Source organism: Zonotrichia leucophrys, chromosome 3, assembly GCF_028769735.1.
Source record: "Zonotrichia leucophrys gambelii isolate GWCS_2022_RI chromosome 3, RI_Zleu_2.0, whole genome shotgun sequence".
Taxonomy (NCBI): domain Eukaryota; kingdom Metazoa; phylum Chordata; class Aves; order Passeriformes; family Passerellidae; genus Zonotrichia; species Zonotrichia leucophrys.
Window position 1 is genome coordinate 31,937,451 of NC_088172.1, and position 71,239 is coordinate 32,008,689.

A 71,239-nucleotide genomic window follows, 5' to 3' on the forward strand; every position below is an offset into this window, starting at 1 on the left:
CCTAACATGAAACATCTCTATAAGCCCCACCTTTTGTAACTCTTCCCCTTGACACACATTTCACTGATCCAGAGAAAACTATCTGAATTACTGTATTCACAGTACAAGAGGGTACAAGGCCTGCTGCTATTAAATGTTGGATTTTGTTATTCTCAATAAAATTGAATACAGTTTCAGGTTCCTTTTCATTTTCCTTTAGGCCCAGGAGTTTAGGATATCCAAGTGATGTGAAAGGGATCAAGAGATTCCCCACCTATGGTTATGAGATGTAACTTTCAGTAGAGTAAGGTCCATAAGCTGTATTTAATTCTAACAGCAATAATCTTAAGAAAAGAGGCAAGAATTTGAATCTCAGTCTGAAAAAGTTGCACAAGTCACAGAAGTAGAGAACATCTCTCACACAGAAGCACCTTCTCTCAACATCATGTGTTAAAAACATACATGGAAATAAAGCTAAAATAGCTGAAAGACCATGGCTAAAAAATTAATTTATACTCTGTCTGATAGAGTTCAGCATGCTGAAAAGACACAGGGGAGGCAACTGGGGTTAGTCCTACACAAAATTAACTCTTTTGTCCCCAAGAGCTCACTCTTTTGCAGGTTAGCATGTCATTGAAATTCCTTAGTGACTTGGAGAGTAGAATGTGGATCCTAAAGAAGAAACCATCAGCACTAAAATACAGTTTTTTACTGTATCAAATCTTCTCAGGTACATGAAATCATACTTCTTAAGTGATACTAGCCATAAAAATGAAAGGACACGACAGTCCTCAAGTGCTAAAGAGAAAATGGAGCAAGTCCATTATAAGATCTTCCCCAGAAATTAATTAATTGAAGTGGATTTTAGAACCTCAGGAAAAGCCTTGAGATACAGAAGGTCTTGCAATTTGGTTGAACTACCAGTCTTTTACTCTCATTTTACTGATAAGGTGATTACTATCAGTTGCTGAACATAAGTACCTTTTTCTGCCTTTTAAACAAGTATTTCCACACTTTAAAATACACACTTCTCACAGAGCCAGAGATCAGCCCAGAAGCAGGCTGAGGGCAAGAGAAATGAGAAAGTTGCACCAAATTAGGTGAGAAGACTGGACCCCAGCAGCTGTGTCCTGAGCTGTTCTTCATGCTGAGAGTTGTGCCCTTGCCTCCTCTCTGGCTGAATTGCTGAGGGGGGGGACCAGGTGTAACCACAGAGTGCTAAAGTTTCAAAAGCCATGGAAAAGAGGGATTGAAGCCCCGCATCCATCCTAAACCTTTCATTAGGGAAGAAAAAGGCAGGGCAGAACAGGCAGTTACATATAATGGATTTTATACCAGTTAACTCCTTTGGTGCCGTGAGCCAGCTGTTGCTGCTGGAAGGAGCAGTTGCTGGTACCAAGGATGTGACAATAGACTCTGGGTTCATTTCCTACCTCAGGGACCAGGGGCTGTTCTGGGCCAGCTGGAAGGATAAGATACTGCTCTATTTAGCAGGAGGCACAACAGTGCAAAGGAGGAGGCCTTGGAGGTCTTGCAGGCAGGGGATTAGTCCAGAATTCAGGAGGCTTGCAGGCTTGCACAGCCCCACTCAGCAGGACAGGCTTTCCACCTGAACCCACAGCTTCTCTGCCCACTCTGTACAAAGGACTGTACAGCAGTGTTGGCTGCCAGCAGCAGCAACACCTAGACATAGACCCTGAGGGGGGCAAGGAGGTCAAATCACCTCTTGAGGACAAGAATAAATGCCTTGGAGAGAATATTCCCCAGTGGTTAAGGGCTCACAGTGGAAGAAGCTCCCCAGGCAAGCCCCAGCTCTGTGATCCATAGAACTCGCCCCCCACCCCCCAAAGCAGAGGCGAGCCCAGGGCCGCCCGCACACACACAGGGCTTTGAAATTCTATGCTGAGGAGCACCATGTAGGTGCCAAGAGGTTTTATGGTGACACATTTGGGCTGCACATAGGTGTGCTTGGGACAAAGAAAACCTCCTGCAAATGGGCTTCAGCCAGTTCCTTGGGAGAGCTGCTTCTCTGGGAGCTGCCATATCCTCTCCGACTAAGGAAGCCAGGAGCTATGCTTCCAGCTCTGCCTAGCAGTAGCTAAAAAATGCTCCACAAAAATATAAATACACCTCCAGCTTCTGAGGGCCCAGTGACTGAGTTCTGCTCCCCAACTTATCTGCCATGCAACCACAAATCCTCTTATTGCCTTTAACAGGCAGGAAACTGGAAAGACAATTCACAGATCCCAATAAACTCTTTCGATTTCTAACAAGCTGGATCCTTCTGAGCCCCCAACCCTGATCAAGCCCCTGAATTTTGTTTCTTTATACACCAACATCAGCCTAGGCTTGCAGTCTTACAGTGCTTGATGTGCATGATAAGGAGGAAAACTCAGCTTATTGATGCTTTAAAGCATTTCTCTCCAAGCACATGCCCTTCCAGCATTCTCACCAATACTGTAGGTGTTTCTAGGCTCACAGGCACAAATAAAAGAAGAAATTATGTGGAAGTGGCTAAAAACTCAAATAGATTTGTGGCAGAAGCCAGGAGCTAAACTTTCTTAAGCTTTTCAAATCATTAGAACATTGTCAGAACATGTTTTCCTCTGGATTGAAGTGCATAGCATTTACTGAAGAGTTTGGCATGTAAAAGAAAAAATAAAGGAATATGCCAGGGAGAGAAAATTAATTGGGACAAAAAAGTAGATGGCACTTTTCTTAGTTTTTCAGTATTAAGTGGTTGCTACTTTAAGTCACCAAAAGAGTAAAGTACTGGCTGTCATTGAATACAGACTATATAAAAGATGAGATTTCTGCCCATCAGTGACCAATATGAGGTTACTTATCAGCAGTGATTTATCAGTATTTACTTGAAATGGAAATAACTATCTGCAGTATATTTCTGTTATTGTTCCTATTTTCTTATAAAAACAAATCACACCAGACTTCTCTTTTCCCTTACCACTTTTGTCATTCACCTGTTGAATTGCAGAGGACTTTAAGCATAAACAAAGAAGATTGATCTGCTTTCAACTTGTGTTAACAGGGATATAAAAATAACATCCCAAATACCAGGGGAAAAGCATGTGGTCATAAAATATCCACTTAAAAGGCAAAGAGGTGTTGATAAAACACTTGAAGATTTTTTTTTTCTTTTTTATATATATAACCAGGAAGGCAGCTCCTGAATTTTAGTATAAACAGACACCTCTGAGGTAGAGAGAGTACTACTGTCATGTCTTTAAAAGATTTTACTGATATTCAAATAGATTTTGTGTGTCTCACAGGCTGTTGGAACCTCTGACAAGAAGCTTTATATAAATCCTTGTCCAGCCACAGAGGGAAATGTCCTTGAGTTTTCCCACATATCAGCAAGGTTAATAGAAAAGATGATTCTTCACATAACTCATCCTTCAAAATGGCACTAAACAGTGCTTTTAGAAGAGCTGAAGAGTAGAGCCACAATGTACCTGGGCATCACCTTGCTTTTCTACAACTCCTGAAAGCCCATCAACAGATAAAGCATGTCAAGGTGTTGACTAAGCTAGGAAAATAAATGAACATGTCTTAGACAAGATTGTAATTACCAGATTTCTATGCCTGATTATGTCCTTGAGTCTTGGTTTGAAGAAAAAACCTGAAAACCCAGGAAGCCATAACAAAGAGTTAACAGAACTGAACTGGGCTGCCCAACTGTAGGCTTGGTTCTCACAGCAGTCTCTAAGTGTTACACTCTTACCCCACAAAAATATAAGAATGAAGGTGGTTTAGGCTCCTTAAGGCAGCCTGTGCTGTGCTGGTGAAGGCAGATGAAGATTGTCATTCACTCAGCTGGAGAAAACACTGCTTAACAGCCTAATTTCTTGGGGAGACACAAGGTTTCTCATTTCTTGTCAGCACAAGGTAAGACACAGGGAAGGCACCACACCATCTAAAGCTCCCATGGCTGTGCTCTCTTAGGTGCAAAACCCTGGCAGCACAGTAGAGGTGTCTCCCTTGATTTCTTAGTGGGTTTTCCCTGCAGACTGAGCATTACCCAGTCCTCAGACCAGTGGGCTAACCCAGGGGAAAGCACTGGGCACCAAGTCATTGACTTATAAAATCTGCTGTCAGGCTTATGTGTTCTGCATTTTCCCACTATTCCCATGTTGATATTCCTCAATATCACAACTCTGTGGCTTTAGTCTGCATCTACAACAGGGGTAGCAAAATGAATCCTTCATCACAATAGCCTTCTCTGCTGGAAAACAGTCATGACACGTTTCTAATCACAAAGCCCACAGAGATTTCTCCAGAAATGACAGTAAGACATCTACTATAGATATGCTTAGCAGGCATCTAAAAGACAAGACTTACATGAGCTGCAATTACAGCACAAACTGTTTAGGGGGGTCTCTGTACAGGTAGCAACAGAGATACATTTTTTTTCTACTCCATGCTGTCTCACAAAGTGCTAATAGAGTCAGAAAATATGTTCTTGCTCAAGTTAACTTTCACAGAAATTTCCTGTTGTATAATTCTTCTTAATCTAAAGTTAAAAAGCAGACACCTATTATTGTGTACTTACTTCTACGGGATCAAGATTCATGCTAAGCAGTAGCTTTCATTAGAACAGGAAAAATGTAATATTGAATCCAAACTCTTTTCAAATCACTGTTCAGATGCAAAGAGGAAACCAAGAAATTTTTTATCTATTAAAAAAAACTAAAACAAAACGCACAAAGGAAAATCTGACAGAAGCCCCTAAGCATCACATTCTCTAGGAAGGAAAAATCCTTAACACTTTGCAGATAGAGTCCATGTACTATCATTATTACTATCACAAGTCTTTGCTAAAATTTTCTTCCTCAGCTAATCCTCAGTGAAGATACTGAGCTAAGCAGTCACTGATGTTACCTGTGAGTTGTTTGACCCACGTAGGGAAGGCAACTTGACATTGCAGAGCCACAACACTCCTGAAGGAATCCGTTTAGAGCCTTCCTATAAACAGCCACTACAGGATCAAGGATGTTCATCCCATCTTACTCCAAAAAACCTCACATTCTATTACTGACATTAAGCTCTCCCAGTCCTTTGTTCATACAGAAGCTCAAAAAAAAGCTTGAAGTGATTTACAATTAAGGAATTAAATTCACACTTGTTGCCATCTTCCTCCCCCACTCCAAAACAGATGCTTCCAACTGGAAAGCAACACAAGTTTCAGACATATTAGCTGAGCAGACTAGGTCAGATAAACACACAAAAGACCAAGAGTTTAATGTTGTAGAGGAACAGAGAAGAACAATACAATAATTTAACTTAGAAGTTAACACCCAATATGGGTTAACTGACCCTTTTCTCCATAGACTCTGATAATCTATTTTCCCAGTAGATACCACAGAAACAATTTTACTTGTGAATCTGGGCAGCACACTGTGGTTGCTTAGGCCACCTAACTGTGACTTCATAAAATGAAGTAGTTCTTGTTCCGTGTGTCAGAAGGTGGTGCATTCACCTGCAGGGAGAAGAGATGTACACATAAATGTGTCACCTTGCAGCAGCAGTACACTCGGTGTTCCAATAGTGAAATTTAAGACTGACACCAACCTGTCCTTATTGTTTTACTTCCTAAGAAGCACTGGTCCAGATGACACTTGCCCATGTGGATGTGCACTGTGGGCTGTAAGACATTTCAGCTTTTAATTCCCTGGACAGCATAACCTAGGACTAGAAGTCTGCAACCTGGCATGATTAGTGAGAACACATGCCAAATTGTTGAGCAAAAACACAGGAGAGAGTAGAGACATGTCTGTTTTCTTACCAAATCTGTGTTTCCCAGGATTGCATCTCCTTGGACAAAAGAGGTCTAAAGGCTGTTGCTTAGTATTGCAGATCACCACACTGCAGTGGAAGTACAACTACAAGACAAGAATATTTAGATTATTTAGGGAAGTCTTATTTGGAATCCAGTGTGTACTGATCCCAAAGGATATGAAGGTTGTGTCAAGGTGGGGGGTGGCCTCTTCTCCCAGGCAACTAGCGACAGGACAAGGGGAAAATGGCCTCATATTGCACTAGGAGCAGTTCAGCTTGAGTATTAGGTAAAAGTTTTTCACTGAAAAAGTGACAAAGCAATGGAACAGCCTCCCAAGAAAAGTGGTGGAGTCACTATACCTGGAAGTGTTCAAAAATGAATTGATGTGGCACTTCATAATATTTATTTAGTAGTCATGATGGTCCAAGATTGGACTTGAGAATCTTGGAGGTCTGTTCCAACCTGAATGAGTCTATAATTTTGTTTTGTGAACCGAACAAAAGTGGATGGCCTTTATTCACCCCTGGGAGGGTGTTATGCCTTCAAGGAGGTGTCCAGCAGCCCCAGGCAGCACTAGCCAGCTGAGCCATTACACAGCACTGGCTGCATGCATCACCCTGGGCTCACCCGTCAGGACTGCCAACAGCTCATGACAGAACAGAGACATCTGACCTGCTCTTGTAACAGAGATGTGCCCTGGACAAAGGTGAACATCCTCACTTCAAATCTCTTGAGGTGCTGGGGAAATTTTACTCTGAGGCTGTAATTCACTTCATGGAAGACAGTTCTGTAGGAGTCTTTGTTGTTTTCACACCTGTTTGGGAAATACATGAGAGGAAATATATTTGATCTAAACCTTCAACTAGATCTTCAAACACAGCAAAGAGATGAAATACAGCAGAGCTTCCCTCTCCATTTTCCTTGGGCCGTAGGGGAATGAATAGGATCTCCCCAGTTCATGATCCCTGCCTTTGCCCACACTCAGGGTTGCTTATTGCTCTTTATTTCCAGCCAGAACTGTTAGCTAGAAGCACTTCTGGCCACTCACATACCTGCTGGTCCCAGAAGGCACAGTCACTGTGCTGACACCAATACATGCCCCACAGATTAGCAGTAATTGCCTCCAAGGTGACCTCTGCCACTTGCACCTCTGCCTCTTGCCCTTTCCTGCCACCTGAGGTACAGCACCCTGTGCTGAGCAGTCAGCAAACAGAGGAGGGAAGCCTTCCTCACCCATTTTTAAGGATGTGCCACTGGGGGAGGCTGTCCTGGCTATGGGAATTGGTAACCCAACAGTCATCCAGGTTTAGGTCCAGTCTTGCATCTTTAGGCTGGAGCAGTTCAACTTCAAAATACAGAGCCTCCCTCAGGTATTTTACCACAGGATATTCTGATTCCTGGTAGGGCTCTGAATAGGATTTCTCTGCAAGAGAGTATTGATATTAGGAGCTTCCTTTTTGTGGAGGAAATATTCACAAACTTTCTGCTTCACTCTCTTTTCCACTACCATTTACTCTGGTACAGTAATAATAAAACCTGGGACAGCATACAAATGTCAAGAATTGGGGATAGAATGGCAAGAGAGCAAGATCAGCCATGAAAGGAAAAATCTCAAACATATTCCCCACCTCTGAGGATTCAGAAATGAAACACTCCTTCTGCAAAAAGCCATTAATATTGTTATTCAAAATTGTCTCAAAGGTAGTGAGAAGGGAAAATGAATTTTAAAAAAATCATAATGGCCATTCCAGTAATTGTGAGTGTTTGGTTCAGGCTTCAGTTAACTTTTTATGCTGGGGTCGGTACCACTTCAAAGCAGTATCTTTGACACAGATTACAACCATTGCAGGGAGTTGCTGAACCTGCTCAGCAACACTTCAGGAGCTCATAGGAGAGAGAAGCTGGCATCACATTCACTTCACAAAACTTACATCATGCCCAGACAAAGCAGGAAAACCATACATGTGTCAGTGATGCTAAGTCTGCTCCACTACTGATATTTGACCATTTTCGTCAAATTTTGGAAGAGGAAAGTCCCGTCGGAGGCCTTAAAAATTTTCCTCTTCATCCTTTGATACATTTAAAAGTCATCTGAACGTGGTGCTGGGGAACATTTTCTACACTGCCCTGCTTGAGCAGAGTGGATGAGCAAGATTAATCTTAGGTCCTTTCGTCCTCAGCCATTCAGTGATTTTATGGAGTCTAATCATAGATGTTACCTTTGAAAAGCTTCAATGAAAGGGCAAGACAGCCAGACCCTGGCTGTATACTGGGTGGTGGGTTCTTCTTAGATTCATATGGAACATCAGCAGTCTGCTCAACTGCATACAAGCAGAGAAATTTCAGTCTGAAAGAAAGGGTTTAGCATTAGATTTTTTACAGCCAAAATAACATGTACAACCTTTTGTTAGGGAATGACACTTACTGGTATATGGGAATATCATCGCCAGGTCTGAAATAGACTACCTCGTTTTCGTATGCCACAGTTGTGCTGTTGAACTGAAGGATGTACATCATTACAAACAGGACAGTCACATTAGAGTCTGATTTGTGTTTGGCACATTGTCTACATCCCTCTGCTTGACTGCCAGAATGCACTGAGCAGAGTATGCTTACAAATAGGCAGAAATTACCAGCCAAAAGCCCAATGCCCACTGAACTAAAGCTGACCATAGGTGACAGCTGTGCCATCAAGAAGAAAGTTTATTAGCTTGAATATGACAGAGCACCGTAGAAAAGAAGTGCACGGGTCCTGAGATAAAGAAAAACTGAGCTTATTTACAGAATCAGTGAGTAGAATGAAGTGCAACAATGCAGAAACAAACTGCATTTGAGATGATCTGAATTTAGGCATGCTCTGGTTATTTGTTGTTTCGTTTGTTTTCTATTTATACAGTATTTGATGGTACAAATAATACCCACTCTAGTCTTTGGCCATGTAGTCATTAGCAGTACCCAAAGAGCTTCTGCAAGGCATACAAATACATCTGACCAGCATAAACTCCCATTCAAGCCCACCATGAAACAATTCAGAGGTGTTACACTGAAGGCAAGCTTCAGAAAGCACCTCTGACCTTGAGAAAATATTTTTACTCAGTAAGAAATTCTGCTCAACTGAATTTAGTAAGCTCAGAAAGGTATAGATTTACCACTGTGCTCATTTCAGCTGTGACTTCCATGCAGCTAGTGCTCACCTCTGAAATTCTGCCAGGTCTAGCAGTAACTCTACCCCAATGCAGAGTAAACTTCATGTGACCAAGTCCTTACCTTTCTACTTGTTCCACAAGTGTTGACATTGAACTTGAAGGTTGCAGTTCTCTCTGTCACTAGACTGGGCTTGCACTGTCTGTCCCTCAAGACAAGCAGAGCAGTATCCAGATCTTCACCACCTACCAGTTTGATTGCAGTAATAATCACAGTGCCATTGGGCAGGCACTCTGAAAGAGAAATATACATTTTTACACAAATCAGGATTCAACCTCCTCTTGTAGCCTAACAACAAAGTTCTGAATGGATTTGCTGGCAAGTTCTTTTGGCAGCCCACAAGGAGCTCTCACTCTCTTCAAAAGGATTTTTCTAGCCAAGATATTCCATACATTTTAATACTGATGAGTTGTTAAAACTCTTAGTATCTGGGGTTCTAACATCTTTAGAATGACTGTTTTATATGCTGGTTCTCCCCACATTCCACCAAACCCCTCCCCACCTCATTCAACTCTCAAAACAACCACAAAATCCCTTTACATAGCTTCTTGATTCTGGAGGTGCGTGGGGAAGTAGACTTTCCCACTTCCTTCCCCCATTCCTGTACTAGGCAGGATAGCCACTCCAACATTTAATTATACCTGCCTTGTGGCATATTAACTGGTAGGAAATCTGACAAGCAAACAGAGTGCCACACAACTCTAAAACCTAGGAACATTTCAGACTGCATGGCTTAGTTTTGCAACTCAAATAGCATTAACAGCTAATCCCCAACATGCTATTACGTATTAGCTCTGAAGGTGAAAATAAGCAGGAAACTGAGAAATCTCTCCTCTGAGCCAAGGTGATGTCATCCTTCAAGGTTAAGTAGAATGAAGCCTTTATTGCAGAGGTATGAAAGCCCTAGAGATGACAATCACAGGTAAACAAGAGAATACACACTGTTCAACTAAAGCATTCAAAAACTAAAGAGGGCAGGTTATCACAAGTCAAAGATATGGTGCTTGAGCAAAGTCAGATCCACAGGATGTATTTAAACAGGATGTTTTTAATCCGAAGCTCACAGGGTGAGCTTTTTCAGTTGTTTTGCAGAAGAATGCAATACAAACTCCACTGCATGTATAGTTGTCCTTAAAAATGCTCAGCCATACAGTAAATGCAGAACATGTTTCTTTTTTTCTTGCCCATTTCTGCCAACATTAACTAAGGGAAATTAAAGTTTTCTTACAAGGGCAGAAAATAAGCCTCCATTATACCTTAGGAGACTATTTCAAAGAGAAGTTTTATTTTGCTTTCAACAATATACTGTGTCTTGTTGATATCTCACAGCTAGAACATGCCTTTCAATTGCTACATGTTGGCAGCCTTACCTCATAGCTCACATGGGGAGAAAGGAAAGGGACAGAGATTGCCAGGTGAGTGCCATTGTCCCTCAGAATGTAATTGTACTTCTGTGCAGCCTCTTGGGTCAGGTGCCAGTCTGAGATGAAGGGTAGCCAGTTTTGGTCCACATTCCCACGAGTGATAATGAGTTGGAGGTTCCTCCCATCACAAAACCCCGTGGCACTGGGCAGTACTGCAAAACAACCAAGAGTCAGCCAGCTGCCATCAGTTCAGTGCAGCTCCCTGGGCCTGGCAGCATCCCTGGCTGAAATCAGCCCAGCTCACAGCCAGAGCTCACAGCCAGGTTGGTGCAGTTTTGTCTAAGTTCCACAAAGTTTACCTGCATCTTTCACAGCTGACAGTGCAACTACTGGGACAACAAAGGTCTCACGTGATGGATAGGTGATGAATGTGAGTGTGATATTCAGGGTGTAGGCTCTCATGTCCTCTCCCGTGTACTAGGAAAATCATATTTAGACATGAAAAATCACCAAGTGATATCATCATTTCCATACCATGGGATGCTGCAGTGCCTTCGTACACACCTCTTTTTTAACACTTGATGCATCAAGTGAGACTTGTAGTACATATGCTTTGCTTCCATTAGCATAGCTGGTCCTGTGTATTAGGTAGCCATGCTGAACAGCTTCAGGTGCAGCCACAATAACTCCTTCAATGGTTAAGTTCACAAGCTCTGCATCTGGGAGGAATGTTCCCACTGTAACATTCATTAGTCCTGCACTCAGATTTAAATCTGAAAAGGAAAAAACAGCATTTAAGCTCTTAACCTTAAGTACTAAAACCTTTGGTAAATTCAATGTTCAGCTACTTACTATTGGTTATAACAACTTCTTCTTGTTCAAATGGTGTTTCTATTTCCTTGATGATAGTATATTTTGTTAGTCCCCATTTGTTATCTTCCCACTGGTGTTCCAAGAGCAGGTTGATGGTGTATTTTACTCCAAGCTGTCCATTGCTCACAGAAGTCTAGAATTCAAATCACTACCCTTTAGTACGGCTTGATTTTGCATTAAAGTTATGTGGGAGCATCTCAAGGTCAGCTAAATCTACAGCCCCAACAAATTGCCCTTTTTGCTCAGGAATCCTGAACTCTTGTATCCCTGTTGAGATTATCTCAGAATACTCAGAAGACTTCCTTTAGAAAATTATCTCCCACTCCCCAAGATTCAAAACAGCAGCAGACTATTTCACACTGAATAGGGTTGCTTATGCAACCTCACCAGAAGTTCAGTTGCTACATTTGCCCAGGACTCAGCTCACCCCAAGCAGCTAGATTTAGATGTGTAGTCCTAACCCATCCCAAGAGCACATGGTCTGCTGGACTAATGGGTTATTCTCATTCTCTTAAGTGGTTTGTATGATACAACAGAACCCATCAATGCTTTACAATCCAGTTAGAACCGTCTCAGAGGAGTATGACATCAGGAATAGGTGAAAGCTCCATGCTAACCTGAGTAATTAATGAATCAATAGTTCTGTGTAGGGTTCTGTCTACCTGCGCTTGCAAGAAAAGAAATTCTTCATAAAGTGGTGATTACAAATACTATCTTTGGTCAGGGCTTCTGGAGTTTTTAACAAATCCGTCACTCCCATCTTGTATTTGAAAGGCACAAGATGAAGAATTATTCCTCATCAGAAAACAAACATACATCCCAGAATATTGCTTGCATATTGCTGGCACCTAATATAAGTAACCAACCTTGTAATAACCACCTTTTGCACCTATTGGAATCTTCATTGTAATTGTTGTTAATTCATTCAATAACACATATTTCCTGGAAGCCATTTCCTTGGCAGAGAGTCTGTGTAGATCCACGCCAGCTTCCACAAGCACATCCTTAAGGCTAGTCATTCCAGCAGACAGTGGTGGAATATACTTCGGAACAGTCCAGGTGATAGTTTTGTTTGTGTAGTCCACACCATCTTAGGGACAAGAGATGAAAGCTGTCAGCTCACTGGTTGTGATTCTGTCCCTGTACATTTTGGCGTTGGAGCATGGTACCACACTCCTTACCTACAGGACATGCCACAGCAGTATCCACCATCAGGATCACCCACCGGTATTTGTAAAATGTACTTGATCTCAGCACAGAAAAGGTAATTCCCTGATCCTGTAAGGAAGGAATCTGGTTAGACCTGCACAGCCTGGCAGGTTGTTGGGTCAGAAGGAGCACACCAACCTCGATCAGCTGAACTTGGGCAGCAGTGTATGGCACGCGCAGCAGAACCCTGGAGTCTGAGGCGTTGAGTCCATAGCCTGCACTCCAAGCATTGCTCACGAGCAGAGCCCTTTTTTCTTCTGGCTGATGAAATACTATTTGCCATAGTGAAGCTTCTTCTGCTTTTGCCTACCCAGAGAAATGTATCAATAGTTTAAACATGATGTTCAAAGTAACAGGTTTATTGCATTGAATGATTTACTGCGTTGAATTGCCCAGCAGTTTTGTTGCCTTACTTTGAACTTTACTAGTGGGATATCCCTCCAGCTTTCTCCACCTCATCCGTACAGAAAACTTTCCATATTAAGGGTAACAGAGAATAACCAATGGCACTACTAACTGCACTGCTGAAGACTCTGCACATACAAAAATCCAAGAAGAAAAAAGCCTCTTCACAGTTTTATGGGCCATGGGATTTTAGGTTTTTTTTTGGTTTTTTTTTTTTTGTGCAAAATACAAGCTAAAACCAAAAACAATCTCTTAGTTATCTCTTGCCTGGGGAAGACTTGATTTTTTCCTTGGAGACATAGCCTACAACTGTACTTCTAATCTATAAAAATATGCTAAAACCACTTGATACAGAAGTTCTGTTATTGCTACTTAAGTACTTTTAGAAAGTATTGCATGTTAATGAAAAGAAAGATGGATGTGCCAGAGGTAGCACTAGCTTTTGCTAGAAAGAAAACCTGTAGTTTTACTTCTGGAAATACAAGAGTCCAGTCTTCGGGTTCATCTTGAACAAAGTCTTTTATGGTCTGTGGAATCTCCCTCCTGACAGAAACCTGAGGGGAAAAAACATCTGTAAGGGGTTTGCTGATAGCACTTATTTCCTTGTCTTCAACACCCTACAAGCCTTTTTCAAGGCAAACCAGAATTTCCTAGACAGAGATGCCACCATGCCTGGTGATTTGCCTATAGTCTGCTTGGTTTTATTTTCTTTTTATTTTCCACCTATCTTCTACTTTCTATTTCCACTTAAGACCAGTGTTTGTTCTTGACTCCCATGTCCTCTTCCAAGAGGAGTCCATTTCTCCTTCTGCATTCCTCCCCAGCAGGGAAACTTCCTTCAGGAGGTATACATTCTCTGTTGTCTCAAATAAGATTTATTGGGGCAACATTCAGGGAGCTCAATCTACAAGCTTAACCTTTTTGATGTGATTTTACAGCTTTATTAGCTATTACTGCTAATATAACTTACACAATCAAAATATAAATGTATCACTTAAAATGCATATTGTGCACTCACTAACAAGCCACTCATGATGAGGCAGTCTGAAGCTGACAAAATTCTAGGAATACGCATTGGAAACACAATCTAAGCATCTTGCAGTACCTACCTCTTTACTTCCATCACTTTTCGTAAGTACTTACCTCCATGTAGTTATTTTCACATTTTATCTCTCTGGGACTCCACAGACCATAATGACAACTTGCACTTTTCAGATGAGTTGTAGCATTGCTCATATCAGGAGTGTGAGATGCTTTGATTTGTACAGTTACTGTGAACACATCTTTCTGTGTGGGCAAATGGAACATTTGCCTGTTAAACTGCTTTTCCCTAGCTGGGCACCACCTATCCTAGTGACTATAAATTAAATTACAAAATACACCCACCAGTCTCTGCACAAAAGAGCAATGCCATACTGAAGCATTATCACTTTCAATTTCATTAACTGCACAAGATATATGCACATAGCTACACAGCAACATAAATATTTTGGGCAGCAGGTTCGTTCCTTTCGCACAGCCCCAGAATTGAACAATAAGAAAACAAACAAACCTAAGAGATAGCGATTTTGTGTTTTACAACATAGTTGAAGTGAGCCAGCAACCAAAGTTTTAGTTTTTACTGTGAAGTGCCTCAAGACATTAAATATTGTTAGGGCAGAGTGCAACACAGCTGCCAGATGCAATTCCATATTGTAATCCACAGGAAAATAGTTGCCCTTTAAGGGCACATGTGATATACTTCATGTGTTCTTCTGTACATGGTACTCCAAATGGCAGTACCATGGAATATTCTCAGACCTCTGGATAAATTTGAAGAAAATTATATTATTCTCTGCTAACAGATACTCAACACATTATGACGCCTCAGTTAATGTCCATTAATAATTCAGTAATTTCTCACATAAAGTTAGTGTACAAGAGCACTGTAGTCAAAGTGTCTGTAACAGACTCACCTCTAAGTGAGAGTGGCAGCTCAGTGCAGAGGCACGGAGCTGAAGGCTCCTGCAGGTGGTGTGAGTTACTGTATAGCCACACTGGGCTGCCATGGCCTCATCCAGCTCCCAGGCTGTGCCAGACTGATCTACAGGCAAATAGAGAGCAAAGAACTGTGTTAACTGTATTAACAGGTACAACTCCTGCTCTGCTGACTCCTTGAGAAACCTGCTCTGGTGTAAGGATTCAGCTCAACTTGCTGTGATACAGCCCAGCCGTATTCCCTGGGCTCAGAGGATTGCAAAGTGGGGAAAGAGCTGTGACTAAGTGTAAAGAAAAAGGGTGGTAAAATTACAGGCACACTGGGACAGGAAACACTTGCAGCTGAAGCACTGGAGATGGGAAAAAACCCAAACCACCAATTTGGTGACAGATGACAACAGCAACATCAGGACCCTGACCTGTGGCTGGTGCAGCTCATATTTCTCTGATGCCTGCCCAGCAGTCTCTTCAGGAGACAATCCACCAGGATGATGAACACTAAAGATTCGCTTGGATGTTTTTAATAGACAAACCGTTTTTATGATTTTGAGCTTTTTAGTGTTTTGTGTTGTAGTTGTTTTGTGTTTTTCTTTAAAAAATATCTCTTTATGGTTTAAGATATATGTATCCCAGCTACAGAGCGTTTTTGTGCGTGATGCTTGAACAAAGAGGACATTTTAAGTGGATTTTGACACAAAGCCCACTTCTAGAAAAATGGATGGCATAGAGAGCTTTTTCAAGGCCAAATTTACATTTATACATATAATCTTAAAGCAGGTGTTTATATCCCAAAAGTATCATCACTGTGCCCTTCCAGGGCATTCTGTGATGCTTTTTACAGAAATGTACCACTTGCTGACTACTAAGTCCATAGCTAGAGGCCCCAGCTAATTTTTCTTAAAACTTCATTAAGTATACGACTCCACCAAGCTGAAGCCACTAGTACAAAAATAAATAATGTTGTGCCAGCTTCAGCTAGTGAATTTTCAGAGCAGTGTGTGCTGTTACTAAAAAACATTCTTATAACAAAGAAAACCCATGAGATCCAGCTTTAACATGCCTAGAAACTACAATGTGCATTTCAATTTTAGCCCAAAATCAAGTCTGATCATGGCAAAGGTATCAAAAAACAAGTCAACAACATAGATTACTCAGAAATCAAGGTAGCAGTTTGGTTCACTTACAATGAGATCCAGCCTACTAAGCTCTATAACAGTAGAATAATCTAGCATTGTATCTAGGGAATTCTAGTATAGAAGCACCTCAGAGGATTTGAAACATTTTACCATATGTAATTCTCTCACCAAGTTCTTCTACATCAACTTACCAACAACAAAAAGAGATAAGTATTTGTCTTCAAAGTATTCTGCACTCAGTGTTATCCTCAGGAAGTCCCCCAAGCACTCTGAACTCATGGGTCCTGTGTTGGATGCATTGAAAAGCTGGTAAGTTGGGAATTCAAAATAAAATACAAACAAATCTGCTATTTCCCAGATTGCTTTGTAAAGTCAGTGCTGTGACAGTCATACATCTCTGGTCAGGAGAGGTGAGAGGTTGTGTTTATACTGGCAGTAATTCCAGGAGAAAAGCCAGCTCCAAAGTTAGTATCCTATTAGTAATGGCATTCGATGATTTGGCAATGCCACCTGCAACAGCTGGTCATGGAAATAATAGAATTTTGGAACACAGTCAAAAAGGTTCTACATTGGCTGCCCCAATCTGAACACCTTAGATGAAATAAAACAAAATGTCAAAGTCCCACACACTCATGAAAAGTGAAAAAACACTCCCAATCTCTAAACCAAAAAATCCCAACAAAACCCTACAAACCAACCACAAAATAACCAGAAACTTTCACCTGTGCCCCTCTGTTCACAAGAGCCAAAAGTCAGTTTGGGTGGAGAGCAGCCACATAAGCTGTGCCCTTCCATCAGCCTAGCCTGGTCACTTGCCCAAGTACCAGGACCAGAAGCCAGCTGGCTCAAACTGGGAAAGGACCACCCAGGAACAGAGAAAATGGCTTGAGAAGCTCCAGTCTCAAGCTATCACCACAGCATAAACCAGGCCATGGCTCCCAAACCTCTTCCAGGCAGGAGGCAGGTACACACTGTCCTAAGTGTAGGACTAGAGAAGGCCTCTTGTTTGACATGCACATCCAATAAACGGGGATTTGTAGCTTCAAACAGGAGTTTCTATGGCATCATGAGCTAACACCAGCTAGACCTTTTACAATACTGGTGCATTTTAAGAGCTGAGAGGATTCTTTTTCCTAGAGGGTTCAGCACTGTATGCTGAAGTGATGTCATTCCCACATCAGAGATGGTCACACTAAGGAGCAGCAGACAGATGCTGGTGAACATGACCCTATTCCACCCACACTCCAAGTGACCAACTGGATTCAGTGCAGAAGCTAGATAATTGCTCCAAGCTGGATAAAACCTTCTCCAGTATCTATTTACTTTGATCTTTGGGGATGGCCAATGCATTTTATACAGGACCCACAGTGAGTAGGGCAGACAGTCCTAGAAACAGTTCTCTGCATCTGCTGCTCCAGGACCAGCTCTGTTTTGTAAGGAAAAACTTTTGGCTAGGAAAACCGTTTCCTCTGAGATGAATCACTGCTATCTTTATAATATTTTGTCCTGATTTTGGCTGAGATAGAGTTCATTTTCTTCCGAGTAGCTGGTACAGAGCTGTATTTTGGATTCAGTGCAAGAATTATGCTGATAAAACACTGAAGTTTTGGTTGCTGTTGAGCATTGCTTAGCACCAAGCCAAAGACCTTTCAAATGGCTCATGCTCTGTCAGGGAGGAGCTGCACAAGAAGCCAGGAGGTAGCACTGCCAGGGCAACTGACCCGAACTAGCCAAATGTAAATTCTATACAATAGACTGTCATGACCTGTATATAAACTGGGGGGAATTGGCTGGAGGCACCAATCACTGTTTGGGGACAGACTGGGCATCAGTTGTAATGAGTGACTATTGTGCATCACAAATTTTTCTTAGGTTTTATAACATTAAAAAATAAAATTATTATTATAATTAGTATTGTTATATTTTACTTGGTTGCAATTATTAAAATATTGTTCTCAATCACTGAGGCTTTTCCTGAGTCTCCTCCCCATTCTGCTGGGGCGGGAAGAGACAAGGAATGAGCAAACAGCTGCCTGGTACTTAGCTAGATTAAATTATGATAGAAGACCTTAGATACTGTATGGAGACTAATAACAACTACACTCAAGAGAATAAAAATAAATTCCTTATTAATTCATCAGTACTTGCTACCAGAGTGAGGAAAGGTAGAAACATTTGCTTAATATAGTGATACATGAAACTAAAGAATGCAGTTTCCAGCAGATCCCTGTATGTTTAAAGTTTCACAGAAAAACATGAGAGTAAGGCTACCACAAGAGCTTCAGACTCTTCTGAAACACCCACATAAGTCTGGATAATACCTATGGAGAAGCCTGCAAACTGATATGAAATCAGTTTGTTGCAGCATTACCTGGTGTCTCTTGAGTCCATAGCCCAGAGAAAAATATCACTATTAGTGACAACCTGTAAGAGAATACAGGGATAAGCAGTAGTTTCAGCTGTGACAAGCTGATAACAAATTTCTTGCTCAGAAAATTCTCCTCAGAATATTAAATCAGCCTTAAGTTTAGGCCAACGGTTCTAGACTAGGCAATTGGAAAATTAATTTTCCTTAGTCATCACTAGAAAATTAGGGAAAACCAGAAAAGTGGCATTTAATGCCTTAAGTAGGATCATTTATGTTTAGCAGCCATAGAGCTCTCACCTCTGCACCAAGCTCAGCTTCATTGTTCATGGGCTCAGCCTCTATGTGTGGAGCTTTTTCCTTTATAGCACCACACAAACAACAACAAAAAAAAAAAGTTCCTTTCTCAGCTTTGCCTAGAAATCAAAGCTTTTTGGGGTCTTTAGTCTTGGGTTAAATAGAAAGGCTGCCACACTTATCTTGATGAGACCCTTTTATCAGCTGTTCATCCTCCTAATTATGAACCTGTAATTCACATCACCTGATTATTTGCTTTGCTGATTAAATCTGCTCCTACTTGGTTCCCAGGTCTCTCTATTTTTATGTCTGTCAGCTCCTAACTGTCAAGTTCTCAAGACTCATTTGGTTAGAGCAGGTTGCTAATAATGCCAAAGTTGTGGATTTGATACCCCCTATGGGCCATTTGCCTAAAGGTTGGACTTGATGATCCTTGTGGTGCTCTTCCTACTCAGAGTTATCCTGCCATTCTGTGAAATTGGTGCTGTTCTGATAAAGCATCAGCTGACCCATCATTTTTCAGCTGCTGTGCTCTTGTGTGGTGGCTTGACTCAGGCTGGATGCCAAGTGCCCTCATCAGCTATACAGGGGAGAGAAAATACAAGCAAAGGCTCATGAGCTGAGATAAGGACTGGGAGAGATCAGTTACCAGTGACTGTCTTGGGAAAAAAAATTAGACTTGGTGTAATTAGTCTAATTTACTGCCGATCAAATCAATGTATGATAACGAAAAATTAAAACTAGATCTTAAAAGTACTTTCCCCTTACCTATGCCTTCTTTCTGCACTCCATTTCCAATTTTTCTCCCTCTTCCCCACCAGCAGCACAGGACAACATAGAATGGTGGCTGTGGCCACTCCCTTCTCCTCAGGGGAGGATTCAGAATCCCAGAATCACCAGGGTGGAAGAGACCTTTAAGATCATTGAGTCCAACCCAGCCCTAACACCTCAACTAAACCATGGCACTGAGTGCCACATCCGATCTTATTTAAACACATCCAGGGATGGTGACTCCACCACCTCCCTGGGCAAACCATTCCAGTACTTTATCACCCTTTCTGTAAAAACTTTTTCCTAATATCCAACTTATATTTCCCTTGGCACAGCTTAAAATGGTGTTCTCTTGTTCTGTCAGTTACTGCTGAGAGAAAGAGACCAACCCTCACCTGGCTACAGCCACCTTTCAGGAAGCTGTAGAGAGTGATTAGGTCACCCCTGAGTCTCCTTTTCTCCAGGCTGAACACCCCCAGCTCCCTCAGTTGTTCCTCACAGGGCTTGTGTTCCCCTCATCAGCCCCCTCGTTGCCCTCCTCTGGATGTGCTCAAGTGTCTCAATGTCCTTCCTAAACTGAACTTCTCACAATCTTCCCCTGTGCCACTCCCATAGAAATCTGTCCTGTGTGAACTTTTCCAACATGAGTCCTTCCCATAGGCTGCAGTTCTTTGCAGACAGCTCCAATGTGGTCCCTCCCATGGGATGCAGTCCTTCAGGAAGAGACTGTCCCCCACAGTGCCAGTCAGAAAATCTGCTCCAGTGTGGGCTCCTCTCTCCATAGGCCCACAGGTCCTGCCAGGAGCCTGCTCCAGCAGGGGCTTCCCACAGGGTCACAGCCTCCTCTTCAGGCACCCACAGCTCAGGTGGGATCCTCCTGCAGGTGGATCTCTCTGATCCCAAGGACTTCTGGGGGCACAGCTCCCTCACCATAGGCTGCACCAGGGGCTGCAGGGAAATCTCTGCTCCAGCACCTGGAGCACCTCCTGCCCCTCCAGGGTCTACAGGGCTGCTGCTCTCACATGTTCTCACTCCTCTTTCCTGGCTGCAGTGGCATAGGGCTTTCTTTCCCCTTCCTAACTCTGTTATTCTTGAGATGCTCTCATCATCCCTGATGGGCTCAGCCTTGGCCAGCTCATGTGTCCTGGAGCTGGCTGGGATTGGATGTTGGACATGAGGGAAGCTTCTGGCAGCTTCTCACAGAAGGCACCCCTGTAGTCCCTCTGCTATGAAAATGTTGTTACCCAAAGCCAATTAATCCTGTCTCCTCTGTGGAGGATTTTGCATAGCTGAAGCCTGCCAGAAGCAAATGAATAAAATGCAGTTTTAAGGCAATTGGGTTAACAAAATAGGAAGAAACTGTTGACCTTTAAAATAAGAGATCAAAACTAACAGTAAAAGGGAACATAGCTAGAGACTGATGGGTATCACAAACTAAATGAAGAAACTATCTTATTGGGGGATGTGTAGAACACCTAGAGTGAAAATTATTCTCAAATTTGGAGAAAATTAACCCAATGGAGAAGTGAATCTGAACACAAACAGATATGAAAAAAGGACCCTGCCTTTGCTGCATGCTGAAGGCAGAGAAGTTACACCTTAGGCCCTGAGTCCAGGAGAGTGACAGTATCCCATCGTGTGAGCAGGATTGCACTCTGGTGACCTGGTGGGACCAGGTGAGTGACGTGTGTGAGCAGGATGCTCCTGGGGCTGCTGATGCTCAGAGCATGGCCAGGTCACACAGTGAGCCAAGGGGTTATTGTGGTGTCTGTTCCCATTGTCTGTGAGTGCTGAGCACTGCCGGTGCTCGGCAGTGTTTCCTAAGGAATGCTCGGAATTGCCTGCATCCCTCTCTCACTGCGTTTAGGATGGAAATGAACCTTATATTGGGGATACTCCTGTCATGGGCTTATGCCTGTGACATTCGGGGTTTGCTCCTCCCTTTGCCCATGAGAAGGCTGCAGGAGCCGCAGAGCTGGAGGGTTTATTTGTAATTAAGCCCGATGTCCTGCAGAGGGAGCCACATGATCGCCCGGCCGCTCCCTCCGCTCCCGGCGCCTTCCCGGGAGCGCAGCCCGGGCGGGGGGAGCTGCTCAGGGCTCGCTCTTGGTCCCGACAAACATTGCACAGTATCGTTTCAAACTGGCGTGTATTTGTGCTGCTATCAAGGTAACCTCACTGAACCTCTCGCACATCTTCAAGAGTATAAAAAATTAATTGAATGTGAAACCAAAGTTTGATGTGCTACAGAAACGAGTGTTATTCCCAACTGGTTTGTGTCGCAGTTGTTTCCTTCTGTAATTCCCTATGTGATAGATTTTTAACTTTAGAAGGTGTTTTCCTCAGAAGCACTATCCACCAAGGGTAGTGTATAAATAAGGAGTTCTAATAAGCCCATGATCAGGCAGTCAGGTCTTAAATATTAGCATGACCATGTTTATTATTGTTAGAGCTGAGACCATTTGAGCTGTGGATTTATTTCACAGTGCAGTGTGCTTTTACAATATTAAAAAAGAGTTATTCTCTTTTTTCCAAACTTGATTTTAGGTACCCCCAAGGAACTGCCCGAGATTTTGTCTAGTTTGCATGAACTCCACTGGACATTTGAAGATCTGCACTGTTGACAAGCACATCACAAGTCATGGTAACCTTGGTTCAGGGCAGCGTCAGGGTTGCTCCTGCTTTTCCATCCCAAACAGATTCCAGCCAGGTTTCCCTCAATTCTTCAACCTGCTTCAGTTCTTCAATTCTTCACATGTAGGCTGAGGTTATAGGGCAAAATGGCATTTTAGAGGTGTCCTATTCACTCCTTGCAGTTTAAACAGTATCACAATAATTAACAACAATTTACCAGAATGGAAGAAGAATTGCAGTAGTCTGCTACAGCACAGCCTTATTACAGAGTTACAGAAAACATCACACAGCTAGTTTACCCACACAGTCACTCTCAGACACTCTTTGTTTCCTTATTTTTCTTTTTTTTTTTTTTTTACCTATCAACTGTAGATTAATTTCTGTACACTGTTATGTTTGTGAGTTGTGGAAGAAAGCAAGAAGTCTTGTCTGTCCCAGTTTTAGCTGCTAAAGATCAAGTGAAATCTAAAAGGCTTTACTCAAACTGTATGGTCAAAATGTCCAGTATAACAGAAGAGGAAATCCTTTTGCCCTTTCAATCTTTATGAGGACAAGAAGAGGGAGAAAGGATGTGGTGTTATGCACAGTCTCAGTGCTAACAACTATGTACAGGGTATCTTAAAATTACCAGCCTTTGAGCCGACACCTGGCAGCTCTCCCACAGCAAGCAGGTGAGCAAGAAGGAAAAAAGGCAGTCCATACAATCTAATATGGCTGTTAAATAGACCTTGAAAGTTATTCTGACTGCATGCAAAAATGCATGCTAAATTCACAACAAAGATAATTATGTGTTAATAGGAATAGTAAAAGTGAGAGAGATTTTGCAATCTCATCCTTATAAAGTGATCCTTGTAAAATGCCTACCAGGAAATGCATTACTCAGTTTCTTCACAGGGTTGCAATGCAAAATAATACATTCAAACTACTATTCCATCTGTCTCTCTCTGTTAACTCCTCCTCCCACAATTCTGTTCCTAGACAGTGTGTTTATGTGCTAGCCTAATTCAAATGTTTTCCATGTAAAAAAAATGGGGCAACAGAAAACACACAGTTCATCTGTAAGTGAAATCTCTAAGAGCAGACACATTAGATAGACTCAGGCCATTAACTAAAACTCAGAAACTTATGCTGGGCTGTCTCTGCTGCAAGATATGCCTCCTCTGGGGATACAAATTATTTCCTAAATCATCACTGACTTGATTTGCAGTGAAGCACAGTCCTGCTGTGGGAGTGCAGTAGTTCTAAGACCTCAGAGAGTCAGGAAAGTGCCTGTCTCAGAGTTATGAGTGGTTTTCTTAGAGCTCCCCTGTAGCCCAGGGCAGTAGGTACGATGATTGACAGAATTTAAAAGGACAGAGGTTCTGAGTTAAAGCTTTAGAAGGCAGGCTATGGCAGTCCTTTCTTCTCTGAACAGGGAACAGCAGGACCTTTGAAGCAAGCCTCCCCCGGGAGTGTTGGTCACCACCATACAATTCACCCAAAGCACACAAGAAGCCATGGCATCACTCCTCCTCCTTCCTGCTCGTCCTTTCATGCCCTTCAACATGGAGCAGTGGATGCCCTCCCCAGAGCCAGCACCATAACCTAAGTTATGGACAAGATCTTCTGTAACTGAGAACACCAGGCTAACGTTTGTCTGCATCAATAAAACTGAGGCAAATTAAGCCAAAGAGTTACACCAGGAAGTAATTTGGTCCTTGAAGCCTAGATGGGATTTGAGAATAGGAATTTATGTGTGATGGAGAGCAGAGTGTGGAAATGCCTGGAACCGAATGCAAAGCAATTTAGATTACTGTGATAGCACAAAAGCGCTTTGTGTAGACGATTTAAGACATCTGCCCATGGTCCAGACATCTGTGTGCAATGAATACCAGTTCTGAGCTAGCTCTTTATTTATCATTCAGTAATGTCCATTAATAATTGCTGCCCCCACACAACCCTCTCTTTGTCTATATGTAGTTATATATGGTTACTTGATGAGTGTAATAAACAAGGAAAGAATGGCTCGTTCTTAAATTGAAAATACAATCTATGATCTAGCTCCATTTCAAATATAGACAAACATATTTTACCCTTGCCTCCCATTCTCTCTCTTTGTCTATATTTAAAGATGCTATTGCACATTTATATCCCTCAAAGTAATGGACACATAAACTAGCTCCTGTCATACAGATGGGTCACACAGACAGAACCTTTCAGTATTTTTAGCTCATCTTCAATCCTCCTCCTCTTCAGACAGATTTCCTTGGTGACTATCAATACTTCTCTGGATTTATACTCATATTTCACTGATTTGGAAACTTGTCTTTATTTATGTAGAGTCTTGGAGACCTTGTAATATCTTTTAGTTCTCCAGTAAGTCTTTGGTGCTGTAAGAAGGTAGGAAAGTTTCTCTGGTGTGCAACCATACACCAGTACTAATTAGACTTTGTAGCAATAGAGATAGCAAGTGAAAATAGTGTGTAATCACCTGCAAATAAACAAATTTGATCCATCTGTTCCAGTAATTCCATTTCTTCTTAGCAATTCAAATGAAAACATATATAAGCAAGTGAACAGTAATCCTCCCAGAGTGTCTTCATAAAATGTAACTTGTAAGTCTAACTGTAATTTATTTAAATACATTTTTGTGCTTATTTATTGAAGTCTTATGTTTGATACTACATTCTTGAATAAAAAACAATCTGATCCTCTTTGATTTTGGTGACTTTTGGATTAGGGTCCCAAAATATGGAGGATGTTTTCCTAGCACACTGTAATCAGTGAAAAACTTGGGTTTAATGGTTGATTTCTTTTGAAAATTTGAATAATTTGAATAACTGTCTTCAATGTCATCAGTGTTTATCTGTATTGCATTGCTTACAGAGCTCCATATTGCTTGTGGGGAGAGCAGAAGTCTAAATTCAGATAGTGCATCTCCTGTTCCTGGAACTGGCACCTGTTCAGGGTTAAGTTAAAGGTTTCACTGCATTTTCTCATTATGGTTAGCAAACAATTCTGTATTTTTGCCAGATTTCCTTCTTCTGTGGAAAGAGACTTTAATAATGAAAACCAAATGATGAATGAACTTTATGCAGGACCATGAAACACATGGATAAGGTGTGGGAATATCCCCATCTTGTCCAATGGAAAATGTAAGGAACCAGTCTCATGTATGAAGACCACTTCATGAATAAGGCCAGAATGGTACAATGGTCTTAACCTCTAACTGAACTCTACAGAATATGGGAAATACTGTGCTAATCAGAAGCTTGTTGGGTCTTCCAAGCTCTTCTTCCATTTTTTCCCCCTCTTCATCTTGAGCAGTAAGACAAATCAGGAATCATTGCACTGAACTAGAACATTATACTGAGATTTGGGCATTCTGTTTCAGATTTTCTAAGTGATCCTGGAAGTGTCATTAGACACCAGTATCTACATTCCCCATTTATAAGACAGGGGTAATAATGGTTCACAGTACTGCTAAGCAAGATACAAAAAGTTTGTGAACTGCTCTTACACTACAGACTTACATGCACCAAAATGGCCAGGGGTAAGAATGGGAGATCATTTGTGATCTACAACAAAATCATTATTTTAAATTGAATCAATCTAGATTTACATTGTATTTGGGTGAATACAGGGGAAATGTGCTCTAGATTATGTATTCCACAGGAAAAAGTTTGTGGCCTAATGAGATACTGGCCACATCTGTTCTGTGTTTCATATACTCTATGGATTCCACAATAAATGTCATTGAATGTTCGTTAGTTTCAGTCAAAAAATGGCATTGTGTCCTGGTAATAAGTTTGACATTTGCTCTACTCCAAAACAGAGATAGAGAGAAAAAATAATGAAATACTTAGCAGAAGAGAAAGTTTAAAAGAACTGAACTTCAGTCTAGAGAGAAAAAGAATTCAGAAGAAATTCAATCTAGAAGAATCTAGGGGTTTTTCTTCAGGTTGCTTAGATGTTGGGCAAAAATCTCTTTGAGTTTCTGGGTATCATTTGGAGATTATAGACTAAATGCCTTTAAGATTGGACTTGCTGATTGTAAAGGTCTTTTCCAATCTAAATGATTCTGTGATTCTGTGATCTCACATCTCTCCATAGCAGGCCAAATTCCCTTGCCAGACTTCCCCAGCTGCAGTGGGCTCTGATGTCTTGATGAGTAACAGTCTGTCCTGCATCCTGGAAGATTTTGCATGGCATAAGACTCCTTTCCATGGAGAGAAACTGAAGATATTCAACAACTGAACCACAGCTCCCACCGGGTACCCTGATGGATGATGATAGAATGCCAATACCAATCATTTCAGAATTCCATGGACACTTAGTAGTTTTGCAGTGTCCTGGTTCTGGCCAGGACAGAGCTAATATTTGCAGTAGCCAGGAGGGAGCATGGCCAGGACTTGGGAGGTTATTCTACATCTCAGGTCATTACTGGGAGCAGGGAAATGGAGTCTGTTCCTGGGAGAAGGGAACAAACTTTTGAAAAATTAAACAGGAGGTTGTTCATGCAGTAGCCCTGCTGGGGTTTCACCCCAGCCAGCAAATAAGCCCCTTGCAGCTGCTTGCTCACTCTCCCATCGCTGAGATTGGAGAATCAGAAGGGTAAAAGCTGGAAAACTTGTGGATTGAGATAAAACCAGTTTGATAGGAAAAGCAAAAGCAACATCCACAAAAAAAGCAAAATAAGGAATTAATTCACTTCTTCCCATGGTTGGGCAAGTGTTTGGCCATCTCCAGGAAGGCAAGGCCCCATCAAGCTAACAGTGACGCGGAAGACAAACTCCATCACTTCAGACATCCCTCCCTTTCCTCCTTCTTCCCCCACTTTATATACTGAACATGATGCCCTATGGTCTGGAATATCCCTTTGGTCATTTTGGGTCACCTGTCCTGGCTGTGCCTCCTCCCACCCTCCCATGTACCTCTCACCCCCTTGACAGCATGGCAGTACAAGAAGCAGGAAAGGCCTTGGGTCTGTGTAAGCCCTGCTCAGCAATAACAAAAATAGATTTGTTATCAACCCTGTGTTCAGCATGAATCCAAAACACAGCCCCACACCAGGCACTGTGAAGAAAATTAACTCTACTCCAGCCCAAACCAGTACATTCCACCCCTTATTCCATACTATTTGCATCATGCCCAGGTCCCACACTGTTCAATAAAACTTCATTACACATCCCCATCTCATCCTTTGAGTGTCACAGTCTCCTTCAGGCATCCACCTGCTCTGGTGGGGGACTCTCCACAGACTGCAGGTGGATCTCTGCTCCATCATGGACTCATTCATGCCACAGTCCCTTCAGATCAAGTTCCCACTGGAGTTCCAGCCTGCCCACTACAGCAGAACTAAAGAGCAGCAATGCCCTGGCCAGGGAGGGCTCCAGCTGGGGAGTACTGGCTTGATGTTTTTATGGTGCCATTGCCATGCCCTAAACAACATACAAATATGCTATTCTAGATTTTATACATATTAGAGGCAAGACTACTACAATAAAACAAAATCATGTTACAGTTAGTGATATGATTTAATTTTACATAAGATGAAATCCCCATCCAGTACCATGGTTAAATTAAAGTGCAGCACTCTGACATCTGCATCAGAGTAAGGATGGAGCTTTGAAAACTATCCATCAACCTGATAATATTGCATGTTAATCCAGATGATGTCCCAGATTTTAGAATTTCTCTGCGTAGCAACTGAATCCCGTGTTTGCAAAGCAGTTTGCTTTAAACTCCCTTGCTGTCTCTTTATAGCTCAGCATTGGGAAGCAGCACTGATGTTTACTTTCTTTCAATGTGCTTTGAATATCTTCATCCCCTTAAGGTGATAAGTGGCTTTTTTTTTTTTTAATCTCATGCAGTCAATGAGCAGTGGCTGGTGTTCAAGTAAGTATTAATAAAATAACAGATTCTGCTGCAACTACTTTAACTCAGACAGCTGGAAAAATCCAAATGTTATAGGGAAAATATTTTTCACACACTTGAAGGGTATGAAAGCTCATGTTTTGGTACTGTGTTAGAACCTTCATAATTCATTCAGATAAATATTTTACTGAGTTCTGTACTATTTATTGCATTTGTACAGGAGGGTGCTACAGTGCCATTAAACCCAAGCTCAGTGTGGGATTCATCTATCTTTCCATTAAGGAATCAGGTTGCTCTATACCTGATTTATTGTTGGCCTGCCTGTTTTGACTTTGGTAGGACCAGTCTCATCAGATGTATTGCTTGCATCTATGTTTATCTAGTGCTTTCACACTCAAACTGGGCATATAAATAGATGCTTGTTGCTGAAGGAAGCAGTTCTTAAAGTACCTGATTTTAACCAGGACAAGAAATTGGATATAGCATTAAAAGCACTTTTGATCATGTTGACAAATCACAGCTTCCTTTGTGCAAATGTTATATGGTGCTACTTTAAATTGGAGGTTTTCTACATTTGCTTGCAGTGGAATCCTTAAAAACCTCAGAAGTTTGTGAGTGCATAAATCCCTCTACTTAGTACCCCAATATTGTAGGCAATCCTCTAGACAATCATTTTCACCACGTTCAAAAAATCCACTCAAAAAACCATTAAAGTTTTTTCCTCCCCCAAATTCTCTAATGAAAGAATGTTCCAGACCTTTATTTCATTGGCATTTGGAAATGTTGTAATTTTTATCTAGACTGGGTTCTTGAGCAGTTTATATTGATTCATTCTTGTACCAATACAGCTTGTGAGTCCAATTTACTCTTATTCACCTCCTGATTTTTGCCTCATTTTCAATAGGAGAACTCACACTGCTACTCTTCATTTTGTGGACTGAAGCACCTTAATTTTTCATATCCTGTTTTACACTTCATTCTCCATTCATCTGAGCATCCTAGTAGCATGTTTCTCTGTAACGGAGTTCACTAGAGCACAGATGAGGTCTTACCAGAACAGTGCATAATGATAGGAGTTTCTCTCTGCTGAAGATACCTTGGGATTTTTATGGTAATGTTCTGTTCATGGCTCATAGCCATGGGATGACCAGTTACCTTAATGACACCTTTCTCTACTCTTTCAAGTCAAAATTCTGACCAGATGGGTTTCTTAAAAGGCCTTTCCACTCATTGCATTTGAATTGCTGCATGCAAAATTGTTCCCACCTTCAAGCAGCACAAAACTGTAACAAACATTTTATATGCTGTGCTAAACATAAAGCTATATGAAATGTAGCTTGTTTACACAAGAAGGGACAGAGAGGCTCCACAAAAAAATCATGTGAACTATGAAAAGCAAGCCTGTCGTAAGTCCTTTTGACCACCAGACTGTGTCCTGCTTAGTCATTCTTTGCTGGGAATTCGACCTGACATGAGTTTAAAGCTGGGGTTTTAGGGATGCTCACGTCCTGGAATCAGGGAGATTTCTGGGGACACTAAAGCATAATGCAACAGATTACACTGCTGTTTGATGGAAAATTAGATAGCAGCCAAAGGAGACTTTGGCAAAGCAGAATAAGACACCTCATTTAATCCACTTTCTCCACTCAACATCTACATTTTTACCCTGTTTGTAGATACAGTGATGAGGATGATTATCAATTCTTTTTGGAGTGTGCTTCTTGTGCAACTGCTTCATTACAAAAAAAAAAGTCATGTAAATATCCTTTGTCTTAATCAGAAAAAGATTTCCTTGTTTTTTAATCACACAGAACATGATTTCCTCTACATTACTTTTAATCCTTTGATTTTAAGTTCCTAGCCCAAGACATTAGGCTAAAGCTTGTCCTGTACTCAATCACATGAAGATGAGCATTCCCCCCAAAAAACAATTCTTCTTATCAGGGGCATGTTTAAGATACATAGAATACATAAACCACTTATCACTGATAAAAATAAGGTCCTGTTTATCTTAAGTTGAAGACCTAGCCTTTGAAGGGATGCAAATAGGAGAACTTATCTTTTCACTAAAATGCAGTGTCTCTAGAGCTGAAAGACTTCTGTATCAAACCTCTTTGGAATTTCTGTAGTCATGGTGTCAATGGTCTGCATCCATAGATTCTTCAGAATATAAACTTTCCAAAATGGGGACAAAATTCTTACCTTTTAGTGTTCTATTTTTTTTTCCCAGAACACAATAAGTGAACGAAGGATGGAAATGAAAATGTAGTAGTCCCTTCATGTTCTCCAAAGATTTTTTTTGGCTAGCCCGGCCCCAGAAGAATGCCATGATTTCTTTCATTATTCATGAGAAGAGCAAGGTAGAATGCTTTCAGATGTAAATACCCTTACTATGCCAGTATAGCAATATTGATTCCTGGCCCATTTTTCTCTGAAGTACTGAAGAAAATCTTTGCAATCCTATTTTTCACCTACACAGGTGGTGACAGAAAGTCAGAGAAATGGACATGTCAAGGACTTTGGAGCTGAGCATAAATGCAAAATAATGAAAAATCCCCACAAGGAATGAAAAGAAACTAGAACTAGAAGAAGAAGTATTATAGACTTGAAGAGAAATAAAAGAAAATAATTAAGGAAAATTGAAACACTGCTGTAGCTTTACTATTCTTCTATTCATTTTAGTATTATCTTGCCTTCCAAACCCTGATCTTTAGTTTCTTATATAGCCCTGTCTTATTCAATCTTCAGAATTTCTTCTTTTGTACTTGACTGTATCCCAAGTATCCAAATGAAATTATGTGCCTGGACTGAGGTTCCTGTGGGACTACCTTAGTAATGCCAAATAGTAATGGAGTTGAAAATGGACAAGAAAGACAGCAAAGGAGAAAAGAAAAAGTAAGAGAAAAAAGGCTGACAAAAGAAGCCCCCACCTTCTGCTGCAGCTTCCTAAGCACACACACCCACTCCTTCCCCTGCCATAAATGTGTAAATAGGAATTAAAAGATTACATACAAGCCATTTTCACCATTCTTTATAGACATTCTTTTCCCACTGAAAGACCTTTTCATCTTTTACCTCAGGAACTATGTTTTCCCATTATTCTTGAAAAAGGCGCAGCTCTGTAAACTCCAGTGTATTTGTTGTAAACAAGAATTCAGCTGTGACAGGCAAGCCAGGTTACACATCTGAAGTGTAATTACTGTACTGGTAGCCTGTGTAATGACAGCTGCTGCCTTCAACATTTCCACAGGAGTTGTTTATACATTGTGCTCACTTTGGACACATCCTGCTACAGGGTCACATTGTAATTTGAGATTGCTTTGAGTTAGAAAATGTACCAGGAATTTCCTACCTACTTTGCTGAGTAGTGATTCAGTAATTTACTGGTCCTCTTTTGTTAAACAAGGTTCTGTGTTAATATGTTTTCATAATTAATGGAAAAAATAATTTTCAGAAATGCAGTATGTTTAATGCACATGTACATTTGACTTATCTTTCTAAGAACTGTGTCAATAGCCTGGTAACCAGGGAGCTGACACTGATAAATTTCTTACCTTCTGCTTAATTGAAGATCTGTTATGGTTCACATATTCCTAGCAACACTTGCAGATGCTTTTAAATTCAAATGCAGTGTTGTCCTCTGACTATTCATACTTTACTAACAATTTCAGCATTAAAAAATAGTAAAAAAAACTCCAGGGCTCTAAGTTCTGTTCCTGGCTCTGCAGCCCCAGATGCAGTTTTTCCTCAAGTTACCGGATCATGCTGCCTCACAAACCATTTAAACCCCTTTGACTTTCTTCTGGTAATACTTTTTTTTATTATTAGAAATATTCTATTTAATGAATTGAAGATTGAAGGCACTATGGTGTATTGTATGAAGTTATTTTCTCAGGATAATTAAGGAGAGGCCCTGCCATTCACAGATAAAGTTTTATCTTCTTGAACTGAATAAAGTGAATTGAAAATTCCCGCTGACTTTCTTAAATCAAAACAGCATAAGACAGTCCCCAGGTCTGGAATACAAAAGCAAGTACAAGAGGGCTCAGTTTACTTCTGTTTACCTGTGGTCAGTTTACCTGTGACAATGCACAAACAAAATACTGCAACAGCAGTTCCTCTCATTTGTATGAGAGGCAGGACTGAGCTTTTGGAGGTATTGCAAACCCCCTGTAAAACTCCACTGAATGAGATAGTTTCATCCAGACGGTGCAAATGAAAGCCAGAGTCCTGCACTGAGGCACAGGTAAGTCAGTGGGAATGTGAAAAGCTCTGATTTGTGTCTGTTTTTGTGCAGCAAGTGGAAATCCCTGTGGTGGCTGTGGATGGTCACCAGCAGGCACTGCAGGGGCTGCAAGTGGTGCTGCAGTCCCTGTCCCATGTGTCCCTAGCAGGCTGGAAAGGGTGCGATTGCAGCAGGCAGAATAGAGCAGATTCAGCTCTCACTGTCAGGAGGGTTGCCATTCTAATCACCTTTTTTTTCCTTTTCCCTCCAAGAAAGTACCTAAGGCGGAGTTACTCTAAATTTGTCCCACAGCTGTGCAGCTTAAATTATGAGTATTTCTTCAGGAAGAACATTGAGTCCACTTGTCTTTAATAGAGTCCCCCTGGTGTAACTGCTGACATATTTTGGTTGGATGAAGGCAATTCAGGGAAGAAAACAAATGGGGGGGGGGGGGATAATGGCCAGTCCCTAGGGATGGAAATGTTACACAAACACAACAAACACAGGCACAACAGTGCTCAGGCAGAGCACTGCTGTTTCCATTTAGATTAGCCAGTGGCAGCTTGACTTTGGATAGGCCCACTGCATGCTTTAAAGAGCCATGAAAAGGATGTAGGCTATTTTATGGGGGATCACAATCCCTTCCCATGCAGCCATATGTTCACTCCTCACTCCATTCACTCCACTGGTGAAAAGCTTCTTAAGAGAAATTTAAAACAACAGTTTTGTCTTGAATTAACTTATTACAGCAACTTTGAAGGAGTTAATATTTTTAAAGACTATTCTGGACATTTTGTAATTATTTGTTCCTGAATAATATTTCTGGTTGACCCTTGGCTAGAGCACAAGATGAGCCATCCTTATGCATGCCACTTTCCTTAACAGCCTTTGTCTTCCAGTCCTTTTAAGCTGGTGAGCAACAGTTAACACCATTTTGCAATATTATAAACCACTGCAGGGCAATGAAGATGATGGTGTTATAGCTTAGATTTCCCTTCAATTCTTTTTCTCACTGCCAGGAACTAGGCTCATGCCCACCATAAACAGCTGCCAATAAGTTTTTCTGCATCAGGAAGATAGAAATCTCTCCTTCACCAGATGATTGAGTCAAGCAAATTCCAGGGCATATTTTAAAATGAAGTTGCTAGAACTTGCCAAAACCCCACAAGCCAGCCCTCCATGTAAAAGCATGATCACAGCTCAGAGGAGCTGCTGTGTTTTAGAGGAAGCACGTGAAAAGCTGCTTTAAAAGGGAAGATATTTCCTCAGACATCTCAGTGCTCAGACACTGCTTATGTAAAAAGAAACCATGATGCATCAAATACAAAAATAAATGCAATCCCTCTGTTTTGTGGTATTTCTTGATGCAGATAAAATAGAGAAGATGCCTGGGTCTGCAGAACACTGGGAGGAAAGAACTGGCTTTTCTAAATGTGCTGTCCTCAGGGGACTGGGTCTGTTGTTTAGAAAAGAGCAGTGCAGGATGATGCTGATGTAAGGAGCTCTAAGTTATGATAATGCAGATTGCAGCTCGACAGGCTTGATGAGCAGCCAAGACAGCATGTTCTGCCCTCCCTGCCAGGCAGAGCAGCACCATGGGACACAGCCAGTGCCCACAACAGGCTCTGAGGACAGAGTCACCTGGCGTGTTGAAACAGGCAATGAACCTACCTTTTGCCCCTCTGTCACTAAAGATGTCCCTGTGTGTTAAACGTGTGTGTCCTTGCAGCCCAGGCAGCTGCAGCTCTCACCTTCCTGGGCAATTTCCAGCATCTCACATTCTTGCCTGTGATGACTTGAGCTTGTGTAACCATCTGATGGGCTGCAGTGCTGCAGTGTCATTTCCAAGAGTCAGTAACAATATTTCTGCAGGATCTTTCAAATGTTATGCTGAAATCTCCAAATGACCCACTAAAATGACCTCATTCGTCTTCAGGAAGTATTCTGTTCACATTCTTGTATTTGAACAGTTCTGAGGAACTCACTTTGCACTCAGGATGGCTTTCTCACGAACCTTCTGTAACTAAATGTCATTCTGTACTCCTGCTTAATTATGGTTTTTGAAAAAGATGTGTAGCATAAATGCACATTGCAGTGCACAACATTGAAGGGTTGATGTAATATCTGGACAAGACATATTCTGCAGTGATTAAAACTTCTGTGATTAATGAAAGAGAAATGATATAAATTTTTTAATTTATTAATGCTATTATACACCATAACATGTAATAAAATGAATTCTCTCTGCAGAGCAATAGTATCTTAAGGGAACAACAGTAAACACAGAGAGAAATGTATTCTCTTAGGATCCTCCCTCTCCTCAGTCTTCACTGAGGACTCTTGTAAGACTAAAAAATTATTAATGCAACAAGAACACATCAGCATAGTAAGTATTTGTGTTGCTTCTAAAAAACAGGTTGTTGAATTATTCTCCTTAAACTATGTAATGAATTCTAAAAATACCCACTACAACCAAATCTCCCCCTAAAATAGAGGAGAATTTTATGAAATATTTGTGCAAGATTGTTTTTTCAAGCTACAAATTGATTAGAAAAATAACTGACAGAAACAGTTATGAAACAGATTTTTCCCCCCCTAATCCTGCAGTTAGTGATGATGATGATGATGATGATGATGATGATGATGATGATGATGTTTTAGAGTTTCGTAGTGAAAAGTTTTGAAAAGTTTGGCAAAAGTGCAGAAATTGTAATGAAGGAATAAACCATCCCGTTCATTATCGGCAATTTTCGAAACGACACCACTGAAACAGACAAAGTGTTTAATCGTGGAACGCTGTCGCAGCTGTGCTTTCGAGTTACACTGGGAGCTGGCCTGGCTTCCCATCGCCCTCTGACTTTAACTCGGGCAGAACCGAGCCCGGACACAAGCAGCCAACTACTCTGGGGCATAACACGGAGCACAAATCACATCCCCCTACAGCGTGCGGAGGGCACTTCGCATCTCAGGCTGCACCGCCAGCTAATCAAGCCGCGTGTGCCACTTCAGCACAGCGGCTGGGAATCGATGGCAGATCAATCCCCCGGCGCTGACAGCTCAGCGCGCAGCGCCGGCCCCGCCGCAGCACAAAAGCGGGACGGGGCGAGCCCCGCGGCCAGAGCGCGGCACGGGCGGCAGGGCCGGCACTGCTGGCACAGCTACCGCAGCCCCGGGCGGCAGGCGGCCGGCCCAGCCCAGCCCAGCCCAGCCCAGCCCTGCCCAGCCCTGCCCCTCCGCCTCGGCGGCATCGCCCCTGGGCACGGGCTGCCCCCTCCGAGCCGCGGGGGAGCGGGGGCCGCCTGGGCGTGCCTGGTAGGTGGCGACGCCGGGTCCGGGCACGGGGTCCGGGCGGCTGCGGGACTGCCCCGGGGAACCGAGCGGGACGGCCCCGGGCGCGGGGGAGACGCCAGGGGTGCTGTGCGGGACCGACGGGCGAAGTGCGGGAACGCTCCGGGAGAGAAGAGGAAAGCGTGGGGGTGGGACTCCGCCACAGAGTGGGATCCCCGGGGCGTGGAGCGGGACTTGCGGGGAACACCGACCGGCAGGGCGGCACCGCTCGGGCGCGGTGCGGAACCACGGGGAGCGGAGCGGGGCCCCCGAGGGCGCTGCGGGACGGGAGCGAGGCCGGGGGATGCCCTGGCCGGGGAGGGGACTCGGCTGAGCCCGCCTGCCGCCGCCGGTGTTCCCCTCCCACGTCGGGCGGCCCCCGGAGCTGGCGGAGCGCGGCGGGGCTGGCGGCGGCGGCCGCGGCTCCAGGTAGGCAGCGCTGCCCCGGGGAGCGGCTGCGGCTCGGAGGGGACAGCGCGGAGTGCGGCGCGGTGTCTTCTCCTTGCGTTCCGCGGGGCAAACAGTCGGGGCAGGAGGAGGAGGAGGAAGAAGAGGGGTGCACAGGAAGCCACCTGGGGAGGAGAGGGAGCCTCGGCGCGTTCGCTGCCCCGGCGATGTCCTGCCCTGCACCGTCCTGCGCGGGACTCTCCGCGGGGAGGCGGGGGCGCGGGCACCGCTCTGGCCCTCGGAGCGGACGCGTCCTGCCGGGGTCTCCGCGGCTGCTTTGTAATGGCCTGCGCGGGAGAGGGTCTATAGCGATGCCTCGGAGTCCTTTCGCATGGCGCAGCTCTGCCTTGTCTTTTAGAAACTCGTTTAGGTTAAAAAGTAAACTAGGTTTAAGCAGCCGTGAATGGCTACAGGAGTCTCTGTGGGTGAGGAAACGTGAAGAAGTTTGTTAAGTGTGCAGTTCCTGTTTAAAGTAGACTTTACTAAGTTTGGGATAGTTAACGAGATTTTGGAACTAAGTGGACTTTGAAGGAACTTTCTCTTTTTATGAATGACTTTTTAAATGTTCATGTGTAGGACAGTGAAAATTCTCTGCTTATTTTTGGATTTTCTGGATTTTCTTGCCTGTGAGATCGATGTGTACCATTTTTCCTTTGCCTAATGCAAAGCCCAGCTTCTGGTTATTCTGGGAGCTGAGCTCAGTGTGTCTGCTAGGCAAGGTAGACCTCAAGATCTGAGCAGCGGCAGTGTATTGATTCCATTAGCGGGATTTACAGGTCTGCCTACAGATTCCTTTTAACACAGTCGCTTTCCCAGAATTAAAGTTCTCCTCCGAGCGCCTGTCACTGGTCTAGGCCAATAGATGGCATAAGGCACTCAGGCTACCGTCCTGAGGAGACAGAGGGAGCAGGGATGCCTTTTGTAGGGAGCCAGGAGTTTCAGAGGGGATGTATGAGTCAAGTTCTGGGTGTCTGACTTGGGATACCTGGGGCAGACCTCATTTTCAGAAACATGTCCTGGACCACTCATTCTTGCTTTCCTCAGTCAAAATTGCAGCCTTTCCCATAGTCTTTCTCTCCTCTAATCAGTTAAGGTTAAATAATGTAGAATTTTGGTAGGAATTGATCTGAGTTCATATCCTAAGCCATGAAGTAGAGGTGGCTTTTCAACTTTGCATGATGTATTTAATATCTGCTACTGGGGGGAAGCTGCCCATTGCAGTAGTGTTGAAACCAGTCATTATTTGGGGGAATGAAAGACAATTATAAGGCTTGTAAGGAAGAAACTTTTTAGCTTCTGTATCTAAATTTCTGCTGAGATAGCACTGTGGGTAGACAAAAATGATTTTATGTTCTGAAATTGTGTAAGTTATTTAAATACAGGTAGTAGCTACATGATGATAAAAGAACTTTAATTGACAGTAGTCATACTTAGCTTTTACAAGGGTGTTTCTTAGCTGTAGATTTCAAAACGATTTTCTTTAAAAAGAGGCACAGTATCATTAGATTTTTATTTCAATTTCAAGAATTAAAGTATGGGGAAGGTCCTGAAGTAATATCAGATTTCCTAAATCACGGTTCTTTACTTGTCTATTAGATATACTTTATACTGTCTGGACAGATTTAAGTGGGTCTTGCAATTAAAAAAAGAGTAAATCTATATGTATTAATTGCAGAGGACATTAAAGCTCTTTTTTGAGAGACCTTTTTCCTTGTCTATAAATGTCTGTGTCTTGTTACCTGTCTCAGCACTAAGGCAACCCACAGAAGTTGTAGCAGCCTTTCAACTTCCTATTTGCAAGTGTGGGCAAAAGAAAATCAATAATCAGCTTTCAGCTGAGCTGATACAAACTGCAGTGTGACCCCTGGAATTGTTCCTGGGACAGGTGAGGTCGTATGTTTTACTAGAATGCCCTTTGTAGGAACAGAGAGGTCCTGAAGGAGGAGCAGATCTTTGCTCACCCTCTCTAGCACTTAGCAACTTGCCCAGTGCAAGAAGAATAAAACCACCTTAAACCTGAAAAGATGGTAAATGGGTGTTTGGCCACCAGTATCACCTTAGCTGTGCAATGACACCCACAGGCAGGATGAAATCAACTACTCACACTCAGTGCCAAGGCCATTCAGCCTCAGTGCGAACAAGATTCTGCAGTGACTGAGCTGCTGAGGCGCCTTAAACCTGCCTGGGGAGTGAGGCAGCTGAGCTTTCTGCTCTCAGCACTGCTGCCTCTGCCAGAGGTGAGCTTTTTGTTCTGGCTGGGCCCTGGCCAGGCTGTTGCCGGACACGTGTCCTGCAGTGTCCTGCCGTGTCCTGCCTCGCTGCTGGGATGGCTCCAGAGATGGCTGCCATGGCTGCCTGTGCTGGCATCCCTGTCCTGCCAGCTGGGCAGGCTCAGCCCGCATCTCTCAGGTGAAATAAGTGCTGCTTAACAGGGAGGGTGTGTGACAGGCAGGGTCTGCTGTGAGTTTGTCAGAGCAGTCTGTATCCTGTTAGAGAATATCTGTATGAGCAGCCTGACCTTCGGCTTGGTTACTTGAAACAGGTCGAGACCGTACTTTTGGTCTTACCTGCTGGAGTCCCTGTCTCAGCCCATTTGTTTGCAGTGTGTCTCCTGTCCAAAGACTCTTGATTTAAGGAGCTTGTTTACATCTTATTGGGGCACATGTATTAAAAAGATCTGCCCAAGGCTAATGACTAGAAACAAGGCTCAAGTCTCTAAACTCACATCAATATCTGCCTTGCAAATTTTCAATTGTGGGACATCTGCCAAGGACACATAATAAAACAGAGATCATGAATAAATAAAATGTACTCCACTAATCTGTGGATATTTTCTTTTTATCTTGCCTTTGCCCCATCCCTTTGTTTTTATTTCTTATTCTTCATCTATTTTTTTTGTTTCTGTTAAGCCTTGCCTTTTAATTTATGGCATCATCTTATTTTCTTCCTGTCTTGCCTTTTCATTTTCTGAGGGGGAATGCATCCCAAGGAAACCAGGCAGGATGCTGTCATTGCCATTGCGTGGTTCTGTGTGGAGGACCAAATGCTCAGCTGACAGAAACTGTCCTTGACCTGTTCCAGACAATGGTTCTGCACCAGTTAATGCCAGGGTGTCATCTGCTTCAATATGCTACCTCAGTGCGTTGCTCCATTCTTTACCATTTTTTCTTTTTTATACCTGATTTCCTTCTGGTCCTTTTCATTTTCCCATATTTTACTGATGCTTCTTTCCTTATTACTGTACTTTCCATTTTATGGGAATGTGTTCTGCTCGTCTTGCCTCATTCATATTGTACCTGACGTCCTAACTGCAGTGTGTTAAACTGCTGTCATCTGTCATTTGTGGATAACTGGCTCGTTTCTCTTGCAAGGGTGTTCTGCATGTGACGCTTGTAATGGTTTTCTTTTGTTTTTTCATTCTATGTTAAAGGAGATGACTTCTAGAATATTTATCTCTATTGCAGAGGAAGATGGTGTTGACTGTGTTGGTCCTTAGTTTCTGAGGGAGCTCATTCTACAGTAATTTTCAAGAGGCATCTGTCTTCTGGCAAGATGAGCTTTATGATTTGTATTAGAAGGTCCCATTGTGGTCACTGTTCTTGTTCTGCTTACTTTGCTGCACATTTGGGGCCGTTTGCTGTGTTACAGGTAAAGCCTGAGACCTTGATTTTCTTGCACTGTTCAGCAAGGAGCTCAGGTAAGTCTGGAGTAAACACATTGGTTCCTGTGTGCTGGTTATATTGATATAAAGGTGTGGAAGGGTTCACTCATTTTGCCCTCTCTAAATTGTTTATGTCACTGCTGTCTGTCTGCTGGATATTCCTGATGTCCCTTGTCATAGCATAAATTTCTGTTCTCCTTTCTTTTGTCCACAAACTCTCCAACTCATCTTCTTGCCCTTCACACTAAGGTGTCTTACCCATTTTGCCTTCCCATCCCTGACAGGTGAGTGGGGACTGAGGTGAGGGGTCTTGGTGTACCAGCTCTCATAGCTGCTGAGGAATTTCTGGGAGGGGGCTCCAGGAGAGGCCACTGCAGCTCAGCCATTCAGACTCCCTTTTGTTCAGAGCAGCCGCCTGCCCTGGCTGCAGACATCAGCCTGACTTTGGCCTGCAGTGTCTGTTGCAGTCTCCTCCAGGCAGGTTTGTGTCTTAAAGGTTGATGTTGGACATGCAGATCTGCTGGACTGTGAATCAGAATCAATCCACGGGTACCATGGGCAGCCTGGTACCATCCTCACCTGTGCCAGCAGCAGCAAGAGATGCAGTTGTCCCTTCTTGTCCTGTGAGGTGTTGTGCTGTGTGAGTTCTCTGGAGGTGCACTTGTGCAGCTGGAGCTGTGTATGCTCTGAACAGGGTAAAGGCTAAGAAATTAACTTCTCTTTTTTCCATTTTTTGGAAGTTTTTGGTCTTACCAGCCTGTCAGTAAAAACCAGCAAAGGCCACATGGACAAAGTGGAGTGTGGGTGGTTTAAGGAGGACAGGTTATTTACGATCTGAGGCAGAATGTTGCTTCCTCCTTTTTCTTCCTTTTTTACGTTTTTCTCCTTTGTTCATCAGCTTGGACAAGCAGTTCAGATGCCAACTGATATCCTAAAAACTGATTGATTCTTCCACATGTTTAATCATTCTAGCCCAGTGCTACTCTAATGACAGGCTCAGAGCTCAGCTTGGGCAGAGGATTGCTTGTCTTCTCCTAAAGCAATGGCAGACTTCATGGACTTGGGAATGTTGAAGTAGAACATGTTCACCTGCTACATGACATCGAGAAGGTCACAGCTCAAGTCTCAGGTGCAGCTTCCAAAGCATGGAGCCCAAGGCATCTGCCTCACAGCTCTTAATAAAGTGCTATGAGATTTATGGACAAAAACTGTCATGTACATCAGTCTTGTAAAACTTAGTATTGGCAATTTTGTGCCCCATATAGAGTTTCATATTTCTCTGTTTTTTTTTTTTTTTTTTTTTTTGTTTGAGCCTAATAAATTAACTGTTGATGTTCATATAAGTACAGGCAGGTTACCTGTGGGAGGCAGATAATCAACTCGGGGAAAATCTATAACAGCTTTGGTTTGCATGGAGGAGTCACAACACAGCCTGGGTAGTTTCATAAAAATTGGAAGCACTTCTGATTGCTCTGCCATGCTCCTTGCTTCTCTTCTACCTCCTCTCCTTCAGCAGACACGAGCTGTTGCTGCTTCCAGTGGTGTTAACTGCTGTGGAGGCTTCAGCTCTAAAACCTTTTTGGTACCATGGTGGTGTTACAGGGAGCAAGAGGGTTCTCACTCCTGGCCTCAGTGAGAGAAGAATCACCCTCATAGTTTGTGAGATGCAGTTATAAATATACAATATTAATTTTGTGGACAATTGTTGTCAATCAGTATGTTTAAAACAGGGGTGGTGGAAGACTGGGTATGTGGCAGACTCCTTTTTATTGAAGGCGTTATATATATATGTACATATATATAATTCTTCAGTTATTTCAATCAGTTACTGCTGATTTAATTGGGTTACCATTCCAAAGCTGCTTGGTAATTTTATGAACTCCTTTTATTGCCCATTGAGAGAAGAGCAAATAGAACCATAAGTTAGGTTTTCATTTTGAAAACAGCTCACTCATTACTGCAGCACAAATGTAAATCAGCCCTCCATGGTTTAGCTGTAGCTAGTGACAAGCATTGAATGATGGTTTCAGCATGACATTTTAGGGGCAGACACCTTTTCCCTTGAATAAGCTGCTGAAAATGATGCTGCCTTGTATATTCTTCTTAAGCTAAGAAGATCTGTGTGTCTTCCTGTCCAGTGTAATGTTTGCTCTGAAAAGGGCAGCCAGCATAGATCAATACTGCTCTTTTAATTCACCCATGAAATTGGTAAAAGCTTGAGCTGGACAAGGGGGATAGAATGAGTTCTTGGTGGTATTTTAGCTCAGTGCTGTTAGTCTGGAAACAGTAATGGTGTTTATGTTTTCATTGTAAGCTGTTTTTTTTTAGGGAGTCGTGATTTTTTTACAGTTTGCTGGATGTTAGGCCAGGCAGAAAGAAGTTTTTCCCACTTACTTTGATTAATTTGTTACGATGACAGAAAAGAACAAAACAAAGGGAAAATTAGCTCATGGCATGTTTGGTGGTCAAATAAGAGTTATTGTGGATTCACATTGAAACCTGTGAATCTTGAAAGTGAGAAAAGCTTAATCTGCAAGCAGTTGCTGCTAGGCAAAGTGCTTGGTCCTGGCTCTCTGGGATGCTCCGTCCATTTCCTGACCATGAAGCCGGTCTTTCCTGAGGTCTTCTGTAACTGCTAGAGGCAGGGGATGTGTTTCAGTCTTCTTAGGCTATCGCTTATCCTTGGAGCTGAGCAAAAGCCTTGGCTTGAGGAAATACTCAAGCACAGACTTGTAAGAAGTCCAGGGTGACTTGAAGAGTCTCCTTTTGCTTGTGTGTATTCTACTCTATCTGAAAACTGTGGACCAATTCTCTGGAAAATGTGGACTGAGTCACAGCTGGCACCTTTAAAAGCTCCTGGCCTCGAGACTTGGGTTTTAGGCAATCAGACATGTTCTCTTAGATGAGTATTACTGATTTCAGATGATATCAAGGGTTTATATATTCAGATAGGAACTCTGAGGGCTGTGGTAAAACTGCCTCACAAATGAAGTGAGAAGCAGAAGTTGTTATTTTTCTCTCCATAGTTTTACTGAGCACATACTGTAGTGAATGTACCTCATTGAATTTGAATGAAGCACCTCATTCAAACGTAGACAGAAAGCTGAAATTATACTTTTTTCTATCTTCTTTTTCTTCTAGAGAGTTTTAGATTAGCACTGCCCTTAAGGCTAAACAAGTTTTTGCTTACACTGATGTTCAGTGGTGCTTTGCTTCCAGCAGAAGTTTATTCAGGGGAACTACCAACAACTCCCAAATCTGTTTTGCTCTTAGTTTCTTCTAATGCACTGCATATATGCTTAATAAACTCTTAATTCTTTCTTGGAAGACATGTAGTTAGGATCTCAGATCTTCCTCTGGACCTCGCGGTGTGTGGTGCCTTCAAAATCCTGGGGGCCTGTTGTGGGAGTTTATGAATCTATCTGTTGATGTTTAGCCCAGGCAAAAACCTGAGAAATCCCTTGTCCTGTTAAAGTCTTCCACAAAACATCTGCTAATTTTGTGGGATTAGGATTTATGCAGCCACACACCTTCAGTTTTCCCTCTCTGGACATTTGTGTGGGTCATTTTAAAAGTTAGAAAAATATATTTGCAAAAAAAAGTTGGGAGAAGTAAGGAGAGAAGGGGCTGGATTGTGACTTCTGAAATTTCTTCTAATCCGGTTGGGCTTTATATCTGTTCCAAACTTTCTGCCATTGGAAGACAATAGCTAAAATGGCACCAGAGTAATTTTATAAGGTCTGCCTTTGAGTTGATTAAATGGCTATATTGTTAAGGGCTGTGCAAACACATGTACTAGCCAGAATCCAGCCCACACACACAGCACCTCCAGTACCTTACAAATTGTGCCAATGTGTGATATTACTTTGCATATGTAAATCCAGGTGATAGTGTCCACTCAACACTTCCTGAAAAAATAATGGGTAATAATGCTGACAAGTGCTGAAATGAATTGCAGTAGTTAGGACTGACATTTATTTTGTGAAAAAAACTTACTTGCTGGCTGTTTCTTTTTGTGTGCAATGACAATGCCTCAGCTTCTGTGAGTATTCAGTTGAATAGTGGTGCAGTGATGCAATTCTGTGTCTTAGCCTGCCACGTCCTCACTTCACACATTTTCTGGCAAATGTCCTTTTTTCCTGAATGCTCTGTGGCCACAGCCTGGTTAAAACAAACAGGGAAAACACCTTTGTTTTTTAGGGACTGAGATGACTAATAATACATTGGTTGACTGATGGGATGCTGTTAAAAGGGCTGTTGGCATCCTGGAGAAACTCCATCTGGGATGAAGTAGCCCCATGCAGCAGTTTGGGGGCTGACTGAATGGAAAGCAGCTCTCAGAGAAGGACATGAGCATTGGGGTAAGGAGCATGCAGAACTCAAGTGAGCACTGTGCCCTCACAGTGAGGGCCAGCTGCCTCCTGGGCTTTGTCAGCAAGGCTGTAGCCAGCAGCTCCACAGAAGGGGTCACTGGACCCAGACTGGAGCAGAAGAGTGTCTAACTAGGCTTTAGGAGAAATACTTTCCCTGTAAGAGGGGTCTGACTGGACCAGGGTACCAGAGAGTTTGGGAAATTTTGGAGATGTTAAAAAAAACCAGTTGGCCCTGAGCAGCCTTCTTTTGCTGAACCAGCTTTGACAATGGGTGGGACAAGATGACCTCCAAAGGATCCTTTCACCACAAATTAGTTTGTTATGCTACCTGGAAAGTCAAGGGGAGTGGTGTAACCAAATGATGTCCAGTGTAGGAGCAGTGAGCAAGTACCAAAATCTGAGTGCTCCAAGAAATGGAGGCTCCTAGAGGCCTCAGTGTGGGTAAGGTTTGCAGTGTGGCTCTGAACCCTATGTCCCTTGCAGATATTTTTTTCCAGCTGCCTCCACATATCCTTCCTTAGTCTGTGGCCTCAAATCCTGCATACTAGCACATTGTAAAACTTACTTGGATGCTTTGAAAGTGAATGTTGGATCACAGCAGACTGCAGAAATTATATATAAGTGAGATTTAGAGCTCTGCTTCAGAGTTGTCTGGGGTCAAGAGAATTTATATTGAACAGTACTGACTCCTTTAGTGAGATTAACATGCTGCAAACACAAGTGTTTTTACAGATTTTCAGTTGAAGGTTTCAGTCAGAATATTCACAATAACAATTGCTTGTGTTCTTGTTGCCTAAGAGACTATGAATATCTTGGAGAACTTCACTATGGTCAAGAAAACCTTTGTTTATCTCTGAAATTAATAGAATTTTTTCAACACATAAAAAAATAAATACAATGTAACTTTATCTACTTGGGCTGCCAAGTAAAATTAAATATGTAGCAAAGAAGGGAACTGACTTGTGGAGAATTTGTAGATAGTCAGTTTCTGCTGTCCGTCCTCAGTGACTCCATCCCATTCCAAATCTGCTGGACATGTACACATCCATGGGCCTGGACTGCAGCACAGTGTATTTAAATAGATGTTAGAAAAATAATTTTGGGAGAACAAAGGCATTCAAGCACTGGACCAGATTCCAAAACCTCTCTGGAGGGGCTTTATCATTGGACATGAAATAAACATCTGCCAAAATTGGTCTAGAAGTAGCTGATCCTGCCTTGAGAAGGGGGAGAAGCTGAATTATATTACTCTTCAAGGTCCATTCTAAGCCTGTTTCCTGTATTCAGGGGTATGTTACTAATGTAAGCATCTTATTTCTAAGTAAATTAAAAAGGCTCCAGCAAATGGGCTGAGGTACACCCAGAACAGAATTGTGGTGAGATAATATTTTTGTTCAAGCAGCTTATCCCAAAGCCAGGACTTTGCAGAATAAAGGTTTAATGGATTCAAAAGTCATGTGTAGCCAGGTGAGTGCTCTGCAGCTAAATTGCCCTTTTAGCTCTGCTGCTCCTGTGGCTGCTGCTTGTGGAGGTGTTGTGGTAGCACAGACAGGACTGGTTTCAGGTCCTTGCAGTTTTTACTGCTGTAATGTGTTGCAACACAATCCTGCTGTTTATGTTATTGTCTCTTCCCAGTTTAAGGAGAAGTCCTGCTTTATGTGGTGCATAGATTTTAGATTGTTCAGAACAACTTTTTCACCCAGTGAAATTGACTGTTGTGATTGGATTTGTGTCCTTTGAAAATATTACCTTGCTTCCAAAAAAAAAAAAATTAAAAAAAAGGTAAAGAAATTAGGAGTGGGAAGAGATAATCTGGGAGCAGAATTGATCAACAGCTCTGCCATCTGTACTAGGAATAGGAGGACAGGTCCTCAGACTCCAGAGTGAGAAATCAGAAAGTGTATGATGGACAAACAAATAGAAGATTTTGAGTATCAGATCAGTCTTCTTGGCAGTGAGCTAAATCCTTTTTTCAACACTCTGTATGCCTTTCACAAGAGATAAGAGTATTCTGAATTGCACCAAGGTCAGTATTCCTTTCCTAAACATGGAAGAGTTATGGCTCTATGTGGGTAAAATTTGTCACTGTGCTTGTGAACCATTAACACCCTCCTTAAAAACTCAGGAAAGTCTTCAATGGTTCATCATGGACCTGTGTATTGGAGAAAATACATCCTGTCTAATTGTTCATTCCTTTATGTTAGGCCTGGAGGAGTTGTGGTGGGATAGATGTAGCAGTTTCTCACCTCTCTCATCATAGCCCCTGGATACAACCATGGGCATTGAAACAGCCCTGTAAATACAGGAATGGTATTTAGATTTTCTGTGCTAGATAAATATTGTTGTTGTTTCTGTTGTTTTTTATTAGCTGAACTGTCAGAATGCAGCTCTAGGCCCACATGTCTCAGTGTACCAGTACGTGGAGTGGTGTGTGACGGCTTTTGGGGAGACTGTGAAGGAGGTAATGGTGTGAGAGGGATGTGGGCTTGTTTGTGGGCAGCTGATCTGCTGTGTGACCTCAGGGACACTGCTCTCTGTGTCTGGGAATCTGCATTATTTTCCTTGCTTAGATAGGTAACTTTTCAAAATCAAACAACATTTATAAGTGAATTACAGTTTCACTGAGGTTCTTCTTTGATTCTAGACTAATCAATGATGGAGAATGCAGAATTATTTTTAAGAAGTATATTGATATATTTTTATTCCGCATCATCTTTTCCTATATGGAAGTGTTTGACTTTGGGATCATGTATCAAATATTTTTGACAACAAATTACCCCAGTAAGTGTAACAATAGGATTTTATGTTCATTGTGATCAGTAGAGCAGTACTTGAATGGAAAAAAATTGAGAACTCAGTGGAAAATGGGGTACAAAAAATAATTTGGGGAAGGGATCCATAGAAATTGTGCTCATTACAGAGGTACCTAGACCTACAAGTTGCAATGTCCACTTCACGTAGTACTTTGTGTTTTGAAGCTGTACTCTTGATGGGTGCCATTAGTATGATCTGTCAAACAAGATTATTGCCAAAATAATCTGGAGAGAAACAATTTATTTTACCATCAACCACAGCAGTGCTGACCTGCTTGTAACAATGCCTTTGGTATCTTCTCAAATATTTCTGTGAACTTCAGCCCTTGGGATGATAGAACACAAGGAAGTGCTTAGAGTGGCCAGCTGTCTGTCTGGGCTGGCTGTGGAACAGGTTTGGGAACTGCAGCATTCTACCTGTGCTTCAGTGTGGGGATTTACAGGTTGATTCTCAAGCCAGCACATTTTAATCTGTCACTTCCACTTAGTTGCGGATAATGATCTTTTAATGTATATGAACAGAATATAAATTGCAGAGCCTTTGGGAATGTTGCAAGGTGCAAGCCTTGTTAACTCTCATAATGTGTATCTCCAGAGCCTTTTCAAGTCAGAGAGAGAATAACTTTAATTTTTTTTTTACTTTAATCATTTTACAAGGTGACATTCTGAAAACTGGGTGGTATTAGGTGTTGCTCCTTGTTCTTTATGTATATGAGAAAGGAGTTCAGATCACATACTGCATTCCCAAGCAGCTTCTGTCATGTGCAGGCTACAGCTGGTGTGTTTTCCCTTGCCCCTTTCTCATATCCCACCCTTGGCATATCCTCTGTCCTTACCAGCATCCTCAAAGTGGAAATAGCAGAATTTCACTTTGGGAGGATTCATTTTATGTTGTATTAGTCCCATGGAAGTTACACCCCTTGTGGCACTGCTCATATAGGCTGCTTATCTAGTCATGGCAGAGGTGAGCCCCACCTCTGGTGATTCACTCCCAAAAAACTGTGCCTGGATGAGTAGTGGGAGCCATGGTCTGGAGATGCTTCTTCTGTGCTTGCTTGTGTTCTTTTACTCTCAGTTGTAACAGCTTCATTTCTCCTTATCAGTCTTTTGGAGGAAGTGATTTTTTTTTTAACCCCCTATATTTGAAGACCGTTTTTTGGTCAGGTGTGAATATTTAAATAAAGTGGTATGAGTATTTAAATAATTTTACATTTGAATGTCAGTAGTGCTTTTAACAGCTGTAGTTGTTTACACATGATGGTCATCTCTTTCCGATCTTCATTGTATTGCAAAGTTGCACAAACATTTGGCACACACTCAGTGTCTGAAACAGCCTGGTGACAGTAGAATTGTACTGGGGTGACCATAGCCAAATAGGCTTACATGGGAGTAGCATCAGAACAAAATTCAACTCAAACTTTATTTACCTGAGGTCTTCTGGAGGTTGTACTGAATCAATTTTAAAAGAAATGTAGTTGCATAATTTTATTATTTTCATGGCATTTTAATGCAATATTCTGGATAAAGGATGGCACTGCCAGTGGAATACAAAAAATAAATTACAGCTGAGAAAATAATTCAGCTGATTAATTTATCCTCTTTGCCTCACAGAGTGTCCATAACCACGGAGTGGTTTCTTCAGATGGTCTTGCTATTTGTGCTAGATGACTTTTTAAAGTTAACCTCCACCTCCATAGTCTGTGAATGACTTTGCAATTAGCTGTGTCAAGTATTACAATGAATTGAATGTTGCAGCTTATATCATAGGGAAAGAGGCTGTGCCAGTATTACCTTACTTTTTTTCCAGGCTTAATTAAGTGTGCTAAAGCAGTTACTACTGTCCAGCTTACAGACAACAACTTAAGTCATGCTAACTGGATTTCAGTCCAAATCCCTAATTGTGATTGATCAAGTAAATTATACATGCATTTAAATGTTTTTCTCTGCTCAGTGAGTCAGAAAATGTAGGCAGTACTTCTAGGTGGTGCATTAGACAAGTGTTTGCCCTATGATGAGTGGAGAAATTCAAACACTTAAAAAATCAGTGAAATGTTGATCCTGAGCTGAAGGTTGTTTTGGTTTGTTATCCACAGCATTTTAGAAGTACTTGGTGTCAAAACCTGCACGTGTGTAGCTTGGATGATTGGTAGAAGCTCTCAATTCTGGGGAAATTAGCAGAAGTAACAGCCCGGGTGCTTGTCTGCATCATTAGGAGACAAAATCTGCTTCCTGGGCATGGCTGAGTGTCAAAGTAAGATTCTTTAGGGGAAATTTACTCACAGCAGAATTTCCTGAGTTTGGAACCCTAAAATGGAAATCTGCCAAGATCATCAGATTCCTTAGGGAAAAAATGTCTTTGAGCTCTGGAAATACTTTGTAGAGTTACCAGGATTTGTGTGCCCTTTCAGGTTCACATCAGTGTTACATCCCTTGTGACTTCACTGTGAGCAGGACTAGGCCCTTTAATTAATGTTCCTTCGACTTAGAGGAAACCATGCTAAAATGTGAACTTAATCTTGAGAGGTTTATGGAGTGTAACTGTGCAGGAAGGAGGAGGTGAGGCTAAGACAACATAGCCTTGAAAGAAACTGGTAGAAAATCTGTAGGCATGAGCTCTCTTTGAGTATTTTAAGTAGCCAAGCACAACCATTGTAAACCAGTTGAACTTCCTTTCTATTGTGCCTGGATAATCACAGATTAATGCTAACAAAAGATGAAACTGTCCCAGTTTGGGGTTATCAGTGGTACCAAAGTGGTACCATGCTCAAAAATTCAACTCATCAAAAAAAAATGTTCTGAAGCTTGTGGTGTACGACCTTAAAGAGAATGGAGACTGAGTGCAGATACTATGCAAAACATAACTGAGGAAGAGGAACTTTGCTGACAAATAAATGTGTAGTATGGGGATCCATGTGGTCAGTAAAAATCTCTTAGTGGTTTGTTCCAGAGGAGGTTGGAAACCACAGCACTTTGTGATGTGTTACACATCTGTGGCGTAGCTGTCTCAAAGGGACTGTATCTGCAAACTGTCTCCGTGACTCCTCTTTGAGAGCTTTAGGGATTTCACAGCGTGCTAAAAGCCCAGAAATTTGCAACTCCCCTTCCAAGACAATGGGCCTGTGGCCTCACCAACAATGTGTGACTGCAGAAGCACTGGGCTAGAGCCCATCTCCAAATTGGACTGGGAAGATCCTGTCATTCTGGTTTTTATTCTAAAGTTAGTATTCTTTTCACACAGCTTTCCTAATGACTGCCTTTTATTTAGCCCTGAAGCTTAACATTTGGAACTTCTATTTGTTGGGGTTTTTTTTCGTTATATTGGAAAATAATGTTCATTCTTCCAGTTACCATCTTTCTTCTGTGTCTTGTTTCATTTTCTATTCTATGTGAATTCTTAGCCAGTAGCTCCTTGAAACAGCTGAAGCAATTAAAGCAAACAAGTAACTAACATCTGGTATGTGTTTATTTGCTCTGTTATATTCTCTCCAGGGCAAGAATTGTGTGATTCGGAATGGTTTCCAGTTCATTATGTTATCTATATTTGAAGGAGGTCAGAGAGGTTAATGTTGCACATCAAGTTGAGATTTGCAAAGTTAGTGGTAGTTCTATGTTCTTTGGATGTTCATGACACAGGCCTTTGCACTTCAGGAAAATATAATTTCCAGCTGAACACAGTTTTACCCTTGAGGAAAAAAAGGTTTTTGAGTGAGTGAAGGGTTTCCTTAAGTAGAGAGCAAGTTGTGCTGAGACAGGAGTGTGGTCATTGCCCTGTGGCTTGAGTCACTTGTTGAAGTTGTTCTGATAGTAACTGGCAGAACAATGTCCCAGTCCATGGCTCAGGAGTCAGGGTCTCTGCAAGTCAAACAACACATTCTTCAGATGATCAAGCTCCTCTTGACACAGTTATTGTGAATCTTTCCTGTACATTCTTTCTGTAGTCTAAAAATCACTTCATAGTAGTAACACATTAAGGAGGTTCTGGACCATGGTCTTACTAAGCAGGATCCATTTTCTGTCTGTATCTTGCACAAATTATGACTACAGTACCCTCAAAATAAAGCAGTGAAATATTGCCCACTGAATTTATTATACAGAGCAATTTCATGGAGGCACCATTATGAATATAATCTGCATCATCTATATGGTTTTATATTGCTGTCTCAACTGTAAGTCAGTGTAGTGTACTAAGAATTTACTTGTCACTAAGTTCTTGCTTTAGTTATTTCTGAGTAAAACTTGATTTGTATTTGTCATTATTTGTCATGATCAGAAGTGCCCCCAGACAGAAAGGTAATTAATGGCTTTAAGCTGAAGGAGGGTAGATTTAGATTGGGTATTAGGAAGGAGTTCTTTACCGTGAGGTTGGTGAGACACTGGCACAGGTTACCCAGAGAAGCTGTGGATGTTTCATCCTACTTCATCCAGAATTCTTCAGGGTTGGGTTGGATGGACCTCTGAGCAACCTGGTCTAATGGAAGGTGTTCCTGGCCCTGTCAGAGGGAATGAGATGATCTTTAAGGTCCCTTCTGACCCTCGCCATTCTATTGGTCCATGACTCTATGATCTGAAATCTTGCCTGGTTTTTATAGTGCTCACTTACACTGCCAGGGTTCTTGTGTTAATGAGTTGCTTGAAGTGGAGATTTTATTGACTAAAATGAATCAATAACTAGAGGTTTCTTGGGTCTGAATATACTTTGACTTCCAGTCACCCCAGTCCAGATTTATGTCTTTTTTTTTTATTATTTATAGTGCTATAAAACAGAGCTTGGCTCTAGATCATGAGTGAAGTGTGGTGATGTTTATCAGATGAGTTCTGCTGCCCTTCCTCTGTGAGGAGAGATCAATGGTCTTATTTGACCTCTTAATGATTCCTAAGAACTGAAGCCTTGGGAAATGCCTGGAGTAAATGTGTCTTACAACCACTCTGTTAGCTAGCAAATACCTGCCTTCAAACTAATCTAAAGGTGCAAAATCATTTCTATGTTGTCATGATTTAATCTCAACTGGCAGCTCAACCCCATGCTCACCCACCCCCTGTGGGATGGGGCAGGGAACCAGAGAGGTAAAATGGCAAAAGTTGTGGCTGAGATGAAAAGCATTCAATAGGTAAAGCAAAAGTGAAGCAAAACCAGGAATTCATTGACCCCCCTCCCATGGGCAGGCAGGTGTCCAGCCATCCCCAGGAAGGCAGGGCTCCATCCCATTTAATGGTGACTTGGGGAGACAAACACCATCACTCTGAGTGTCACCTCTCTTTCCCTCTTCTTCCCCCAGCTCTACGTGCTGAGCATGACACCATAAGGTGTCTTCTTTTAGGACAGGAGAATTTTGATACTATCTTGTCACATTTAAAATGAATTGATTTTCATACTAAATTGAAATAAATTAGCTTAGTGTGCATCAATTAGTGTTTAAGTGTCAGAGATCAAAAACATTTGCTCTCCTCATGATTTTAAGTTACATATAATCTGATGGCAAGTATAAGAACTGCCAGTTTTGGCTTTACAACAGCTTCTTCTTGGAAGGAAAGCAAGAAAGCAGTTCTGTAAAAGTTAACTTACTAGTAACTGTAACTGCCTTTTGAATTCAGTTTCAGCTGAATTATATTTATATTTATTTATTATATTGATAGTAAAATACAGAAACATTTAAATGCCCGTCTGTCCATCTGCAGGTGTCCACAGTTAGTTGTTGAGGAAGAATTACTGTGGAAGTTCCATCTCTGAAAGCCCCTTTTCCAGAGATGACATTTCCAACTTCTCAGCATTGCTGTAGGGTTGTAGCTAGGCTGTGGCAGAACAGGAATTGCTTCTGGAACTGACCAAAGTTGTAAGAGGGTTGTGACACTTCAGGTGAGTAGGAAGGAGATAGAAAAATACCTCAGGGAGTGCAGATATCCAAATATGTTCCACAGCATTCTGAAGTCAGGAATTGAAAACCTTCAAAAGAAGTTGTGATATGTTTTCAAGAGCACAGAATGCTGATGTGTGGATCACCTTAGAAGTAAATGAATCATCAGCAAAAGTAATTGCAGTCTACATTCAAGGAAATAACATTGGAATTAGTGGATTATAAATTGCAACATCATGTAAATGAATACAACTCAGCTGAAACTGTAATTGAGAGAAACCTGCTCGAAAGTTTGATCCTAAATTGATTGATTGATAAGTTTTCTCTTTAAAGATTTTTTGCATAACTGAAGTACATGGGTTTTGCGACTATTAATTTCAGTGTGGTAGTGAAACAGAGACTGATTTGCAGATGAATTTGGCAGTCTTCTTTTACCCTGGTGAAAAGGAGACCTAAACCTACTGCTTTCAGATTTGCTAAAGCTGTAAACCAACCTAATTTAAAATGACACCTGTGAAATGCTGAATAAGGGTATTCATAATTTTATTTCCTTTTTTGTGTGTTGTGTTACAGCATTTCACAGTACCCAGAGATGGAGAAAAGAATGTGTCACAACAGCAAAACTGAATTAAATGCTCTAACAATATCTTATGTTCTTTTCAGGTTCTATGTAATCTCATTGGGCAACAGCAGTGGAACTCGTCTGTCCAAAATGGTTTATGGTGAATTTTTCCGCAGACCTGGCAAAGACGCAGAACTTATCAATTTGAATGTGGGTGGCTTTAAGCAATCAGTGGATCAAAGCACCTTGCTCCGATTTCCCCATACCAGACTTGGAAAACTTCTCAAATGCCATTCAGAAGAGGCTATTCTAGAGCTGTGTGATGATTATAGTGTGGCAGACAAGGAATATTACTTTGACAGGAATCCTTCCTTGTTCCGATATGTTCTGAACTTCTACTATACGGGCAAACTTCACGTTATGGAAGAACTTTGTGTCTTTTCCTTCTGCCAGGAAATAGAGTACTGGGGGATAAACGAGCTGTTTATTGATTCCTGCTGCAGCAATCGGTACCAAGAACGGAAAGAGGAAGGTCCTGAAAAAGACTGGGATCAGAAGAGCAACGACAGTATGGACTCCTCCAATGAAGAGTCATCCATATTTGACAAAGAGCTAGAAAAGTTTGATAATCTGTGTTTTGGTGAAATAAGAAAGAAGATCTGGGTCAGGATGGAAAATCCTGCATACTGCTTGTCTGCCAAGCTAATTGCCGTGTCATCCCTGAGTGTTGTTCTGGCATCAATTGTAGCCATGTGCATTCATAGCATGCCAGAATTTCAAAGGCTGGATGCCAATGACAGGGAGATTGGAGATCCTGTGCTGGAAGCTGTGGAGATTACATGCATCATCTGGTTTACTGCTGAGCTAGTGATCAGGCTCTTCACTGCTCCAAGTCAGAAGAAGTTCTGGAAGAAACCACTGAACATCATTGATTTTGTCTCTATTATCCCATTTTATGCCACACTGGCTGTGGACACCAAGGAAGAAGAGAGTGAAGATATTGAGAACATGGGGAAGGTCGTTCAGATCCTGCGGTTAATGCGGATATTTCGCATCCTGAAGCTGGCCAGGCACTCTGTAGGACTACGGTCTTTGGGCGCCACTTTGAGACACAGCTACCAAGAAGTTGGACTTCTGCTTTTGTTTCTGTCAGTTGGGATTTCTATCTTTTCAGTGCTTGTCTACTCAGTGGAGAAAGATGATGACTCATCGGAGCTGCAGAGCATCCCTATTTGCTGGTGGTGGGCAACCATCAGCATGACCACTGTTGGTTATGGGGACACTTACCCGGTCACGCTTGCTGGAAAACTGCTCGGCACCCTCTGCATCATCTGTGGGATTCTGGTGGTAGCACTTCCAATCACCATTATTTTCAATAAGTTTTCTAAGTACTACCAAAAGCAAAAAGCTATTGATAGAGACCAGTGCAACAATGATCGCAAAGAGAAAAGCAATGACCTACCCTATTTTAACATTAGGGATATTTATGCAAAAAAGATGCACTCCTTCATTTCTAGCCTTTCTTCAGTAGGAATTGTAGTCAGCGACCAAGAGTCAACAGATGCCTCCAGTATTCAAGATATGGAGGATGCTTATAACACAGTATCTTTAGAAAATGGTACAGGAAAATGAGTTGAATCACGTTTGCTTCTCTTTATTTCTCTTCTGATTCTTGGTAAATGTGGACTGACAGACTTCAGTGAATTCATTAAGAGCAGTTGATTCTCAGGGTACTTAACTCTCAGCCATATTTGGACATTCTTTGCTCTGAGGATGCCATAAAAGCTTCATTGTTTATATGAGGTTTTAAAATATGCCTCATACAGTGGTTTAGTTTTTACACAACTAGTGTTATGCATTTTTGGAGACAAAAAGCTGGGAAAAGAGTTTTACAGAGTTTTACATGTGAGATAAGTGGAGTCTTTTTGATTTGTGAGTATTGTTGTTTGATTTGTTCATTGTTTTTTGCCCTGCAGCAGTCTCATATCTTACACAGAATTTGCTTTTATAATTTGCTGCTCTTCTGGTAGAGATACATTAAAAATGTGTAAGAACTATTGCACAAGTTAGTGAAGTTTTCACCTGCGAATACATTAGATAAATGAAGGAATTGCGTACATGTAAAACTGTGTTCACTAACAAATTTGTGTAATTTTAGAGTTGGGAACCCATTTCCTAAGTTGGGGCAGAAAATATATTGGTACATATTGTTTTTACTCCATGGAAGCATAATATTTATTAATTTCTTTCCAAAAGCACAATACATTTTTAGTTTGTTAAAATAAATTATTCTCATTGTGCCTGTATTTTTCCTAGGATCCAGCCATGGCCACGCTCTATCAGGCCCTAAAGGTTTTTAGTAATAAGTCCCAGGATGAAGTGTGAGCAGGATAGGAGCTTTTTATTCCATTTAGCCACCTCTCCTGCTGTTGTGACCCTGAGCGATTCTGGTGCCTGGAGGGGATCCCACTGTGGTTAAGGCCGCCTCAGTGGCTTCCCCAGGGACTTTGATTTCTGGGCACTGAAGCAAACATCTGTGGTGGTGTTTGGAAGTCCCTGCTCCCCAGTGCCAGCCCAGCTGCCCCTTGCTGGGGGCTGCTGCCTCGGTGGTGGGAGCAGCAGCTGGGCCGCTGTGCTGGGTCTCTGTCCAGGGCTGAAGTGCCAAGCAGTGGAGATGTGGGACATCCTCTTCTCTGCCATGTGTTGCCCATCAGGGACCTAGGGTGGGAGTTGCACCTGGGCATCTGTATTGGAACGATTTCAGCTCATTTTTCTAAAGCTCATCTGGTGGTGGTGGCAGCTTTCCTGGCGTGTGCCATGTGCTGGAGCAGTGCTCATTGCTTGGCAGAGTCCCGCAGCTCTGTGCATTCCCCTCCTCTCCAGGGATTTCTTAAGCAGCCAGCTAGCTCTGCTCTGTTTCAAGCAGTGCTGGAGAAGCTCAAGGATCTTAGAGTGTCATGTGGACCATATAGTCCATAGTGTTTCTGAACACTCATTTTCTTTCATTTGTCTAGTGACTAAATCAGATGCTGGGCAACGGAGAAACGAAGACACTGTGATGTCAATATTTGCCTTGAAGAGAGGTTTGACTATTTTATTTTTTTAAATATTATTGGGTCAAATATAGAAGCCTGTACTGAACTTCTATTCAAGAAGATTAAGCTCCATAGGAATTGACTTCAGAACTGAGTAAGATGCCAGAAAATGACAATTTTGGCCACTGCAGAAACTTGATTTTTCATGTATCTGCCAGATTTTCTATTGCAAAATGCATTAAGTAAGTAACTGAGGTGCACTTAAATTTGCTGAGGCACCAAGCTCTAACCTCTTTCTGAGATGGAGAAACAAGAAAACAGGATTAACCTATACATTGTAAAGATGTGTCTCTCAGGACTGCTGTGCATCAATATAGTGATGTAGAACTTAAAGAAAATCTTTTGAGCTTTGGAGCAATCTCAAAATTTGGTTTGTTACTTGCTGACTGTTGTAAGGGTATGTGATGCTTCACAGACAGTTAAAGATAATTCTTCCCATATTTCTTGTAGGAATAGCAAAAGGCAAAGTTAGCCTAAATGTGATTTGTTCTTGCTGAACAATTAACATTAAAAAGATGCAATGATAACAAAATACTAACTATGTATGTTCATGTGAATCTAATAGGAACCAACAGAATAACAGCAAAAAGTTACTGTCCAAAGAAAATCTCTTTCTTTGGTGTCCATGTAAAGATATATTTATAGATATATATATATCTTACATTGCCACTGAAGATCAAAAGCGTTGAGAATACTGTAATGCAATAAAACCTGCAAGAAATTGTATTAAGTAGTTGAAAAAGTGCTACTGAAAAATTTAGTTTTGTGTATCAGGCATTACTCAAGGATCACTAAATATACAAGTTTGTGGATTAAATTTTATGACTGGCAATTTTTCCTAAAATGGATAAGCTTTTGATTGATCTCATGAATCAGTCTTAAGGCTGTTACACTTTTTAAGTGCTCTGACTTTATGCATTGATACAGCTTGCAGCAAAGTGAGATGTCTTTGGGGACACATCAGAAGGTGAAGTACATATCCATATATCATTTAGTGTACACTGTTTTGATTTCTGTGATGAGATCTTGGCCTTTTTCGAATCAATTGTATCTTAAAAATGGCTTTTTTTGTATCCTTCACCCTTGCTGGAATAAATCCAGCGCCTTGTTTTCACACAGGTGTGATTGTGAGCAGGATGGGAGCTGTGCTTCATGCCAAAGGATTTTCCTCTCAAGGCAGAATTGCAGAGTTTGACATGCACTGATGCTAGGCAGTGCCACAAGCCTCGAGTGCCAGAAGGAAGCAGATGAGAGCAAAGTCTGATATACTGCACATTCTAGGGGGCTGTTTCTTATTGAATTTGTCTTCTTCCCTGGTCTGCCGTGGCATATTGGTGATTTGTGATATCAGTGTCAACAGAAGTTTATTGCATATTGTTTTTCTTTTTCCTGAATCACATTTTTTTGCTTTAGAAACGCTTCCTAAATTCTCACCACCCAGCTTCTCTGTTTCAGATACCAAAGCACAGAGATTTCTATTTAGACATGCATCCCTTTTTGTATGGGAGAGATTTGTTCATTTTTATACAAAACAATTTACTGGCATGTCGTTGCTTTCTTTATTTTGATGCCAAGCTCTTCCCTTTTGATTTCCACAAATCATTTCCACAGGAGCATCCACCTTTGCCTGGCTTTCCCTAGTGTATAAAGGGAAGGCAGCACTGCAGTGTGTTGCAGCTCTCTTTGAGAGGCTTCCAGCTGGCCAGGGCATCACCCCACTGCCCACAGCTCCTGCCTTGCTGGGCAGGCTCTGGCATTGGCATTGGTTTTGGGGATATGTTAGTAGAGGAAAAAAATTCAGTGTAAAGGAATTAGAAAAGAGAAAAATGGGAGAAGGCAGGAAGCAGTCAGTCAATAGGGGTGGTAGAGAAGCATGAGAGAACCTCAGAAGAAAGGAAAAGAAGAAATTGACAGGAGGAGTCCTTGTATTTTTTCACTTATTTCCTGTTTTCCTTTGTTTTTTCACCAATGCTTTTTTCCCCTTTCCTTCCTTCTCCCTTCCATCCCATCCTACCCTGCTCCTACCCTGACCTCCCTTCCCAACCAGCCTGTAATCCAGCAGTGTGTTTATGTCCAAAAATGAGGGTCTTTCTGAATCCAGAAAGGCATGTTCCATCCCCTCGGATAGCAGCAAGCAGAATTTATCAGCATGTAATTAGCAAGCAGAGGCAGTGCTTTTGTAGGAAGAGTCAGGGTGTTGCTCACATTGTGGAACATAATTGTGGGGTAAATAAACATCTCGTTTGTGTCAGGCCTGTAAATGAAATACCACTTATGGCTTAGGTAGAAATTTGCAGTCCACAACTTGCTTCTGAAGGGAAGAGGAGGGGCAGACACTGATTTCTTCACTCTGGTGACAGTGACAGGACCTGAGGGAATGGCCTGAAGTGGTGTCAGGGCAGGTTTAGGTTGTATATCAGCAAAAGGTTTATCACCCAGAGCATGGTTGGGCACTGAGCAGGCTCCCCAGGGAAGTGGTCATAGCACCAATCCTGACAGATTAGGATTTGGACAATGCTTTTGGGCACAGGATGTGATAACTGGGGTGTCCTGTGCAGGGGCAGGAGTTGGACTTCATTATCTTTGTGTGTTCCTTCCAGCTCAGCTGATAATGTCATTCTGTGATAATGCCAGATATTACCATTTAAAAGCAGACTTGTTGTTGATTCCCATGTGAATGCGTTGCTGTCAGGGACTGCTGAGAGTATCAGGCAGATTTGACTGGCAAATGCAGTCCACGGGCTCACAGCGTGCCAAGGGCTCCTGACAGGCTGCTGTGTATTAATACATTTATTCATTTCCCCATATTCCTAACATCTAGAGCAAGTGACAAAAAACCACTAAGCTGTGGAGAGCTTCTCTAATATTTTTTGATTAGCTGACAGTGTTTGTGAAGCTGCTAATACTTCTTCATCCAGAAGAGGACATTTCTCAAATGAAATCACAATAACCCTGAGTTGGATGTGCAGTTTGTGACTGATAGCAGGAGCTCGGTCACAGTCAGTAAGTAATGCTGTCTGGTGCTGTGTGGCTGCAGAGCTGTTGCCTGTATTTCTGAAATGTTTATGCTCTGTCAATCAAGAGACAGCAGATGCCATTAAAACCATCTCAGCACTTTCCAGCTGCACAAGAATTGCAGCGTCTCTTCCAAGCACAGCAAAATGTCATGGCTTGCTGAGACCTTCTCTTTTAATTTTGTGCATAGTTGTAGTTGATTTTTTCTGGTGAGCCTATGGTCCAGGCACAATCTAGCAGAAGAAAAGGTCACTGTGTGTGACCTTTTCTAGACAAGTTAAAAGATGTTCCTGACTTTAATTCAGGGCAATGCTCTCCCGGCTCACTGGCACAACTCAGGTGGTGCACAGAATGGTAGTTCACTGTGGAATGGGCTGATGGCTGTTGCAGGTAGGTAAGGAGTCAAGGCAGGGCTCCTTGGGGATGGATGTAATTTATATGTAATTGTATCTGCCCTCTGGACAGAGCTCATTTAGGTATATAGTATCAGATAAGGTATGACACTTTTGCTGAGAAAACACCTACATCTCATATCTTTTTAATGAATGTAATGCAGAGAGAAGCCTTTACTTGTGTTTTTATCAGGTCAAGGACTGTAGCTCAAGGGTTCTTTAATACACACATCCATCAGTTTTCTCCAAATCACATTGGGAGGGAGAGACTTTGCAGCATCCCCAACAGATCCATGAACCGTTAGCCAAGGATTTGGGTTCCCAGGAGGGAGAACCAATGCTGTGTGGTTTCATGTGATCTCATTTGGACTCTCCCAAAAAGCTAGCTGTCTGTTAAGAGTCAGTGATGACCTGCAAGTGGAATTTCCTCCTGTAGGAAATTACTGCAGCCTCCTGCAGTAATTTTAAAAAACACATAATAAAATATGAGAGGGAGCAAACTGCTGCTGGCAAAGAGGCAGGCGCAATATGCTGACAGTACTTTTATAAACCAAATTTGCATTATTTCTTGGCTTGTAAGCTATAAAAATATTCTTACTTTGTCATGTGTTGCAAAATCTGCCACTATGCATTAATACAAATAGAATAATGGAGCCAAGTCCTGAAATTGCAGCATTAAAGATGGAAAAAAAATAATCTTGGCTTGGTGAAATTGCAGAAATACTGTTTAGCTGCCACTGCTGTTTTATTGTTGCAGCTGCATCAGTGGTGAGAAGGAGCAAGGGACCATGCACAAATGGTATGCAGGCTTCCCTTTCTTCCTTTGCCTGTTTAAAACTGACCATACAGGCTCAGAGACCCCTGTAGCATCAAGGGCTGCTCAGCAGACCCTTCCTGGGGCCCAGTGTGGAGCCACTTGTCCCTCAAGAGGAATGTGCTTGTGCAGGAAAATAATGAGGTTTGTATGAAATAGCCCTTGGGGAGGTAAAATAGTATCACTAAATTTGGTGTTGCCACCCTCCTATACATCTATGAGACCTGGGAGAGAAAGCAGAAATGAGGAAGAAGTTGAAGGGTCAGATATTTAACAGCAGCCATTTGAAGGCTACTTTGTGTTATGTTAATCCAAGGGCTCTTACTGAATCACAGGTAATACAGAATTCTGTACTCTGTATTTAGCCTTGAACCCATTCCATGAGGTGGAATTATTGTCTTCCCACAGTGTTTGAGTTACAGCTACAATATGTGCTTTTCTCGGAGCCAGTTTCTAGATGTGATGCTGTTGCTGCCTTTCAGGCTGACTGGACTTTGGATCTTTGTGAAGCGTTGCATGAGCCATAAATCATCCTTGCAGCTTCTACCCCATTTCCTAGAAACCTGGAAACTATAAGCATGAAAGAGCTCAAAGTAGTTTCTCTGGTTCGATATTATTTTTTGACAGCACCAAATGACATGTATTTCATTGAAAGAGATTTCCCCTGCTCCTGAATTTTGTACTTTAGGAATTTTTTAAAATAAAGTACTTTAAGAGCAGCTTAGGTCCTAAGATGTAATTTTCTTCCAGGCAGTGTCACCTCAAGTATATAACTAAGTATTCATTTCTTCAGTTTACACAGTTTCAATCTTACATATTTGGATTGTGTATCTTTGGGGGAAAAAGTGCTGAATAAATAATTCCAAGTACCAGAAAGCTGGTTGAATGCTCATTGAGCGAATTCCTTATGAACCAGAATGATCCTGGTGTCAGACAGCATGGCTTTATGAGTCTCTTCTGTGGAAAGCAAAACACTTTCCTTATTTCTCTAAATATTTTGGGGATGTGGAATAACAGCCTTGCTGTTCTGTGGTGATGGGGAGCATTGAATTAAATGAAGGGCACAATGAACATAAGGTGGTTAAAGGGGAACATGACTTTTTTGTAAACACCTCACTTCCCTTGGGACAGTAATTTTCATGTTGTTTCAAGGTTTTTTTTTTTAAAGGCAAAAACACAGATACCCAAACCCCCACTGGTTTTCCTTGCTGGGTATTTTAAAGATTAAATTAGCTCCAGTTGCAGTTATAGAAAGAGTGCTGGCTGGTGGGTAGGATGGAGGTTGGGGTATGTGTGTGTGGAATTTTTATAATTTATTTTTATATTTGATGCTTTTGCCTTTGGCATCACACACTTTTGCATTGGCTTTTTTTTTTTATTGGCTGAAGAATCAAAATAAATAATAGACAATCTTTATCTGTAGATTTTTTTAGGCCACTGAATGCGAAGGAAAGGTTAGATTTCAGCATTTCAGTCTTGACAGTGAATTTAAAAACTCATCCGAAGCATTCCTAAGCAACATAAAAATTTACACCTAAGTATGACACATTTCATGTATCTCAAGACACAAAGCTAAACTTCTGGCAGTGTTCAGTGAATGAAAGGTTAATAAAAATTCAGGTGTTAATCTGCTTCTGTTCTAGTTGCATATTCTTGTGCAGCAATGTACTCTTGGCTCTTAGGCTGCCTCTAAATGGGAGTCTAGTGCTTCTGGAATTTTATATATCTAGCCTTGTACAGACTGACTGGACAGCAGTCAGAGCATTATTGTGCAGGCTTTTAGCTGCCTGTCAGCAAAGGTGACCTCTGCTCATCTGCTGCTGCATTCCAGAGGTGTGCAGGGAGAACAGGCAAGTGGGACTGTGGGGCTTTGCCAAAGTCACTTGCAGCAGAACTGCTGGGTTTTTTTGGCCTGCTTTCATTGCATTGTCACCTGCTGAAGATATTTCTGTTCTCCATTTAATATGTCGATTAATCCCAATGAGGATTTGTGGTATGTGGAAAGGATTTATAAAACACAAGTGTTCCTTGAAAGCAAGTACTGACCTGAGGCTGGAGAGGTGGCTCAAAACTCTTTTGCCCTGGCTTTTCTGCCTTGTCATAGGAGTAATGACTGGGCAAGAAAGGGAATGGCATAACAAGCTGTAGAGTTCCAAGAGCCTTTAGGGCCACTGAGAGTCCCTATGAAAATAAGCAGTGAAGGAATCTGGGGACTGGGGTAGGGGATCTGTGTGCGGGATGTGCCACAGCTGTTGTGTGCTCTGTGCGCCAGGTGATGGGTGGGAAGAAAACATCTCTGCACCACTGGATTTCTGCTGCTCAGGTGGCACTGTCTACTGCAGCTTTCTGTGCCCTCACCACAGTGTCCTTCTCAGTCCAATGCCCATTTTTGCAAGTGTTAAAATGCTCCCTCAGACCTGAAAACAGACAACAGATGTAATGAGAGCAACTGTAAGGTTGCTGAAGTAGTAAAGAGGGGCTGATGGCAAGAGCCATGTCTGTAGAGAGGACATGCTGCAAAGATGCTTTGTTGGAGAATCTTATCTTCCATGTCTTGAAGCTTTTCCTTTCTTCATCTCCAGCAGAGAAGCAAACAGTGGTTTTGGTTGGAAGAGATCTTAAAGATCATGCAGTTCCCCCTTCCTTCCATGGACAGGGACAACTTCCACTAAACCGGGTTGCTCAAAGCCCCATCCAATCTCTCCTTGAACATTTCCAGAGGTGAGACATCCACAGGTTCTCTGGGCAAATTGTGCTAGTGTTTCACCACCCTCACAGTAAAGAATTTTTTCCTTACATCCAATTTAAACCTACCCTCTTTCAGTTTAAAGTCATTCTCCCTGGTCCTGTTACTACATGCCCAGGTAAAATGTCCCTCTCCAGCTCTCTTGCAGTTCCCCTTTGTATACTCAGAGCCACGATTAAGGTCATCTTTGAGCCTTCTTTGCTCCAGCCTGAATAACCCAGCTCTCTCTCTGTCTTCATAGGAGAGGTGCTCCAGCCCTCGGATGATCCTTGTAGACTTTTCTGGACCTGCTCCAGGAGGTCCATGTCCTTCCTCTGCTGGAGACCCCAGAGCTGGATGCAGCCCTGCAGGTGGGGTCTCATGAGAGTGAAGCAGAGCTGCCCTCCTCTCTGCTGCCCACAGTGCTTTGGCTGCAGCCCAAGGTGCCACTGGCCATTGCCAGGGCACATTGCAGAGCCACGCTGAGCTTCTCATCCATCAGCCCCCAAGTCCTTCCCCTTGGGGTTGTTCTAAATCCATTCTCTGCCCAGCCTGCACTTGTGCTTGGAAGTAAAAGGGCTGGGTGTCTTAGCATAGCTTTGCAAAGTGCTTTCTCCCTTCTTGTGGTCATTATGGAACAGATAAACCACTGTGGAATGTAACCTGGGAGATAAATTTGTCTTGGGCAGGGAACAGTCTAGCTCACTCTGTGGTCTTTGTTTTCCTTTTGCTTCTGTACTTTGCATCCAAGTGGGTTTTGGCAAAAAACACTCCCCTTCTTTGCCTGCAGCATGTGCCAGGCTTTATAATCCATCCAATGTTCCCAGCTATTCAGCTAACTAAAAGAAAGGGTGAAGAGAATAAGGTCAGAAGAAATGCTTTGTATTGCTAAAATCCTGTTCTGCATATAATTTCATTTTCCCATTCCTTTAAAATGCAGATGACTTCCCCATCAAAAATCTAGTCCACCATACAAAAAAAAAAAAAAAAAAAAAAAAAAAAAAAGGAGTAGGCCTTACATGGGCTGAATGATTGGTTTTTTTCGGATGAAGATGAAAAAGAGAAGAAAAATGCTTGGCTTCTTCGAGGTGCAAAAAGGCAAGCAAAAATATTTTAATAGTAACTCTCATGGCCAAATAATTCCACAGTTATGAAAGTGATCGTTGTTTGGAGAAATCATCAAAAAAGAAGCTATATAGACATTTGAACATAAACATAAGGAAAAGTAAAAAAAAAGTTGCTGCCTCTTTTCTCTCTCTGACTCCTTTTGTGGAGATTGAGATTCCTTTTTCTTGGCAAGTCAGATGATGAACCACTTGTTAATTAAGTGGTTGAAAGGTATAGTTGAAAGAGGAGCTTGGAGTCTGAGACAGCTCAGCATGGAGGAAACCACCTCCGTGATCAATCTTGTCAGCTTTTGGCACCTTAATTAAAAGTTATCTTTGACAGAGTGAGGGCAGCTCAATTGCTGGAAAAGTGGACGCTAAGCATTTTATTGTGGTCCTTTGGGAACAAGAGTACTGAAGGGATCAGCAGCCAATCCTGCTTCCACCAGGAGGAGACCACAGTGGGAACTGCGATACAGTGAGCTCGGGGCATCGGGACAGATCCGGATCAAGGATCACTTCCCATGGTGAGAGCTCAGGCTACAAAACTGCAGCCCTGCCTGAAGTTCCATGTGATCCTGTGCCAGCCATTCTGTCATCTCACACTTCTGGTCTCTGTCACATCTTCTGCCTCTCTTTCTGACATTTGAGCTACGTAGGGTGGCAGTGATCTCAGTCTGTGCACTCCATCCCTAGCAGGGGTATGTGGTGCTCCAACATAAGGCAGTCAAGTCCTCATCACTGGGAAAACGGTGACTTAGGTGTAGAGAAGTGGAAAAGGTTGAATGCTTGTTAGAAGAACTGATTTTTGCTTTGCCCAGGTTATTTAACATTAACTGTCTTTAATGAAATATCTGTGAGAAAAAAGGAAGACATACTAGTTTAGGGGGAAGAAAAGTAATTGTGCCCTGTGCTGTCCTCTTGTCCTGTCATAGTTATATAAAAAATAGCGTAATTGATTACACCAAACAATAGATTTTTTTTTTTTGCTTGGTTGCTGAACCAGCTCATTTGAAAAAAATCTGTAATTTAAGACCCTTTGAGCTTTTTTCCTTAACTCAATGTTTCATTTGATTTGGAGGAGTTAATTCTTTTGCATCTAATAAAACTTAGACTGGTTTGATGTGAAAAAAGAAAAGTTTCACAATGAAAAAGTATTTTTTTTTAGAATATGTTGAAATGCAAGATTTCAGCATCATTGGAAACAAGAAGCTCTCAGAAAATTTCACAATGAAATATGCACTGTTCCAAAATCCCTCCTGCCTTTTTTGTTTTGTTTTTGTTCAGTTTGTTTGTTTTGTAGAAAATTCCCACCAGCTGTGGGCTGGATTCAGATACAGTTTCTCTCTCTGTCACAGCTTTTTTCAATGAATTTTCTATTCACAAAAAATTGTTCTCATCCGGTTTTAGCTGTATTCTTTGGACAATGCTCATTTTCCTTGGAGAAGTCAGAGAAAAAGAAGGAAAATCTTTGTCCCTTCCATGATTGCTGTCATGGATCCATTGATGTCTGTGACACTTTACCAATCACTCAGGTTATTGGTAAAGAGAAATGAATTTTCCGCTTTATTCAAGGCAGAAAATGAAAAGCAGTTACCAGAAAATCACATCCTGGTAAAGGAAGTGAGTCCATTTTAACAAGTTTATGAGGGAGAGCTTCATTATGAAACATAAAAAAAGAAAACACATGAAAAGCCTGGTGGACTCCATCTGTTCATATGATTCCTCTGACGGGAATCTAACTGAAGGCTGATCAGAGAGAAATTTATTGTTTCTTTTAAGTAATAATTACAAATGGGTATGTGTATTCTTCATTAATTAGCAAGTATGTTTTGAATAGAGTACTCTTCAGAAAATAAACTTGCACCAACCAGTAACTGCTTAATGGCTGGTAAACTGTAGTGTTCTTAAATGGATGTCTCAGATCAAGAGGGAATGTTATAATATTATTACTTAAAACTCATGCTGTTTAGTCTAGAGAAGAGAAGGCTTGGGCAGTTAGAGTAATCTTGTTGTATATGAATGCCTTTTGCAAGAAAACGATAGGTTTGTGGTTTTTTCCTGCACTGTTTAGGGCACAAAGCTCAAGCCAAGGAGAATGAAGATGTAGGGCTGGTGGTAGAAGTGGCTCAAGAATTCCTTCTGTTTGCCTGGGGCCCCTTGCTCAGCCCCAGCTCCAGCTGCTCGCTATCTCAGTCAAGCTGAACCAAATCTGTGTAAAGGTAGAGCAGATTGCTGCAATGACCCAGGTTTAGAATAACAATAATAATTCTCTGCTGAGTGGGAGAAGGGAGGTGTGAGCCTGAGCAGTTGAAAAGGCCCTGGATCACTGCCTTCTTGATGGAGACCCAACTCTTTTTTCGGTGACTCCATACTTGCAGCAGCAGACCAAATTACAGAATCACAAAATCAGTGAGGTTGGAAAACACCTCTGACCAGGACCATTGAGTCTGACATATGACTTGAATAATTTTTCAGTTTACTGGGGGTAGGAAAATGTGCTCCACTGAGGTTCTGACTCTGTAGCTTCAGCAAGGACTTCACTGGGCTACCTACCTGTGTCCAGAGGTGTCCCTGGCCTCAGAACTTGAGTTGTGCCCAGGATAAAACAGCTGGATGATGGGACCCAGCCTTGTACATTGCATTGCTGTTGTTGCTCTGTCTTGACTCCAAGGGAGGAGTTCATGTACTTGGTGGTATGGGCTACTATTTTCCCATGGAAAAGGAAGAAGGAGTTTTGAGGATAAAACTGGGAATATATGTCAATAAAAAGTGAAATAATTTTTTACTCAGTAAAACGGTCCTTGGGAACTTGAGTGAGACACAGGGACAGTCTGCCATGAGAGCAGATTCTACAGCTACTACCAGTCTTCTATGTATTTGCCTAATTTTACTTGCTATAGATGATTTTTGGTATGTGAGCACTACACACACATGATATGTCTTGCCCTCAGCACAGTTGTAAGGAATCACTAATAATCCTATTTCCTCTCTGATTTTAATAGTCAAAGTGCAATCAATCCCCTTCTTTTTGATCTGTTCAATTTATCATGCACGTATTTGCATGTAGTACTGAGAAATTTTTTATAGTTTTGTTATCATATAGCTATTAATATTTTAATTATGTAAATTGAGGAGAGCTGGACTACTGAAAGGAAATCCTGAGCCTTACCTGTATGTGTTTCATCTGCCAGAAGCAATGTATTTTTATGGCACTGAATTTTTATTTTTTTTTTCCCCCAGGAAGCTTTTTTCCAGAGGAAATTTCCAAATCCTGCCCTTCCATTGTGATTGTGAATGGGTTTTGGTTTTGTTTCAATTTCCATGGCAACAGAAAAATTTGTTTTCTGACAGTGTTTGAATACAAAAGTCTAGTTTCCCTGGGCTCTTTTGAATACGTCAGTTTACATTTTTATCCCCTCAAGTGTTTTGAACCCCTGTCCTTTCACCCTTTGACTCCTTTTAGTTCTGTGAAATCTTTTTCCTTAGTCAGGACAGGTTTTTTTTTCCATACTTTCTTTATTTTTCAGACACAGTTCAGTTCAGTGTGCTGATAGCAGAAATACATGCCACATTTTATACTTAGGAGTTCAATTCTTTCCTTAGAGGAAATCATTACTTTTTAGATTACTTCTAAGCACAGAAGTTACTTCAAATCTAGTTTCAAGGTTGTGGAATACGACCATTTTAATTTGAAAGTCAGGACCTAACTTTCTTTGTTATGTTTTGCGTAAATTCATGTATCTTGCATTGTTTGACATGTTCATCAGCCAGTCCATGAGTGTGCTTGAAGAGTGCCAGCTACACAATCATTAAACTTTGTCTCCTGTATTTTTCTGTCTTTCACTGAGTCTCCTGTGATTTTCAACAAAATACTTCAATTAATTCCTGAATAGATACCAGACATCTGGGGTATGCAGACCTTCATCATTCACTGTATAAAGGATGATTGCATTTAACATCTGACATCACCTGTGCCACCTAATTATCTTAAGTACTAAAAAGCTTCAAGATCCATGGTTTAAATTCAAGCAGGCTCTAAAGTTTGAATGTGAAAGATGGGTAGGAGAAAGTCAGGGACATGACAGTCTTACTCTTCTGTCCTTTGCCTACCTGTTTAGCTCCTTCCACAAGCATCAGTGAAATAAGTTCCATCTCGGTGTCCCACCAGCCAGTATTTAATGTGAATTACACTGTAAATGCTGTTGTACCTCTCTGAGCCTGACCAGTTTTCTTGCTCAGTTCTTTTCCAGCTGAGCTGGAATACATATATGGCTCCTTAATTAGAGAGGAAGATATTTCCAATAGGTCCCCAAACCTTCCCCTACTCATTACTCCTTCTCTGTCAAACCAAATCAAGGCAGCACTCATAGCACCTGCCTGTGCAGATCTACTTCCTGCCCTACTTTGATAAAGGAGAGAAGAGCCAGCAGCCCTGACATGTGAGTTACTGGCAACAGGATAAAGCTCAGAGTGAATTATTGGGGCAGTGCAAACCTTTGAACTCTGCTTTGTCACCACAACAATCATGGAATTAAGGGAAAAACCAAAAAAAATGGATCTGCTTGGAGTACAGCTTCTAGGGATAGATTGCCTCTTCAGAGGACAGCTAGTACCCACAACAGGCATTTCCCCAGGTGCTTCCTAACTTTTAGAGAATGTTGTGCTGATAGAAGGTAACTTTCATTTCATTAAGGCATTAATAAGATTTAACTTCCAGCATTGCCTATTTGGGCAGTTATATGCAGTCTTTTTTTTTTATAGTCTTTTACTATATTTATCTATGCCTTTGGTGTAGTTGCTTATTATTAATAGATGTTTATATAATATAGACTTTGTTGATTCTGATACAAATGAGTTTTCTGTTAATGTTGCGATCTGAGCTTAATAATGCACTCTGCACTACTGTTTGAAAGTCATGATAAAGCTTCTCTGCAATTTTATTTTTTGCTCTCAGTGAAATATAACCAGCTTGTATTCATTACCAACTTAGATATTTATAACTGTATCTGATTTGTTTTTTTTAGTTGTTAGATCTTTTATTGCTTTTCTTGCATGGATTATCTGAGAAAATTGCATAGGCTCTAAGTTGTGGGAAGAGTCAGTCCTTATATCTTAATACGTGCCAAGCAAACCTATCATGTCACTCAGCTGATTTGAGAGTTGTTTTTCTTTTAGATAAATGTTTTTAAGTCTGTATCTATTTATGACTTTAGCCCCTTGTGAATGGTTACTGGAGGTCATCTGTTGTTGGTTCAGAAGTACCCGTTAATCATGCAGGAAAGGGAGCATGGGTGAAACATAAGGATTTCTTCCTGTGGGAAAGTGAGCAATCATTTTTGTTCTAAATTAGTTCACTAGAAACTGTGAAACTGTATTCCAGTCCATGCCTTTGTAAACATTTAAAATAACAACTCCAATTTCTGAAGGTGTAAAGAAACAACTATTTTTCCAGCATCTATGCCTATTCAGTCATAAAACTTTTCCTTTAAGGAATATTGGGAAGTCATTTACAGTATAACATCAAATGCCAGCAAAAAATATACTACTTCTTTTGCTTAAGTATCTACTGATTTTTGATGCTTCATTTTCATCTCTTTACATATTCAGGTAGGTGTTGCTCAAATAATTCTTAGACCCCAGAATTTTCATTGTATACCAAATGAATGTGTACCTTTAATAAATACCGTAGGTGTTAGAATAACTACGAATACTTTGTATGAAAACATCTTTATTTTTACCTGACCCTTGCTTAAAAATATTCTAGGACACTACAAAGCTGAAGCTGTGGTTTGGGAAGCCCAGGACAAAGCCTCTGCCAGGCTGAAGCTGAGAGGAGGGCAAGGTGCAAGGGCAGAGGTCCTGGAGTGAGGTGATGGAGAGTTATTCAAGCACTTCTTCATCTGTAAATTCTTTAGAGTGGCACATGTAGTCTGGAACTAAAAAGTGATATCAGCAGTTAATTGTCCATTAACAAGAAAATCAATTTGTAATTATTTTACAAACTTCAGTCTTTTCAGAACTTTTCTTATTAGCTGCCATCTACAGTAGAAAAACTGCTTGAATTTTGGTACTGTTGGTACAAAGACCATCATAGATTTACAGATGAAACCAAGAGGAGTGAGGAGCCCAAGTAGTCATAGTTTTGGTCATTTTAAGAATCCCTATACTACAGACTACTCCAGTCCTTCTGTTTCTGTTCCCTTTGGATGGGAAGTGTTTGTAAATTTGGTTTTGGAAAGGTCCAGTGTCCTAGGCCATCATGGTTCCTACATCCTCTCTCAACAGAGGAGAATATTAAACCTGTCCACAGGACATGCTGGCCTTTCCAGGGGAAGGGCATTATGGCTTACTGTAATACTGTCTGGGAAATAAAACCAGATCTACTACTCTTCTATATCCCTCTTTTAATGAAATTTGTCTCTAAATCCTTTTAATCTTGGGTTTTTTTCTGGTTTTTTTTTTTGTGGTTTTTTTTTTTTTTTTTTTTTTTTTGTTAGTAGTTTTTTTCTCCTGAGAGAGTGTGGATAGCAGCGCTCTATCAGTGTTAGAAAAATACAAATTTTGTTTACTTTGGTACTTTTTGACAGCTGGCTTTGACAAAACAGTGGATTGATTTTATCTGGTCAACAAATTATTTCCATTAATCTGCAGCCCCGGAAACCTGCTTGGATCTTGGAAATGCATCTGGTCCCAGTTTCAAATTGAATTGTCTCATTTTTATTTGACATGAGTGAGCATGGACACTTGGATCATAATTTCATTTCTGTGCATCACAATCCACTCTTCCCAGTCCTCTTCCATTCCCAAAACAAACTTTTGTACTTTTCAACTGTAGCTGTTGGTTCTGAATTTTCTGGAGGGTATTTATGGCACAGAATAACTGTTCAGGGAAACAAGCCTCCTTCAGTGAATTCCTGTTTGTGTGCATAAGCTTTCCTTGGAAACACTGATGTTGGATTTAATTC

The 71,239-nt window shown here is 41.7% G+C and overlaps 2 protein-coding genes and 1 long non-coding RNA gene across 7 annotated transcripts; 2 read left to right on the forward strand and 1 right to left on the reverse strand.

Moving 5' to 3' along the window:
- Positions 1–5,205: 5,205 nt before the first annotated feature.
- LOC135444797 (zona pellucida sperm-binding protein 2-like) lies at positions 5,206–18,774 on the reverse strand. 4 transcript variants are annotated; one of them, XM_064706857.1, is made up of 22 exons: positions 18,607–18,774; positions 18,313–18,365; positions 16,133–16,225; positions 14,784–14,911; positions 13,972–14,115; positions 13,299–13,382; positions 12,562–12,729; positions 12,396–12,492; positions 12,081–12,304; positions 11,194–11,347; positions 10,906–11,114; positions 10,701–10,818; positions 10,348–10,553; positions 9,763–9,880; positions 9,041–9,210; positions 8,199–8,272; positions 7,993–8,120; positions 7,007–7,196; positions 6,446–6,587; positions 5,780–5,876; positions 5,566–5,638; positions 5,207–5,473 (listed from the first exon to the last, which is right to left on the reverse strand). In XM_064706857.1, exons 1-21 carry the CDS (start codon positions 18,627–18,629, stop codon positions 5,580–5,582), a joined length of 2,679 nt encoding a protein of 892 aa, XP_064562927.1. In that variant the 5' UTR covers positions 18,630–18,774; the 3' UTR covers positions 5,207–5,473; positions 5,566–5,579. The 4 variants fall into 4 exon arrangements, with proteins under 4 accessions (XP_064562930.1, XP_064562927.1, XP_064562928.1 ...); XM_064706856.1 differs by having other exon boundaries at positions 5,336–5,473; positions 13,287–13,382; XM_064706860.1 differs by lacking the exon at positions 18,313–18,365 and having other exon boundaries at positions 5,206–5,473.
- A 2,645-nt stretch (positions 18,775–21,419) lies between these two features.
- Positions 21,420–23,766, forward strand: LOC135445014 (uncharacterized). The gene is made up of 3 exons (XR_010439424.1): positions 21,420–21,543; positions 21,922–22,018; positions 23,423–23,766. It is a non-coding gene; the product is annotated as an uncharacterized LOC135445014 (long non-coding RNA).
- Positions 23,767–35,046: 11,280 nt separating this feature from the next.
- On the forward strand, positions 35,047–55,366 carry KCNS3 (potassium voltage-gated channel modifier subfamily S member 3). Of its 2 annotated transcripts, none has more exons than XM_064706861.1 (2): positions 35,047–35,401; positions 53,226–55,366. In XM_064706861.1, exon 2 carries the CDS (start codon positions 53,275–53,277, stop codon positions 54,754–54,756), a length of 1,482 nt encoding a protein of 493 aa, XP_064562931.1. In that variant the 5' UTR covers positions 35,047–35,401; positions 53,226–53,274; the 3' UTR covers positions 54,757–55,366. The 2 variants fall into 2 exon arrangements, with proteins under 2 accessions (XP_064562931.1, XP_064562932.1); XM_064706862.1 differs by lacking the exon at positions 35,047–35,401 and adding an exon at positions 35,788–35,845.
- Positions 55,367–71,239: the final 15,873 nt, after the last annotated feature.

Coding starts and splice junctions, on each gene's coding strand:
- LOC135444797 (XM_064706856.1), bottom strand. CDS start 18,629: ATGAAGCTGAGCTTGGTGCAGAG. Junction 10,554..10,700: donor GTCAGCTGTGAAAGATGCAG/GTAAACTTTGTG, acceptor GTTGTTTTGCAG/TACTGCCCAGTGCCACGGGG. Junction 7,197..7,992: donor TTCATTGAAGCTTTTCAAAG/GTAACATCTATG, acceptor ACTCTCTTGCAG/AGAAATCCTATTCAGAGCCC.
- KCNS3 (XM_064706861.1), top strand. CDS start 53,275: ATGGTTTATGGTGAATTTTTCCGCAGACCTGGCAAAGACGCAGAACTT.